At 41.9% G+C, this 51,929-nt stretch overlaps 4 protein-coding genes and 1 non-coding gene across 6 annotated transcripts; 3 read left to right on the top strand and 2 right to left on the bottom strand.

The window, feature by feature from the left end:
* Positions 1–630: 630 nt before the first annotated feature.
* derl1 (derlin 1) lies at positions 631–5,959 on the bottom strand. The gene is made up of 8 exons (XM_085422460.1): positions 5,625–5,959; positions 4,098–4,209; positions 3,921–3,985; positions 3,258–3,284; positions 2,627–2,722; positions 2,402–2,454; positions 2,174–2,284; positions 631–1,063 (listed from the first exon to the last, which is right to left on the bottom strand). The coding sequence occupies exons 1-8, from the start codon at positions 5,775–5,777 to the stop codon at positions 922–924; spliced, it is 759 nt and encodes a 252-aa protein (XP_085278586.1). The 5' UTR covers positions 5,778–5,959; the 3' UTR covers positions 631–921.
* A 3,280-nt stretch (positions 5,960–9,239) lies between these two features.
* Positions 9,240–19,945, top strand: tbc1d31 (TBC1 domain family, member 31). 2 transcript variants are annotated; one of them, XM_085422453.1, is made up of 23 exons: positions 9,240–9,638; positions 11,550–11,690; positions 11,890–12,005; positions 12,323–12,501; positions 12,681–12,832; positions 12,915–13,074; positions 13,312–13,512; positions 13,637–13,810; positions 13,898–13,977; positions 14,056–14,202; positions 14,677–14,810; positions 15,059–15,192; positions 15,311–15,490; positions 15,584–15,816; positions 15,934–16,006; positions 16,147–16,226; positions 16,318–16,453; positions 17,052–17,144; positions 17,500–17,628; positions 17,742–17,897; positions 18,644–18,713; positions 18,795–18,965; positions 19,221–19,945. In XM_085422453.1, exons 1-23 carry the CDS (start codon positions 9,568–9,570, stop codon positions 19,367–19,369), a joined length of 3,159 nt encoding a protein of 1,052 aa, XP_085278579.1. In that variant the 5' UTR covers positions 9,240–9,567; the 3' UTR covers positions 19,370–19,945. The 2 variants fall into 2 exon arrangements, with proteins under 2 accessions (XP_085278579.1, XP_085278578.1); XM_085422452.1 differs by having other exon boundaries at positions 13,883–13,977.
* Positions 19,946–20,512: 567 nt separating this feature from the next.
* On the top strand, positions 20,513–24,074 carry LOC146658738 (uncharacterized). Its single transcript, XM_085422454.1, has 6 exons — positions 20,513–21,046; positions 21,127–21,246; positions 21,403–21,521; positions 21,715–21,882; positions 22,494–22,618; positions 22,731–24,074. Exons 1-6 carry the CDS (start codon positions 20,755–20,757, stop codon positions 24,061–24,063), a joined length of 2,157 nt encoding a protein of 718 aa, XP_085278580.1. The 5' UTR covers positions 20,513–20,754; the 3' UTR covers positions 24,064–24,074.
* Positions 24,075–24,854: 780 nt separating this feature from the next.
* LOC146658736 (uncharacterized) lies at positions 24,855–39,226 on the bottom strand. Its single transcript, XM_085424161.1, has 7 exons — positions 38,710–39,226; positions 32,588–32,882; positions 31,102–31,256; positions 30,643–30,924; positions 30,043–30,089; positions 29,871–29,958; positions 24,855–24,980 (listed from the first exon to the last, which is right to left on the bottom strand). The coding sequence occupies exons 1-6, from the start codon at positions 39,224–39,226 to the stop codon at positions 29,899–29,901; spliced, it is 1,356 nt and encodes a 451-aa protein (XP_085280287.1). The 3' UTR covers positions 24,855–24,980; positions 29,871–29,898.
* On the top strand, positions 37,707–37,815 carry LOC146658737 (U6 spliceosomal RNA). Its single transcript, XR_014913882.1, has one exon. It is a non-coding gene; the product is annotated as a U6 spliceosomal RNA (small nuclear RNA).
* Positions 39,227–51,929: the final 12,703 nt, after the last annotated feature.

Below are 51,929 nucleotides of genomic sequence, written 5' to 3'. Positions count from 1 at the left end.
TATTTCCTGATATTTAGGGAACAAATGATTTCCAAGTTAATATCCAGATGGATAAATATTGACAATGAGTGCTAAATGTGTGTTTTATTATATTAAGGTGATTTCCAATATGTCTTGTTGGCACCTGATTGGCTGAATGGTTGTCTCCTGTATAAGTAAGACAATGACACACTGACTCACTCAACCTTTCAATAAACAATTGCTATATTTACAAAAAAAAGAGCAGGATCCTATCTTTACCTATATTTTTTTTTTCAGATGAAATCAGTAAAAGATCCAGGTCTGTGCCACAGAGGCTCACAAACATTTCACACCAATGTAGAATCAGACCTGGAGACAGTGCTCTCTAAATAGCTTTGCCCATGTTCTGCTGAGGGGACTGCTGGGAGCACGCTCCCAGTGCATTGGTAATTACAATGTAATCTGATATGGCATCACAGAGAGTGAGAGGAGGAGGGGGAGGAACACAAGAGTTGAAATCCACAGCGTGCTGGTGTGCAGCTGCAACATCTCTCATCTTGACAGTCCAATGGCAGGGTGGGTTAGAAAGGCGGAAGAGGGATGGTAAGAAGAAGATGAGAAAGAAAGAAGAAAATAGACGCGGCAGTCAAGAATAATCACCAAAACAAAAAAAAGAGAACAATTTAATTTTCTATCTTCCTAACATGGACACATTTCCAGTAGTAAAAGTAGAGCTGACTTTACTTAGTGAACAGAGCCTACAGCCAGAGTCCAGGTCCTGCTGTGCAGGGCAGTGAAATGCGTGCCTTCTCAAATTTGATCCTGTTGCATCTTCTAAAGTTAACCATGAATTAAATTTAAAGTCTCAAGATTCAACAAGAACAAATTCAATGAAACAAGCGTTTAAATCTGAGAACAGCTGCCCAGCTCTTCTGGCAGCTGAGAGAGTGCAGTTCTCTCTCATTCGCCCCCAAGTCGGAAACCTTGCCCCCAGTTGTGACGTCCTCCGAGTCCCCCTGCATTGTCCTGGGGAGCTTGCCTCCTGGTCGGAGGGACTCCAAATCCGGACACCCCTCCCCTCCTGTTAGGAAAGAACCGGTACCTGCAGAGAGATGTTAAAATGTGATCTCTGAACTCAATCAAGCAACAAAATCTGTTTGGTTTTGGTGAGAAGAATTAGCATTATAAATTTTAAGTGTGACAAAAGCACCCATAGCTACACCACACAAACATATCTGTGTTATCGGTTTTTTGATAATTTGTTGTCTGCCTTGACTTTGTTGTTACATGATTCTGTGGCAGACCCTCAGCCCCTCCACTGGGAAATTAATTTTCAAACATTTGACTCAAATAAGTGATTGGACGGGAAATCAGAGGTAAAATCAACCCTTTTAAAAGACACTTTAGATATCAGTTTGTGTTTGAAATTTTAACCGAGCAACAGAGGGTTTCATAATTGTGGAAATACAACCCTATCATTAAAAATAAACAGTACCCAATTTAAACAGGACCACTCTCCCCTTCGTGGTCATCTCCTCAGGCAGTGCAGCAATGTTTCCAACACCACTGCTGCATTTGAATCATTCTGTGACAGTCTGGCCATTTCCATGTGTGCATGTCTGAATCTCCTTCAGCGTCTCTGAGTCATGCTCACTTGCACATGGTCCGATTAGGACCTTCAGAGAGTGATCTAAATATGGGAGCCTTGCTAGAAGCAGTGCAGCTCTTCTAAAGAGCCAAAACCACAGATGACTTCATGATTGCACCTTGCAAGGACGAGCAACAAACACTTTCAAACCCCATGTCATTACAGTTGTGGTTACCCCTTGTGCTGCTGGTTTGAAAAGACTATATAACTTTGCCTGTTAGTTATCAGTGTGGCCACCAGTGACAATTACAACATGACATTAACTGATAAAACAGTCTTGGAGTTGCAAAGAAGTAAACTGTAAAACTGACTCATTAGGCAGGAATGCACATTTTCTGTAAGAGCCACAATAACTAAGTCTTCTCACAAAGTAAGGCTAAAGCAGCAGATTCTCCAAGTGTACTGAGATAAATGAGAGTTTAAACTCTGGATTGTGACAGGCGATGTGTTAATAAAAAGCTCCATAGTGTTGTTTTAAAGCTGAGTGCACTTCAGTAAATGCAGTGATAACACTTAAACACTAAAACGGCGCTTCTGAAATGCTGCGCGTGCACACAAACGTACAAGAACTCTGGCGTGGAGAGGAAGGCGCGTCCTCCCAGGTCCATGGGGTATTTGAACATGAGGAAGAAGTAGAGATGGCCCACCAGGTTTCCTGTCAGTTCATTCACAAATCTGCACAAGAACAAAGAGAGGAAGATTACTCACAGGAACACCATTACACAGTTAGTACAAGTTATTCCCCAGACTGGAATACAGATTTAAAGGCTTTGATCTAAATTTGTTACTTACGATCCTCCGATGATAAAGTTGAACGCCAGAATGACCCAAGGTAGATAATGAGCCTAGAACAAAGCAGCAGAAAATTGTGTTCATAAAAATCCTGGAATTATTTATGCTGAGTTAGCATAAACCGTCACAGTTACGTCATTGGTATGTGTATTTTATCCTTTCTGATATTTCTGTGAAACGTGAACCTGACAAGAAGATAGAGCATTCAACATTTGATGGGCGTACCTTAAACTGCGTTCCAAACCAGAAGGACACCACGGTGTCTTTGTTGAACTGAGCCCAGATGTACAACACAGACATAATCAGCGGGATCATCAGCAGCTGAAAAGATGAACAAAACCAGCAAGTCACAATCAACATGCCAGGAGTATTTTTACAGTACGTTTGCAAAACATCTAGTTTATGTAAGTCTGATTCATTTTTCTGCACATTGTCATCCCACGACCACCACAAGTTCATTGTCACATACCATCAAACAACACAACAGCCTGGCTCTGTCCAAAGACAGTCAAATCCACTTACCGGTACTAGCACACCTAATAGTTAATGCGCTGCTCTTTAATCTGTGCAATTTTATTTTTTTCCTAATGCAACTTCTTGGCCAGGAGCAGAAAGAAATGGTCTGGATACGCTTTGTGAAATGCCGCATAAATTAGTAAGCTTTAGAGGAGCAGGTGGCAGCGTCTCTGCAGTGTTTATTTTTTTTCTCCAAAATGTAAACCTTTCCTTTTTAAAGTGGGTGTCTTGTGTTATGAAACACTCCTAAGATTTCAAAGGACAGTTGTAAACAAATGCTTTATATAGACGCTACAGCAGTCTACATGCAGAGAGAGAGACAGACGAGGAAGATGCTCACCTGCATGTTTATCAGCAGCCCGGTTATCTGCAGGTTGAGTCAAGGACGACAACAATAGAATCACAGCTGGAGCTGTACAATTAGAACAGCTGGGGACCGGGAGGTTGCCAGTTCAAATCCCCTACACCAGTTTTTGGAAGCTGCCAGTCACCTCTGCCGTTTCCACTTGAGCAAGGCATCTGACCTTGGCATGGGAGACCCCCACTTTTTTTTTTTTAACCGTTCTCACCATTTAGCTGAACTGACAAAGACTGAACATGTTGTTTGGATGAGGTAGAGTTTTGCTGCTTTTCCCATATAAAGGAGAAATGTCTGAGCAGCAAACACCCAATCTGAGCTGAACTCTCACAAGAAGACAGAGAGCTGAGATGTGGGCCTGAGTGTACTGCTGGTGCTGCATGTGACCTAGATTAGGTTTCTCTGCTCTGCAGGGGCAGACTGACACTGGGCCCTGGCACAGAGCCACCCTGACATGGCACACTGCTGCAGCGAACGAGAGAGAGGCAGAGAGAAGATGAAAGAGAAATGCAGGAGGGGTCAGAATGAATGGTAGAGTGGGAAACAGGCTAACAGGGAGGTAGCTGGATGATGAAAGAATGATTTCCTGTTAGGTAGATTAAAATGTGAGATTTTAAAACAGGAATTGCCAGTTTGAAAGGATACAACTATGCAAATCCAGTTGAAGAGAAGCATGAAGATATAGTCTGCAGGCCTGCCATCAAATGACCCTGGTATAAGAAAAAGAAAATCAGGACGAAGATGATGATGATGACACAAATGAAAACAAGATGCTAGAAAGAGCACTGTATGTTTATAAACCGCCTAGGCCGGTGAGCTTACCTGTCTCTAGCCGAGTGGAGTAATGGTAGAGGAAATAAAGGTTGACCAGGTACAGGAAGCCGGTATTAGGGGTTATTGGGAAATAAAGAGTGGCTGTCACTGGTCTCCAGATCTGAAATAAGCAGAAGAGTTATTAACCCAACAGAAAAATCAGTAAGACATCAGCGTCGCTGTGCCTGTTTGCACATCCAGATGTTCACCACCAAGTCTGTAACACATTAAGTCTCATGTGGGTTGCAAATTATTACTTCCTGTGTGGTATTCCTCTGCAGAGTGTGTGTTTCCTCACAGTAATATTTGAAAATTGGTAAAAGAAGTTGAATCAATACCACATTTAAAAAATTAATGGGAATTAATGGTTAAATTCCCATTAATCCGGAGGCAAAAGACAAGATGCAGTTACAATTTAAAGGAGTGTCTGATCATACCATTATCCAGTTTTTGTGCCGTCAAACAAAAAAAAAAAAATCTTATTTTGTTGTTTGGGACTTGACAAAAGGTTAATAACTTTTCAATCAACAGAGTCTCATATTCAATGCTTTCACACAGCTTGCGTGACCATCTTAACTATAACTTGACATTTTATAGGCTCATAAAGATCAGGGGGTTATATATAGTATACTGACTCTGCACTACACTTTTATTTCAGTTTATTTTGCTTTCTTTCATTAGCCATACAATAGGCTGCCTACATAATGAAATTAACTGTGGTTTTAATCAACATGTCCTAAGATTAATAATCCACAGCAAGAAAGTCCAATAATTCCAGAAGGTGCATGGATTGTTCAGTGAAAAGAACCTTATTCCTTCACTTAAGAAAACACAGTAATACCACTGCAAACAAAGTACATAGCAAAGTACTGTATTAATGCTGTAATTATTTATATTTAATATTCTTCAGATTATCCCTTAACTATAGATATGAGATACATTTCGAATTACTGAAGGTGGAAATCATGACATGTCCTTCTAAGTTAAGTACTAGAACTGATATGAAGTGAATTACTTGGTAGCTACTTTTCAGCACTTAAAGTGATCACACTGACCGATTCCCTTTGCCCTGAGCTGTGTTTGATTACTGATTTACACCTATGCCCTAAGCTTGCACGAACCCACTTAGAGGCCTTCACAGTGCCTGAGGGCCTAATTTCATAACATCCCCTGCAATACATGTCTCCACCTTGTGGACGAGAGCGCACTAAAACTAACTTATATTTCCACAACAAATACTTTAAAATAAAACATGTCTATACTTCTCTGGTAATTAAATTATAAAAAATATGTATTTGTTTTCATATTTGGTTTACATTTCAGCGTCACTACATATCCAAGCATTTTGACAACATCCGGAAGTCCCACCCTCCTGCGTCTCGCCCTCTCATTGGTTGCCCCACACTCAGGCCTCCTGAGTTAGCAGTGCTAGCCACCTGCTAACTAACTCCTAGTTTCCAAAAGACAGTAACTCAGCATTTATCCGCTATCTAATCCAACAGACAGACAAGTTACCAAAAACCAAGAAACACTCACATGAAATCTGCTGAAGACCATCTCCGGAAATAGCAAGAGATTCCTGATATCAACCAATCCCAATTTGCCTATAAGGGGAACAGCAATGGAGGCAGCAAACCAGTACCGGGTGATGAAAGGGATGCTTCTGAACCAGTCCCCGATATCTGACATCTTTCCATAGGATTACTGCCAACTTTGAGACCTGAAATAAAATTTCTTCTTTAACAATTCCCTAAAGTCCTTCCCAAATCAGCGACTGCTTCCTGTCTTTATATCACAACTGCTCCACTGTTAAGTTTACATGACGTGGCTAATCACGGTGAGCTAGCTTCAAAATACGATGAAGCCACTGACATCAGAAAGGAAACATCCGGTTTAGCTTTCCAAAGTAAAACCCAATTCGACAACTGTTACCACAGACTGGATGAAACAAAACAAAAAAATTTACTTACTATATGACTATTACTGAACTAGAGACAAATAAAATCAAAAATATAATTTAAATTATTATTATGAGACCGGGCTGGAAAGAACATGTATCCATGTACCATGATGAAGCTCGCATAGCTTATAAATGTTGGGCCATGGCTGGAAGACCTAAACAAGGCCCAGAATTTGAACAGAAAAAATGTGCGAATGCCAGATATAAGTACGCTGTTCGCTTTATAACTAAAAATGAGCAAATGCTGAGAGCAGATTCTTTGGCCAGGAAAATGCTGTGTAATAATACGGCAGATTTTTGGAAAGAGGTGAAAGCTCTTAATAACTGTAAACCATCTCTACCATCAACTGTTGAAGGTGTTTCTGGGGCAGATAACATTGCAGCATTATGGAGACAGCATTACAGTGCGTTGTTTAACTGTATAAAAAGTGATCCATATGAGGACAATCTTGACATGAGTAATGACACAATAAGTGTAAGGACACATGAAGTATATGAAGCCATTCATAGGTTGTCTGATAATAAATCCTCTGGTTTGGATCACATCACTGCAGAACATTTAAAACATGCTAGTTTAAGGCTAGCTCCTCTTTTAGCACTCTGTTTCACTGGGTTTATGATTCATGGCATATTACCAGACTCAATGCTGTGTATTTTACTGGTACCAGTTATGAAAGACAAAGCTGCAAAAGTGAGCTGTTTGGATAATTACAGGCCGATTGCACTAGCCAGTATTTTATCTAAGGTGTTAGAAAGAATCCTGTTTGATAGAGTTAGTGTGTTCATCTCTTCTCTGGATAATCAGTTTGGCTTTAAACCAAAGCACGGCACTGACATGTGCATATGTGCACTCAAGGAAATAGTCAGGTTGTATAGGGCTAAAAATTCATCTGTCCTCATGTCTTTCATTGATGCCTCTAAGGCTTTTGATCGAGTGAACCACAGAAAACTTTTTGATAAATTGAAGACACGGGGAGTTCCTCAATACATCGTGAGGATTCTCTCTTACTGGTACGCTCATCAGAACATGCAGGTTAAATGGGGAAGCAGTATTTCTGCCCCCTTTGGTGTCAGCAATGGTGTCAGACAGGGTGGGATTTTGTCTCCAATTTTATTTAATTTATATGTCGATGATTTGTCCATACAGCTGAGAGCCTGTAACACTGGGTGTATATTAGGTGAAGCACTGATAAATCATCTTATGTATGCAGATGACCTGGTTGTTTTTAGTCCAAGCAGTGCTGGGTTACAGGATCTTCTTAATGTCTGTACTGAATATGGTGTGCAATATGACATTGAGTACAATGCTGCTAAAAGTGCTGTTTTGATATGTAGAACCAAGCAGGATAAACAGCTAAATTTCCCTTTGTTTAAACTGGCACAAAAAACTCTTGAAGTTCATAAAAAGGTGAAATACCTCGGTCACTTTATTACTGAGCAAATGAATGATGATGATGACATATACAGACAACGATGTAAGCTCTATGTGCAGGCAAATACTATTGCACGCAAATTCAGCTTTTGTTCACTTCCAGTTAAAGTGGCTTTGTTTAAAGCGTATTGCACACCGCTATATACTGCCCCCTTGTGGTCATCCTACAAACAATGTAGCATGCAGAAGCTGCATGTTGCATATCGTTAGCTTCATAGCATAAGTGCCTAAGTCATTGACTTAGTCAAATGACTTAGGCAATTATGCTATGAAGCTAACGATATAATGATGCGATGAGAATCCTTTGCAGGATACCTAGAAGTGGTAGTGCCAGTCAGATGTTTGTAGCTGTGGGTGTCTGGACTTTTAAAGCACTTTTAAGAAAGTTAATGTTCAGTTTTAGAGAACGACTGGATGGTTCGAGTAACAGTATAATTTTAGCACTTACAGATCCGACAGTGAGTGGTTCCCGTTACTCATCCAGTCTCAGAAAGCACTGGTTAAAGTGTTTGTGTATTTATTGATTTATTTTAAGTAATTGTGATTTATGCATATTATGGTTTTATATTTTTTACAAATGCTTTATATACTTATTTATATACATATATATTTAATGGTATACCTTGTGTTGTGTGTGTGTGTGTGTGTGGGGGGGGGGGGGGGGAGTTGTGTGTGTGTGTTTCTTGTCTTGTTTTTATGGACATGTAGTCTGCCAATAAAGATTGAATTGAATTGAATTGAATTGAATATTACCAATTAACAAACTACGTTTATCCGAGGCAAATAATGGAAAATTACGCATTTTTGAGCGTACTGGAATGCTTTCATTTTAAAGTTAAACGCTTGTTGCAGAAAACAGCACTTGTGATTGGATACACACATAAAATGAAGAATTTTAGAGAAACCATTCCTGTTCGCGCTGTGTAAACGTGTTACAAAGGTCCTTAGGCAGTATGATCAGTTCGTGGGGTCATTTATAATATTAAGGATGTGCACAGTTGACGATAAAGTGTAAATACATGCCAACCCGTGTGTGCTTGCACATATATTGACCAAATTCGTTTATAAAAAGCTCTTAATTTAACCATTTAAACCGGATGTGTTTTCAGTATCTAACAATATCTTGTTTGCCTTACATTTTATTGCACTTCCTGTGAAATTTGCAAACACGCTCACTTGACCATCCAGAGGCAGCCAGCAACACAAAGAGGCGTGCCGAACGACGCCGTTCTCGCAGCCCCCTGTGGAGATCTAAAAACAGACCACAAGAAGAGAACTGGGCACGAAATAATGCTTTTTAAAAAAGTGGTGGCGATCAGTTAATCGTAATTAATTATCAGTTCAGTTCAGGGTTCAGTTGCTGGAGTTTACCTTTTATCTTTCACTCTGCCTTTAAAGAAGTGGGTGAAGGATTTGGATATTTTACTTACATACTTAAGTATTAGAATGGCTTTTGGAGGTCTGACATATGAGATAAGAAAACCTATGATAATAAAAAGAATAACTGAAAAACTCGGAGCTTTATTGTGTGGATGTAGATGAATGTATGAATAAATATATAAAATAAACAAATATACACTAATACATAAATAAACGTCACGTATTTATTTTTTCAATTTTATTTTTAAATAAAAATTTACTTAATATTCACTTTTTTCTGGGTCTTGTGGAAAAAGAAATCTACAGGGGTGGAAAAAAAACCCTCGCGTTCATGTTCCTTGGCCACGCCTTCTGCCGTATTTCGTCAATTTTGGGCGACAAAATAACTGTTCTTAAACCCAACCAATAAAATAAACAAAACAATAACAAGTGAATACAACCTGTTCGTAGGGGGTCAGCTAAACCTTTAGGGCACTACTTAAATCTGAATTACATTGCTAAGCCTTAATCGAGGGCATTAACGGTTTCTCTCATTACCGCACTTCGTCAATGTTACTCTTTTAAATTTGCCGCTGTTTACCCCGCCTGTAAAAAGATTAGCCGGCTAACCTGCTAGCGGGGAAGCCATGCTATATCATAGTGACATTAAGTTAACTCAAGCGGTGTTTTGTAAATTTACCTCCTGAACTGTGTGGACTTTTTTGAAAATGGAGGTGACGGACATTGGGAACAAAGAGGAGGGTAAAATCTGGCATCGAAAACCAACACCGGGGAAGAGGTAGGTTTAATTTTCACAAAAGTCTTCTTTAGTTTCTCAGACTGTCAGCAGCTGATGCTGCACGGACTCATTTACATGCGGGGCATCTTTATTACACATAGCGCTCTAAGTTGTCAGTCTGTATTCCCGTGATTGCTGTATTTTGGCACTCTTACTTTAAGTATTTTTGCTGTCTGTTGGTATTTACATAACGAATACTGATTCGTTACTACTGTTGTGATGAGTTATTTTATTTACTAATTGCAATCAAAGAATTAGTTATGTTTTACTAGTTCATTAAGGCAGCAGTAATCCTAGAAAACTATGAAACTTTAACTGTAGTTCTAGCAAATCGCAGATTTACAAATGATTTATGTTTGAATGTGAATCAAATTAAAGGAAATTTTGAATAAATAAATGAAAATCTTCTTCACAAGTCTCTGACTGGCTTCATGAATATAAAAATGTTGCGACTAGTGCACTGTGACCTCACCCCAAATTTCACCCCAATCAAACATCCGTGGATGAGACATGGATGAAATTGTCTATGGCAATTATTTATTATTAGTCCTTTATTTATCCAGGTAAAAAATCTCATTGAGATTAAAAATCTCATTTCCAAGAGAGACCTGGCATTTATTTGTTTGCTGTTTAGTTCAGTTTCTTTTGAACATGGAAGCAGTACACAGAAAGTCATGCAAAATACACTGCTTCACTTTGGCTGACTTAGTTGACATATCCAAAAGAGTGGGAAGAAGTGCACACTTATTTAACCCGACTCTTTGCCAGTAAATCCATTATTGTTTATCCTGCCTCTTTATTGATATTAACCTCAATAACAACAATATACATATTTATAATTTCACTTTTACTTGCATTTACATACACTGTGTGAAATACAAAATCCAAATACCTCCAATTTTGGTGTGTTGATTGCAAAATCTGAATAAACCTGGAATTCTAACTAATTAACCAGAGACATTTATTGACATTCAAACATCTCTCTCTTTCTTATACCTAACGAAAACCTTATCTTTATACCTGTTTCTGAACTGCTTTATCTTTGCACATTGCTTCAGTTCTAGTTTCACTCCACACACAGAAACACAAAAATATTTTCTTGTAGTACGCACAGTGACTGTTTTCAAGTTGCAAAAACCTTTAACTCTTTACTCCTTGAAACCCTACTAGGAGTAAAACCTTGGAGGTCTTTTGTTGCTTCCTGTCATATTTGGTTGTAGAACAGAACGAGTGAGTGTGCATCAGAAGTTAAAGAGGGTGGTCTCTGCCTCTGCAGCTGCCCTTGAAAAAAACTGGAAACATCACATGGTCGTCACGCCACATCTTTGACTAACGTGTCATAACTCGTCATTAAGGGTTCATGGGAGGTCGTCAGATGTCATCTTGGGGTTGTTAAATTATGTAGTTAAATTCTTTCTCTTACAGAAAACATGCTTTGAATGTCTCGTGCTAGTTGATCATATTTTGCTGTGAACGAAATTTATGCAAAATTTGTATAATACTTAGTAACAAGCAAATTTTGTTCTTTTCATTTAGGTCGAATCCTTGTTGCTAATCATTCATTTTTAGGTTATTGTTTTTAGAAAATATTAAATAATGCAAGAATGATCTATTCACTCATTTTCTTTCTAACATTCTCTCACACCACCATCAAGGAGCCCAGAGATGAAATTTGATTTCGATTTCAGTTCTTTTATAAAGAATCTGTGCCAGTGAGAAATTGTTCTATTCCTAAGGTAATGTTAACATAGCTCATATCCCACACCTGTGTAAGTAAGACCTCAGGTGGTTAATGCACACAGGTGCAGAGAGATCGTAGTAGATCTTTTCCTAGGTGACCACTAGGGAGCAGCGATGATTCACTCAGACACTATTTTGTCTCTGATGAGGTGCCTTGTTTGCCTTTTTCAGTGTGTTAGTGACTGTGGTCCGCACTGCTCAGCAGGCCAAGACGGTGCGTTTCCTCCACGTGGCCTTCGACACCACTGGTGATTCCTTCCTGGCTGGGGATCACCATGGCAACATTTATGTTTTTGACATCAGTAGAAACAGGTGTGTGGCTATGAGGGACACTTGGTTATTTAGTATATAAATGTACAGAATTCTGTATTGTTTAGGATTTACTTTTATCAACCAGGATTGTTTGATTCATAAATGTTCTTCCTTTGAATTAGAATATTAAATATATTCAGAATGGAGTCTTAAAACCTTTGATGCTTTTGAAATTTATTTGATTTTATTTTATTGATAGATTTCGGCTGGTGCAGAAAACAGGACAGGCGTGCACTTCTTTGGCATTTAGCCTCCGCAGGACTACAGAGTTCCTCGTGGCTTTGGCTGACTACACTATTAAATGCTTCGACAAAGGTACGTCCTCACACATAAAGTGCTGCTTAGTTTTTCATTTGTAGTTCATTGTACGGAATTATTGTAGGGTCTACCGTACAATATAAAGCGCCTTGAGGTGACTGTTGTTGTGATTTGGCGCTATATAAATAAAATTGAATTGTAATTTTATTCTTAACAAAAAAATTTTAAAGGATTTTCTTTATTGTAACCACAGCCAGCCAGCACTCTGCGGGTTTTTTCATTTCTCCCAGTAGCAGCTGGTCATTTTAATCCAAAATGTGTAATTTGGTTCTTCTTTTGAACTACAAATTAACTTGTTCTGGTTAATTACATAGACACTAAGCAGCTGGTGAGTTGGATGCGAGGTCACGAGGGAGCAGTCTCATCAATCTCCGTCCACAGCTCAGGCCGCTATGCAATCACCACATCCTCAGACACAGCGCAGCTCTGGGACCTGGACACGTTCCAAAGGAAGAGAAAGCTCAACATCAGGCAGTCTGTAGGCATACAGAGGGTGAGCATGCAGACATGCTCTGCAAACTATCCATCCATTTTCTTCTGCTTAGGCAATTAATGGTTGCAGGTGAGCTGGAGCTTGTTCTAGGTGCTATAGGTCGAGACGCACTAATTTGATATAAATGAATGGACATCCACACTGTAGACTGACCACGTCAGGTGTTGTTTGCATTGCAGGTGTTTTTCTTGCCTCTCAGCAACACCATCCTCAGCTGTTTCAGTGATGATTCCATCTTTGCGTGGGAGAGTGACACACTTTTCTGCAAATACCAGCTCCCTGTTCCCGATTGTGGACCCAGAATCTTCTACAAGGCCTTTGCTGTCACACGGTGGGTCTCTCATCTCACAGCCACTCATTAACAGCCCCTTACAAAAGTCTCTAACTAATGCATACTTGTGCTGTGTTGGCAGTGACGGTAAGAGCCTTGCAGCAGGTGGGCGCTCCAACCTGCTGCACCTGTGGTGTCTGGACACCAAACAGCTGCTCAGGGTGATTCAGATGCCCACGCAGGTTCGAACTGTCAGACAGCTGGAATTCCTGCCCGACAGCTTCGACGGAGGAGCCAGCCAGGTACAAACAGCACTACCAGAAGGGTTTAGGTTTTTTCCAGTTTTCTTGTTTTCATGTTAAAAATAACGTTCTCAAAAATTATTCCTCAAGTAGATTTTTTTTTAAGATAATCTCATATCTTGTACATTGAAGAGAAAATTAACTGGCATGTAACTAATATGGCTATATGCTGTTAATTTGTACATTTCCTCTGAATTTCTCAGTTTCCTTTTTGGTTATAATTTTGATGTCTTATAGACACTGGGTGTGTTGAGCCAGGATGGTGTGATGCGGTTCATCCACATTCACACATGCAAGCTTCTCTTTCACGTGGGTTCCCATGATGAATCCATCACTACAGTGGCAGTAAGCCCTAACGGCCGACACATTGTGGCGATCATGGATAATGGAAGCGTCAATATCTACAGCGTCCAGAGTCTCACGCAGGAATTAAACAAGGTGACAAGCAAGAATGTGATGAATAGGGTTCATACCAAAAGTTACCACATGTCTTGATTGGAAATTTTGTGTGTGTGCGCGTGTGTGTGTTTGATTGTTTGTTTTACCCTGGCACTCTCCACAGCCGCCTCCCTCTCAGGTGGCAGTAGTCTCTGGTGGTGAAGCTGATCAGGACTTTTCAAACCTAAAGGTCAAGGTAAGGTCAGAGGCTGTTCAAAGACCAACCAAGAGTTCAGGCAGACGCACACAAGTGAAGACCCTTAGACCTCCTGCTGGGACTACAGCTGAGGATAAAGAGGTAAACTGCTAGAACACACATCATTTTGTGGATGTAATGACTGTGTAAGCTAAAGGGTTGTTTTGAATTTAGTTTCTTTGTGAACAGAATGAACTTCCAGCTGGTTTAAATAAGAAGAGACTGGTGGCTCTGCTAAAGGCATTTGGAGAATACCCAGCTAAATACAGGTAAACACAACTTTCACCAGGAAGATTTAGGCATGCATGTAGAAAAATAATAAGTAATTTTCTATATTTGCATTGCAGAATGTTTGTGTGGCGGTCCTTGCTGTGCCTGCCAGAGAATCATGCAGCATACAGCAGTCTGACAGACAAAGGCCTACATTCAGCCTTCCTCACTCTGCATGAGAAATACCCCATCAAAAGTCACAAACTGCTGAGAGGACTGCAGAGGTGCTCACACTCACGCATATAATCCAATTCAATGCAGTGTTAATTATTTAGAACCAGGTCACAACAACAGTCACCTCGAGGCGCTTTATTTTGGAGGGTAAAGATAGAGTACCTATTTGAAAGAAACCTTAACAATCACGCAAACACTTGGCGACAATGGGAAGGAAAAACTCCCATCCTCCGCAACCTGTTGGGGGTGAGGGGAAAGAAAAGAGAGTGCGAGACAGGACAAAAAGGCAAATCAAAAACTTACACAAGTGTTGGTGTCTCTCAGTCCATCTTGACCCAGTTTTACTGTCAAGAAAACTATAGAAGACTCGATGTTGAAACCTTAACAGGAACTTTTCCTCCGTGTGTAAAAGGGCACTAATGGGTTAACTCAAGAACCACCACCGCCAGATTTGTATGTTTAATGAGCATACAGCATAGTTGGACCCAAAAACATTGTGACTGCTTGTTTTGTCTTCTTCACAGGGTGTTGTCTGCTTTAGCTCACTGGGCAGCCATCTTTGGAGAGGTGGAATACCTTCCTCTGGTAGCTTTTCCTTTTGTCAAGCTCTTCCAGAACAATCCGATGCTCTGCTTCGAAGTGGTGGCCACTGTCATAGGTATTTTCTTACAGAGCTCCATCATCGCTGTGTGTTTTTGCAATATTACATCGGCAAACATTTGAAAACTTGATCAGTCTGAGAATGGTACTGCTACAAGCATGAGGTCAAAATACACTGCTGCTTAGAGTGTACAGACACTTCTGATTGCTATATAAATTTGATCCAAATGCAAAAGTCCTCTTTTCTTTTAGTCAACCTGAACCTTTCACAGGAATCTCTGCTGATTCAGTTGTTTGGTTGTGCAGTGAACTGGTGCCAGCACTGGTTTGAGTATTTCCCCAACCCTCCACTGAATATCCTGAACATGGCAGAGAATGTCCTGGCTCATCATGACAAGGAGCTGCTGCAGCACCTGGTGGACTGTGGCGTTACTTCGCAGGTAACAGAAGCTGCAGAACCACAGAGAGGCTGTCAGATAATGTGCCATAAAATTGCACGCGCTCAGTGGGATCACACGTTCTCTGCACTTTTATGACACTTCTCCCCGCTTGCTCTAGCTCTTCGTGTGGCCCCTGCTGGAGACCTTCTTCTCAGAGGTTCTGACTCGGGATGAGTGGCTGAAACTGTTTGACAACATTTTCTCCAACCATCCATCATTTCTGCTGATGGCCTGTGTGGCTTACATCATCTGTTGCCGTGAGCCTCTCCTCCTCTGCTCACAGAAGCAAGACTTTGAGGTACTTTTCCCATCATTTTTTCTCATCTAATCTAATCCAGGAGAACACAAATTTTGACACATAATGAACTTTTCTGTCTCTCCTCTTCTGTAGTATTTCTTCCACCATCGTAACAACCTGGATGTTGGAGCAATGGTAAAGGAGGCCTACCGACTCATGAGCAGCACACCAGCTGACATCCATCCCAGGGCCATGCTCTCTGACTTTACACCACTGACCAAAGGCCAGTACCCTGTGTTCAATCATTACCCAGAATTCATAGTGGAATACCAAAGCAGGGAGAAGGAGAAGATACGACTGCAGGAGATGGAGTATCTCAGAGAGAGGTGAGATTAAAACAAAACAATAATAAAGAAAGAAAAAAAAAGTTTTTTGTAATAGTAAATATTAAAACTTAATATAAGGAGGGAGGAAGAAGGCATAACATGTAAGTGTGTGTTCAGGCAGGAGGTGTCAGCAATGCGTGCAGATTTTTTACGTCGCCAGGCTGAAGAGGAGGCCTTTTATGCACAACAGGTAGATTAATTTTTCCGAATTCTGAAAGGAGTATATTACTGTAATCCTCAGACTGTGCGGCGTTCAACACAAACAAACACTTAAAATAAAGTGGAAATAAAGGGAATCAGTTTTTACTGTTTTAATTGAATCTGTTTTAGGAGCTGCTGCAGAAAGCAGAAGAACAGCGCAGAAACATTCTGTCACAGGAAGAGGAGAGACTGACACAGCAGAGGGCAAAGTACACGTTGCACCTTTGAAAATGAAGTATGACTTAAATGAATGACGGGAGTTCAGAGAATGGGTTGGTGACACTGTGCTGTGTTGTTCAGGTTGGCCGCCATGAAGAGAGAGCTCAAGGTGAAGGAGTTAGAGCTGCTGGACACAACCAGAAGACGCTTTCTCAAACACCAGCAGGACCTGAGAGCCTCACAGATACAAAGACTAGACCAGGAGATCAGCAGGAAGGTAAATGCAGCAAGTTACACATAAAACATATATACTGGTAGATTTCAAGTTTCAATGATTTATCTCTTCTGTGTATTGTGGATGGTAATGTTTAGCACGTGGCAGCACGGTGGCACAGTGGTTAGCACTGTTGCTGCACAGCAAGAAGGTCCTGAGTTCAATCCCACCATCAGGCCAGCAGGGTCTTTCTGTGTGGAGTTTGCATGTTCTCCTCGTGTTTGCGTGGGTTCTCCCCAGGTACTCCGGCTTCCTCCCACAGTCCAAGTTAATTGATAAATCCAAATTGTTAATTGATAAATCCAAATTGCCCATAGGTGTGTTAGCCCTGTGACAGACTGGTGACCTGTCCAGGGTGTACCCCGCCTCTCGCCCTATGACAGCTGGGATAGGCTCCAGCACCCCCCGCGACCCTGAAAAGGATAAGCGGATGGATGGATGTTAATGTTTAGATGTGTATGTGTACACTTCACTATGTTAGTAATCTGGTTCATATAGTGGAAGTTTAGCACATTATAAATCCTGTAATGGACCGGAACACCAAAATGACTCAGTGTATTGTCACAGAGATTTATGTGCTTGTTGATATTTTGTGCTGCAGATGACTCTTTATGACCAGGAGACAGCTGCAGCAGTCCAGGATCTCGAGGTCAGACAGATGGAGATGGAGGTTCAAAGGAAACAACTTGAACAGGTGACAAACACCCTCCTGACTCCCTACCAGCCTCACCTCCTTCACTCTGCACTTCTTCCCTTTGTGTTAGTACATTTCTTTCCAATAGTGACTCTCATTAACCTGGAAAACAATTTCTAAGTAAAATGTGTTTCACGAACCAAGTTTTGGTTATAGCCAAAACAGTTACAGCTTCCAGTTAAATGCTCAATTAAGATCACTCAAGCATGAGACCTGTTACGCTTTGGGTAAAGTCTTGTGAAATGTGGTTTCACAGATGTTTATATAATTCCCAGCACTGTGACTGTTATTAAAAGTTCCACTGTCTAATCAGTTTTGCTGCTTTTCTTTCATGGTTTTTCCACCACTGTCCCAGCGTTTGTTGAAAGAGCAGGAGCGTGCAGGACGAGAGGACGAGGAGCAAGTGGAGAGGAGAACGAGGCCGGCGGAAAGAGAGGGAAAGAGTTGCACAGAGCTGCTGCGTAACGCTGAGGAAGACATGCAGGCTAGTTACAAATTCCAGTGTAATTGTCAAACATGAAGTTGTGTGTCCATCTGGCTTTTCAACAGGAGCAGTAGAGTCACCTAAATCATATTTCTCCACAAACACACACACAGAGCCGGGAGGAGTTCCTCGGAGGGGCACGTCAGCTGGGCCTGGAGTCAGACTGGAGGGAGGTGAGGGAACGCCTGCAGCAGGCGGACTCTGGGCAGGACAGGACGAGAGAGGGACTGACAGAGACGGACACTGTGGGAGATGTGGCAGGAAGGAAGGTGAGAACAACATGCAGAGCTGGCAAAAATACAGACATTCTGCATTTAAGAAGTACATACACTTGTGTTACAAACTTGAGTAAAACTTGAAGTACTGATTAATGGGGGAGGGGCGGCATGGGGTGTACTAGACCATATTTATTTCAAGGCTTTTGTTTTTCAGATTTATAGAGAAATAAAATATTTTGTTTTAGATTATAATTCTATAAAGTAAAATAAAAAAAAACATAAAATAAAAATAAAAGATTTTTATAAAGCCCGATAAAATGTACATATACCAGTAAAAAGCCACTGACCTTGGGCTGTTAGGCTGGACACTGAATTATTATTAAAAACATCATAACAACGACTTGGTATCACAGCACAGGGCACACGAGCACACACCAAATCTATCCAGTCTCTTTTTGCCTCCTAATGTCAGAAAGTCCCCCCTTCAAGAAAATAGAGTAATGGGAATTTTATTTTATGCCTTAGTTTAGATTGCATGTATGCTTTATTTGACATTACTGTACTTGAGAGTGCTTATATATTATTTATAACCAGTGGAATTCTTGATTACTAAAATAACTGTTTGCTGCAGCCCTGATTTTTATTATGTGTCGGCTTGAAAAGTGACAGAATATATGAGTTTTTATTGGGCTTAGACCTTAAGACAAATCTTTGTGATCCCAGTTTATTGTTATCATCATCATCTGATGTAATGTGAGCATTGTTCATTTAAAGAATGACTGCTTGTTAATTTGCAGTGGGATGAGGTGATGACTCTCAGAGCTCTGCTACAGGATCATCACCAACCATGCCCTTCAGCATTTACAGGTATTACCGCCTCACTGCCACACACAGACACACACACAGTCTATTATTCAGACTCATCTCAGTGTATTTATTGTTTATCAGATGGTGAGGGGCAGACGAGGATAAGGTCACCGTGTTTGAGTAGAGACCCTCTACACAGACACGGTGCCGTCACTCCTGTCAGGACTAACTCCTTCACCACTGCGAGACCAGCAGGAAGTCAGGTGTTGTGTCTGAACAGCAGCTCACCCTCAGAGAGCACCTCCACCAACTGTAAGTCCTTGTTATCACCATGTTTTTTAAAAATTAAGTGGCAAAATGTATTTCCCCATCGGTTTACCAAAGCTGGGTAGTATTTCAAGTAATGATCTATTGTAACCACCGCACGATTATAATCTGATTATAATAATCTGTTACTAATCTGTCAAGTGTTGGAGCACAACTACAAACTGTGAAGCTGCCTTCCTTCTTTCCTCCTTTGTCAAATGTGTTTTTGTATCAGTAATCCTTTCTTTCTTTTCCTGTCAGTCTCACTGGACCGAGGTCGGGCCCAGCTGGACAGCAGTGAGAGAGAACTGCTGAAGGAAATCAGAGAACTGAGACAGAAGCTGGCAGCAAGAGCCAAAGAGGGCAGCTCTGCCTCCTCACAGTCTGTCCACACACTGTCCTCCCAGTGACCACAACTCCCTCAAACTCTGGCTTCACAGAGTCACAGAAACATATTCTTATCTCGAGACCTCTGGAACAGACGGACAGTGAATCAGACCGATGAGCTAACTGCTTCCAAAGAATGTTTTTGCCATCCATCCCTCCACCTTAAAGTACAAATGCAGTCAAACAGCTTCCACTCTTCATCCTCATGAAAACTCATGTTTTAGCAAAACACAAGTCGAGAACAGAAACAGTTTATTTCAGTTTCTGGCTTTGTTTGTGCTTCATGTCATGTGCACATTGTTGCTCGCATCAACCTGTAATGTTTGGGTGGTTCTCTCAAAAACCAGCTTTGACTATTTTTCTTTAAGCAGTGTGTAAGACCATCTGACATACTCTCGGTACTGTGTGTAACGGACTCACACGCTTCTTCTGCAGAGTCCATAGTGAAGAATAAACTGTTTAAATTTGCTGTCATGTTTTTAACAGATGTGCAGTTCTTACATGAGTCCTTTTTTACTTTAATGTATTTTGTATTTGCTTTATTTAAAATCTATTTGCATAAAAACATTTAAAAATCTGCATTGATCTTTGTGTCATTATGACTTTCTTTTTCAGAGTCATGTATTTTTAAAAAACAAACTTTAATTTAAATATCTGCAGTCACACTTTTCTGTATTCAGAATGCATTTAGGTTGGGTTATATTTAGATGAGAGGATTTATGATTTGATTAGAGTTAGAGATTAGACTCTACCAAAGCAGAAGTGCAAAAACACTGACCTATGGGCCTCTTCTCACTGTCTGGGTGTGGCATTAACTGTCATCACTTTTGGTCTTGTGAGCATCCAGGTGTTATTTGACATGAGCTGAACTGGCAGCGATCTCCATTCCTGTCACTCACTGCCTTCTATCTCTCCACCCATGTTTTATCTGTGCTCACCTGCTCTGCATCACTCTGTCACAGGCCATGGGAAGGAAACTGCAAAGCATGCACTGCCCTGTTGTCACTGCCAAAGTTAATTAACAAACAAAAGCACAAACAGGGAGGTATTGGAGCCACAGAATCACATCTAAAAGCAGAATTTCTTTGAATGATGTCTCAAATTTTACAGGCTAATATTTTTATTCTATCTTTGCATCATTTCCTGTAAATTTCTTTATCTTTACCTTCACAGTTACACACTTGAAGGTCACTGTCTTACACCCACAGTCTGACTGACTCACTTTTCACCTGTCACTTCTCATTATGTTTTAGGAAACCATCTTGCCCTCAGCAGGGGTGGATCTACCTTTCTCTCTTTACCTGTCTGCATGTCTGAATCAGTAGATCTCTCTTAGAGAAACTGATTTCCAGAGCTGTAACGTCAGCATGCTAACTTTTCTCTAACCTGAAAATAAGGCTTTGTATCCATGGATGCCTCCAACAGTGTGTCTGCGCTGTGGTACAGGACGTCCAAGCCGCTGGGGAAGGTAAGGCGACGTCTCCAAGACCTCCGCATCCCTTCCTCCTCCTATGATTTCATATCTAGCAGCTCCACAGTGGACCTGAGCCACAACGAGAGCGCTCGTCTTGCAGCGGACTGTCTGCTCAGCCGGGGCTTGGAGGATTACCACGAGGTGTTGAGAGCAGAGGGAGAAGTGGACTTTCTGTCAGAGCCAGAGAAGAATTACATCCTGAAGAATGGGAGGGATAGTCACACAGGTTAGAAATATTTCCGTGCATCTTTAATGTTCCCATTATCCCAGGTTGAGTTGCTTTAAATGGTTTTCTGTCTCATGCAGATGATCCTAGTGAGCAGCATGATGATGGCAAAGAGTTGGAGAGTTTATCTGCTGGCTCAAACTCTCCCACACAGTGCTCTGAAGTGTCAGCAGACAGTGACTGTACTCTGGCAGAGTCAGGTCAGTGTCAGCTGAAAGGTACTAATGGAGTACTAAATATTTTGTAAAAGTGTTTAAATCCTCTGTAGGTCAGTGCACATTTTGGGGGCAATGTATTTTTGAGCTTTCTGTTGCAATTCACTGCTGTTTATAGTTTTCTTTTGCTCCTTTTCATAGACGTGAAATCGAGCGGTCCTGTGTTGGTTAAACAGATGATTCAAGTTTTCTTCCCCTCAGACTGCAGAGCAGCTGGCATGAAAGACCTGGTTAGGCAGTTCATCAGAAAGGCTAAACTGGTATGCCTGGATGTGTCTGTGTGTTTCTTTGTGTATGTTTGTACATGTAAAAAGGAATATAGCATGCATACCCGCGCATGTGAAATAAAAACCCAGTGCTGGATCTTGTGAGCTGAGGCAGTGTGAGTGATCTCTGTGACTGCAGGTGTTTGGTAAAGTGATTCCTCAGTAACTCATAACCACGTGTCTATAGGCCCTGGCTATAGTGGTGGACAGCTTCAGTGACGTGGAGCTGCTTTGCGATCTTCTGGAGGCGAGCAAGAAGAGAAACGTGTCTGTACATCTGTTGTTGGACCAGCTGAACCTGAACCTGTTTGTTAGCATGTGGCAGGACCTCAAACTCGACAGTAAAAACTTTCCTGTGAGTCCATTCGTCATTCTCTTTCTCACTACCTTCAAATTGCAGCACTCTTCTGAAGAAATCAAGAGTAAAAACGTTAAGTATCCATATACATGCTTTATATCTTGTTCTTTTTTTTATCTTGTAACCATGCAACCTTAAATCAAGCCTGCCAGAGAACCACAGTATCTCTGATGCAACAGTACAGCACAAGCAAACACTGTACATGGAAAGCACCTTCACCGAGCTCTATATGATGACCATGCTGTTTTCTTTTTTGTCTGATGTGATGTTTTCTTCTTTCATGAGCCAGCATTTGATCTTTAAGGGACTTTTCCTAAAACACGCTGCTGCCACTGGATCATGTAACAAAAATGGCTGATGCCCATCCCTGTTGTTCTGGGATGGGCATTTTAACTCAGTAATCTGTAGTCTAGGCAGGTACCACAATTATCACTTCCAAATTAGGATTTGTTTTCTTAGCCCTGGAAGTTGCTGCTTAAAAGACTGCTTATGACAATCAGTAAACAAATGATATGTTTGTCAAGATAAACATCTACATCCATCAATGATACAGCAATAAAAATACAAATGATACAGTTTGTGTTAAATAATTGTGTGTGTGTGCACAGAAACTGTCAGTACACAGCGTCTATGGACAGACCTACTGTGCAAAGACAGGCAGGAAGCTGAAAGGTCAGATTGCAGAGAGTTTTATCATCAGTGACTGGACTGAAGTGCTGACTGGTTCATACAGGTATAAACATGCAGGAACATCATCATTATCAACAATTTTTGTATGTATTCTCTTAAATTTTCTGTTGTACAATTAGTAACCGTGTGTGTGTGTGATCGTGTGATCCCTTCAGCTTCTCCTGGTTGTCCTGGCAGGTCCATCGGAGTCTTGCTGTTCTGTTAAAGGGCAGCGCAGTCACATGTTTCCTGCAGGAATTTCACAGGCTGCACTCCAGCTCCAAACCCGTCACCGGCTTTGTCACCTTTATCACTGTGCCCCACACTCTTTGCCGACACGCCACATCACATGCGGCTCTTCATAGCGATACTGGTATCAGTAAGCAGACATCAAACCAGACAGGTCTTCAGTGGGACTGGAATAAAGATGCTGAAAACACTCAGACAAAAGCAGCTGGGACAGTTCTACATAAACCCCAGAGCCCAGCACTGGTGAGCAGCCGGGGGGATAACCAACCTCAGCACAGAGCAGACACTGGTACACAAATCCAAAGAAAACCTCTGCAGCTGTACCCGAAGCCTTTGATTCAACCAGAAATGGAGTGTGAGGTGCAGAGTAAATCTGTGGAAAAGCCCAAATATACAATGGAATCTGGACACACAAGGCATAATGAAAAAGAGAAGAGCGAATACCAGATTCAGAGCCACCTAAACCTGCCTGATCATACCCACTACATCAGCACTACAGCTGAAAAGAATGCAGCGATTCAAGAGTCAGACCCTCTGCACACTGTGTCCCCGACACACAGACAGCACAGGACTGTACTCTGTGAAACACCTTTGAAGAATTCAAATCTTGATCCTGCAGACGTGGCTACCGAAGGGCTCTTCTTTCAGCAGAGGAACAGAAACACAAACCCTCTGAGGACTGCTGCAGACCTGAACACACAGAGAGGACAGCGGAGCTCCTCACACAGTTTCAAACCCAAACCGGAACTTCAACATGATAATCCCAAACTCCACCCTCCTCCTACAACACAACACAAACAAGCAAACACCACTCATCAGTTTCTTTTTACACCTCTAAGAGGACACACACCTGGTGTGCAAACCAAATTCTCCTTTCTAGAAACCAGGAGGCAGGCTCAGCCACAGAGGTACTACCAGCCCCAGCTCCAACCACAAACTATCAAAGAGCTTCCAGCTTCAACAGGAGCTCATCTTAGGCCTCAGCTTCAGAAAGACCCAAAGCTCTTTCTTCCAGGTACAGCAGCCCAGATTAATCTTCAGTCCCACGCTTTCCAGCAGCCTAATCCCCTTTGGAGGCTCAACTGGAGCCCCCAGAATCATCCTATGGAGCGTCACAGCTCCTTCAGGACCCCCCATAGGATGGGACAGATGGCTGGCTGGGGGCCTTTACAGAGCAGCATGAATACACCACTGAGAAGAAGCAAGAGTATGAACGAGAGACAGACAGCAGGGTTCAGTCTAAACAGAACGTTTAGCTAACTCTATATTGGTCACATTTATCCACCCACAGACACACAGGAGCTGCAGCTATAAAAACAACACAATATCCTCATAAGTTTCACTGAGCTTGGGTGATATTTTAATGTAAACCTCTTGAAATTATACTAGACCAAGAGATGAGCTTATTATTGCTACAAGTCCAGCAGCTGTATCTGCGTATTTTTGTTAAAATAAAATATAACTTCATGACAACGTGTAATCTGTTACATGTCTTTAATCCTGAAAGGTGTGTTAAAGTAGAACATTTGGGGTAATTTTACAGCCGCTACACACACTCACGAAAGTGCTTTCTGTTATTAAACATCTGCTAAGGTTGATGTTGAGTGGAGCGATGTGAGGAGTTAATCTGTTGCCACTAACGTGAAGAGAACAAACAACAAGCCTACACTGTCCTGAGAGATTTTATTATCTGCATAATGCTCAGAACAGCTTGTCTGATACAAACAGCATCTGAAACAGACTTTTTTTTATCAGAAATATAGAAATACTGTGTTTAAACTAACAACCACAAGCAACATGTGAAGCAGAACATGAAGCAGTTAAAATAATTCACTTTGTTTCATGGTTTAATGCAAAAAAGAGTCACTGCTGTATAGTTATTGAAATAGTGATGGCTTAGTCACTATGCTCTTTGTCTGAACCATCTTCAGCTGGTTCTTCACTTCCTTCCTGTCTGTGTTCACCTTTGTAAACAGTCAACACTGCAGCATGAGGATATTGTGTTTCATGCTGCTGCCCGTCAGTCTCTAACACGCCTGTCAGTAAGATCTTGTTCCACCAGCGCTGTCTGAAGATGTGCAAAGAGACACTGGTCAGGCTCTCCCCATCCTGGTAGTCCTCCCTCATCTTCTCTGGGATCAGGTCCTCTGACATCACCAAGATCAAAGAGAGAAAAACTGTTGGTTTATAAAAAGGAGCCAATTTAATCCAAACTGTCTGGAATTTAAGCCTTGTGACAAGAGCAACTTTAAATACAAAAAAACCTGAAAAATTACATTTTGTAGGTCTTAAAGGCAAATTAAACTAGAAAAAATTTGCATTTCCTGCGAAAATGCAGTGTGGATGCCTTAACGCTGAAGATGTCTGCTGAAAAAAGCTGAAAAAGTTGAAACAAAAAAAAAAAAAAAAAAAGCTGCCCTGAGCAGGATTTGAACCTGGCCCTCCTGGTCAAAGGAGCTCACTGAGCCAAACACTTTCTCACAAAGAAGAGGTGGAGAGATTGACAATTGTGCTGAAATGAGCAGAAGCTGCTGAGAATTGTGCTGATAAGAGGTGGAAAGGCTGAAAATTTTTCAGAAGAGGTGAATAAGCAGAATTTGGGCAAAAAAAGAGGTGAAAATTCTGCTGAAAAGAGTTCAATCAGCAGAATTTCTGCTGAAAAGAGGTGAATGAGCAGAATTCTGCTGAAAAGAGGTTTTTGCTGAAAAAGAGCTGAAAAAGTTTGGATTTGTGCTGAAAAGGGGTTTAAAAAACTGAAAATTTTGCTGAAAAGGGGTGAAAAAGATGAAATTTGTGTTGAAAAGAGTTAAAAAAAAGTTTAACTGTTAAGTGAAAGAAATGTTGCCATAAGCTGGATTTGAACCCAGGCCTCCCAGTCTGAGAACGGATGCTTATCTCACTGAGCTAAAACACAGCTCAGCCCATCATGCAAAATCAGTGACCACATTGATAATGTGTTCCATTCATTTCAATGGTCAAAAGTCATAACACACATCATCAGAAATAGCAGAATTTTTTAAAGTTTAAACATAGTATTTCTGCTCAAACTTAGTATTTATACTAAATAATATTTTTTTCCTGCCAAATCATAGCATTTGTGCTGGAACACAGAAAGTTCTGCCAAATCATACAATTTGTACTAAAACATTATTTATGATTTAGCAGAAACACTGGGACTTGGTAGAAATACTATGATTTACATGAAATACTTTGACTTAGCAGAAGTACTACAATCTAGAAAAAAGTACTACAGCATAGCAGAAATTCTATCATTGAGCAGAATTACTAGGATTTAGAAGAAATACTAAGATTTGGCACAACCACTGATGTGGCTCAAGAACCTTTATTGTGCAGTTATACTATGATTTGGAAGAAATACTATACTTTGGCACAAATACTATGATTTGGAAGAAATACTATGTTTTAGCTCAAATACTATAACTATCCTCGGTCAGAAGGAGAGGCTGACATCCAGGGATTAGATTACCACAGGTGGAGTTTATTGCGGTCAGATGGATGGTACAGGGAGGTATGGCATACAGTAGGAGGATGTGGAGAGGTGATATGGTGTGGTTTCTATGATTAAGAACAGGGTATGCATTACAACATGCATACAGATTAAAGATTAAGAAAACTGGCAACAAATTCCTCCACTACAAATCAGTCTGATGCCACTTTTTACAGGGTTCCCGTTTACTAAGGCACTACCCAAAAGGCGCCACAAGAGGGCACTCCAACACAAGAGATGACCTATTTACACTATTTACAAATACTATAACAACGCAGAAATACTATGACTTAGTAGTAATACTATAACATAACAGTTCAATGTTCTTGCACAAATACCACAATATGGCAGAAATACTATGTTTTAGCACAAATACTGTGATTTGGTATAAATACTATGATTTGGCACACATACTATATTCCGCAGATACACTATAACATAACAGATATTCTAAAACTTAGTAGTAATACTATAACATAACAGAATTATTATTTGGGCACAAATACCACGATTTGGCAAAAATGCCATGATTCAGCACAAATATGATGACATGGCAAAAATACTATGATTGGGTTCAAATACTATGATTTGGCAATAATACTGCGTTTTAACAACAACTACTGAGATTTGATTGAAATACTATGATTTAGAAGAACTACTATGACTCCATACAAATACGATGCTTTGGCACAAATACTATGATTTGGCAGAAATACTATGACTTAGTAGTAATACTATAACATAACAGATTTCCTAAAAAAACTATGAAATTGCATTAATTCTATGACTTGGCAGAGATACTACGTTTTAGCACAAATACTATAACAACGCAGAAATACTATGACTTAGTAGTAATATTATAACATAACAGTTCAATGTTCTTGCACAAATACCACAATATGGCAGAAATACTATGTTTTAGCACAGATACTGTGATTTGGTATAAATACTATGATTTGGCACACATACTATATTTCGCAGATACACTATAACATAACAGATATTCTACGACTTAGTAGTAATACTATAACATAACAGAATTATTAATTGGGCGCAAATACCACGATTTGGCAAAAATACTATGATTGGGTACAAATACTATGATTTGGCAATAATACTGCATTTTAACACAACTACTGAGATTTGATTGAAATACTATGATTTAGAAGAAATACTATTACTCCATACAAATACGATGCTTTGGGACAAATACTATGTTTTGGTTCCAATACTATGATGTGCAACAAATACTATTATTTGGCACAAGTACTATGCCTTAGTAGTAATACTATAACATAAGAGATATACTATGGTTTTTCAGACATACTATGTTTTTGCACAAATACCATGATTTAGCAGAAATACTATGATTGGGTTCAAATACTATGATTTGGCAATAATACTGCGTTTTGGCAGAAATTCCTGCTAAAAAGGACTATTTCTGGTTTTTAGCAGAAATACTGTAATTTGGCATAAATACTATAATTTGGGATAAATACTATGATTTGGCACATATAATATATTCAGCACATATATTATAAAATAACAGAAATATTATGATTTGGCCTCAAAACCATGATTTTGCACAAATACCATGATTCTGCAAAAATACTATGATTTAGCAAAAATACTATGATTTAGCAGAAGTACTGAGATGTAGCAGAAGTACTTTGTTTTAGCAGAAATACTATGATTGAGGAGTAATACTTAAACATAGGAGAAATATTGATACACAGACACACATACACAGACAGTAAAGGGAACAGGAGCTGTGGAGAGTCTGGGCTTGGTATATGTAGGTCAGTTAAATTAGCTGCACCTGCTGTAGTAGTCAGCCCTTACACACACAGACACAGACACAGAGAGAGGTGTGAGTTTTCTTCAGTGTATTTCTGACATTCAGGATTCCACTCGAACAAATGGCCATAATTTCCTAACCGTAGAGGCTAGAACGGTCATTCAGGCATCGTTTTATTCAGAAGAGATGGGGGAATCTTCAGGTCTTCATAATTCAGAGATAAAACATAAATTATTAAAGATATATGACTTGTAATACACTGTAACTGAGTAGAGGCGAAGCAAAAACTGCCTTGACTTGCGCTCAAACAACCTTTGGTAACTCTAAATCTATATGGAGCATCAAAATCATTCTTTCACCGTAAGAAACAGCAGGCTTTGGTGAACAGTTATGGAAATTTTCAGGGCTCTGTGGAAATCCATCAAAAAGATATGACGAGAGAAAAAAGTGCCTCATTTCCAGTGTTTGAAATCTGATGAAATCTGAGCGAGGGACAAATTTCCTACCCTCAAACAAGTCCAACTCATTTCAGAACGGTAATAGGTGAGAAAGAAATTATTGAATTGTGAGCCTCAGGAGTGTCTGAACATATACGGGGACAAGCCTCATGTCTTAACTTTGCTTCGTTAAGGAGATATGACAATTTGAAAATGCCTCTCATTAGAGAAATCCAGCGGTGATTTTGAACAAACTCTCCATTGAGTTTATATGGAGAGTTTTCTGACTTTGTGTTACTCTGAGGAGATTTGCAAAATATCTATGAGTCCCACAACAATGATATGGACATTTTCTGAAAGCCAGCAAAAATACCTACGTTTTGATGTATAATTTGTGGGGCTTGAGTGGAAATTGAGCGAGTAGCAAGAAGTTGTTTGGACATGAAGAGAAAATTCAAACAGTTTCACTGTCCCCTCTGAGTTAATTGCATAGCAACCATAGCAACGCATGTATTTTCTGAAAAATCACAATTTTGCAACTGAAAACTCAAAGAGGGATAAGATTAAAACGGTAGAAGATCTGAAAAAGCTGAATCATACAGGAATAGACAAATCATTTGAGAACATTTTAAAGTTTGAATGGAGTTTCTAGGTGAAAGTATGAGGCAGTAGTTAAGTTTCAAAGACAAGAAAGTTTTAGCAGAATTGTGGAAGTTTCCCATTCATTTCAATGGGACAAATTAAAGGAAAAAAGTGTAATATTTTAAAAAGTATAATAGTAATAAACACCAAAAGTCATAGCCGGCATTAGCAGAAAGAGCAGAACAGTTTAGAGTTTGAACAGTGAAAATAGCACAAAAATTGTGGAAGTAGATCCATGGCGAAAAGTGTACGGAAACACCCGGAATAATAATAAAGAAGAAAGAGAAACAGGATCTCAATAGTGTGGATGCCTATTAAGGCATCCACACAATGACAAAATAAAGGTGAAAGAAAATTTGTCAAGTTCTTCTTAACTTTCAATAAAAACACAATGTAACACAGTGCTGACTACATCTGTGCACTTTGGCTGTGTGAAATGAAATGACAGAAATGTCCTTTTTAATGAGACAACTTGTTGGGTAGGAAACATGGAAATGAGCAAACTAGGATCAAGACTCGGGGAAATATTCAAACACTGATGCTGCTGATAAAAATGTAAACTGATGGTCATGAATGGACACTTGTTTATCAGCTATAAAATTACCAGTTAACTAAGCTGGATGTTTTTTCATGAAGTGTTTGATATAAGAGAGCACAGACTAAATTGAATGAGTGACAGTACCTGATAGTTTCCTTGTCTCACAGCCAGCTCACCTCTGAACTTGTAAACTTTCTGCTTCAGTATCCAGAGCAGCACTGTGACAAAACCACTGCAGAGAGAAACAAATTTACTACACAAAGCTGTTAGAGGATGCTGCTCAGTCAGTCACTGCCAGTGAAGTGCATGTCCTTACTTTTGCCATGATCCAGCAGCTACTCAGCTTCCTTAATGAAGGAGTTACTGTGTTCACAAAGTTGGGTCTCCAGATCACCCATCCACCAGGTGGCGTGATGATGTGGTGAGATGAAAAAAAATGAATTGACAAACATTTGTGCTCCATTTGCAGTTTTATTTTTACAACAGGTTCACACATGACAGACATTAATAAATCATGTTTTAAATTAAGGGAAAAGATAACTAATTATTGATTCACATAACCATCATATCAAAATACATGCAGCAGAAGCTTGTCCTAAATGTAACTTCCGACACACAAAGGAGGCAGTGAAGACAGTTAAATAGGCTGTAGAAGATTGTTAAAAATAAACAATAACATCTTTCTGAGTGTTAATAGAAAAGTTCTTCTTAATTTCTCCACTGTTTATCTTCCTGCTACACTGAGCCTGAACCCATCACCTTTGATTTATTAGAGGAAAGTTTGCTAGAACCCAACAAGCCACTACTGACACCTGTCTAACTGAATAAACAAAACCAACCCATGGATCTTCTTACACTGCACAGATGAAATTATATTTATCATAAACAGACTTCTTGTACCACAAATGGTTCCCACCTTTATTCATGGCAGTGTTCATGCCACAGACTGCTGTTCTTGTGTCATCTGGAGCCCACTGATCAAAAAATACACACTGATCGTTGACCCAGATCCAGAAGTCGAAGCCACAGATGTATTGAAGACCCAGCCAGACAAAGGGAGTGTCAGCCTTCTGAGCCTCCAACCCAACCCAGACCTGGGTCTCGTTATCAAGGATGGAAACCAGATCCATGTGTTCCTCTCTGCAGTGGTACCGGGCGTCTGCCCATGTCTTGTTCTCTTTAATCAGTTTAAAGGGCTCTAAAAGGAAAAACATCAAAAACATGAAACTTAGAAGCATCAAACCAAACAGTGTTTCTGAGTGTCTAACATGCTGCGTTGATTCAAGCACATAATTCTTACTGTCAACATTTACACATTTATATTGACTCTACTGACTGACCAGTTAACTTAGTGGGTAAGAATGTTTTATTGTACCTTTTTTTCTGCCTTTCATCGTCACCTCACACAGAATCACAAGCCCAGGTGTGTTTTTGTACACAGTTACAGTTACATAACGCCCCCACTTTGTTCCATTTTCACAGTTAAATGTTTTATTTTCTCCTCTAGTAGTTGTGCTTATTGTTGCACACCTGTAAACAAAGACAAAAGGTTGGACAGATGTACAGAAAGAGTTTCTGGCTCTGTTTGATTAAATCATGCTGTAAACAGTGGAGACAGTCGAACAGCTGGATAATAAATGTGAGCTGCTGTCTGAGAACATTTTAGAAAGAAGGAAAACACCTACAAATAAACAACAAAGGAAAATGAGAATAAATAAAGATTTTTATATTCTTCACATATACGTGATTATTACTCCAAACCACATCACACCATATTAGACCTCCTATTTCATCTGATAGAACTGATACAGGGTTCTCTGTGTTTGTCATGGTCGGCTGTGTGGCAGGCAGGCAGGAGTGGTGGACCCAAAATGCAGGATTCTCAGGACACGAGGTTTAAACAGAAAATGCAGCTTTATTGCTGGAGCAGAACATCAAGATAAAATAAAACTCACAAAAGCAAACAAAACTCTAAACAGAGATGCAGGAGGACTGGAAATCCTAAACACGCAGCAAGTGAGGGTGAACAGACGTTAACGACGCGACGCTGACACAAAGACACACTGGGCTTAAATACACTGAGGGAGTCATCAAGGAGTTAGAGACAGAAGGGGGACACAGCTGGGAGAAATAAGACCTAACGAGACAGGGGAGAGGTAAAACTGAACACACTGACATGAGACATGAACTTTCAGAATAAAACAGGAAACTTAACAGACACAGAGAACCAGACAGGACACTGAACTTGACAGGCAGACTCATGAGCAGACACAATAACACCATGGACAGACAGAGGGAACACAGAGAAGTGGGAGCAGGCAGGCAAGGAACAGAAACCTAACAAATGGCAAAAATCACAACAGAATACACATTTGGAATGAACAAAAGCATAAGGAAACACAAAACACTGAGTCCTCAGACTCAGGACCATGACAGTGTTACTGTATTTAAAGACATTTAAGTGTTTGGTTGAATTTTATGTTTGACAACATTTTTCTCTATTCAGTTCTCATTTTCTCACTTTAATGTGATAGAAAATGTTGAAAATATTTTCCTCATTTGCTTTTGTTTTGCTTGTTTGCAGGTGTTTTCTAACTTGTACATCATCAGCCTCTCAGTATATCAGCTGTGACATCTATCATTTACATTCAATCAGCAAAATCAAACCACAGAGGTTTCTCTACAGTCACTGTGACATACAAATTTCACTACAAGCATAATAATCAAAGTGTTTTAGAACCAGAAAAAACTCCAATATTTTGTTCTTGGTTATTAAAATCCTTGAAATTATTCATGGACACCATCTAAAAATATTGGACTGACTGAGAACAGAATGATTCAAAGTAAGATGAAGGTATTACTCAGTGGTGTCAGCAGGATTTCTCTCAGATGAGTTCCCGATGAGGATGTGAGCGCCTCTTAGATCAACATTGTCTTGATTTGTGTTGTAAATTGTGATGCAGGAAATTTCCCATAGACCCAATAAGTCAACTGTCCACCAGGAGTTGGTCTCTTGTGCAGTGTGAGCAGATATCAAGATATTCCCATCAAAAGCTCTGTCAGCACTGAATTTGACACCATTCTTATCTGTGTAGACTGAAGACTGAAATGCCACTTTGTCATCCAGTTTGATAGTTTCCCAGCCTGGACTACATCCTGATGATGTAACAGAAAGTAAAGTTAAAAAATTAAAAAAAGCAATGTCAGTGGTAATAATACTTCAGAAATGGGCAATAGAAAACGGTCAGTGACTATGCAATCCCCAAAATTTGCTAGCATGATGTCAAGGCAGAATGGGTACGAGCAACTTCTTTTTTTGCCATGCCATGATGCCGCCTTGACCATATCAAAAACCACTACTGCACACACACACACACACACACACACACACACACACACACACACACACACACACACACACACACACACACACGCATGCAGATTATTCCCAAGCAGCATCACTACATTACATTGCAGTTAATGTTGAATAGTTATGCCGTTAGCCAGTGTTGGGGAGTAATGGAATACATGTACCGCCGTTACGTATTTAAAATACAAAATATTATCTACTGTACACTGTGTTCGTGTTTTCCTCCGAAACAATAAGTTCCTTTGGAGCAGCCTTTTAACACCTCTCTCTGTCTCAAACTTGACCCAGACAACAAAGTAAAGCTATTTTTCGGCTACAAGCCCGACACGGAACCCAATGTATTAGCCAGATGTCCCTTTACTACGGTTCAGAACCTTCCCAACACTGTCTTTAGCAAATAAAAATTCATCAGAATTAATGAAATTTTATAATTTGACTCTAAAAACATCCCGAAGGATGACCCAGTTTAATATAATCCACTCACACCCACACACCAATGACTGCATGTTTATAATCACAGGGATCATGTATCCTAATAAAAGAATTCAATATAAATTTACATTTATAACATATTTATACAGATATTTGTAATATTGCTTTGGTCCAACAGAAAATCCCCACATGAAACATTTTCCCACAGATGCGACGTCTACTGTGATGCATAAATAAATGAATTGAGAAATAGGATATTATTTCCTTTACAAATAAGTATATTCACAACAGAAGCACCATCATACTTTTCGATATAACCTGAAGAAACTGATTAGAAATGCACTCTTACCTGGATCCTGTTGAGTTGATCTTTCTGTGAAGTTTCAGAGAACGATGTAAGAATGAGTGAATTACTACTTTTCCATTCTTTATAACGATCATTGAAACATCACTGTGCCAGGCAGGAACATCAAATGATCCACTTACCAATCAAAGTGATGAACAACAGACTCCACAGCATCTTTACTTTAGACTCTTTGCACAAATGTGTCCTCTAATAAGATAAAGAAAAGACTTCTACCCTCACTCTGGAGTTTTCTGTAGACACACTGATGTTGATATGATCCCCTCTCTGAGTCAGAGCTGGATTTGTATTTCTGTCACTTCCCTCACAGCTGCCAACATGAAAATATTCATTTCTCCTGTTTAGACTCAGAGTGAGGCTGTTATGTTCAGTAGGCAAAGCATTCCCAGACTTTTACATCTGATTTGCAGATGTGAACATAGCGTGATTGTTATGATCACCATGTTCATCCTAGATTGTGCGTCCATCCAAGTAGCAGCACAAATGTAACATGTAACTTTCTAAATACAGAAAGTTACATGTTTTTGAAACTAGACGCTAAGTGGGAGATGAAGAACAAGAAAATGTTTATTGCTAAAGCAAAACTTGTCACAGACCACCAGGGGGCTCCACTTACACCCAGCAACAAGGGTAATGTTTTTGGGTTTTTGCCACCTTGTGAGTTGAGTTGTGTGAAGCCCAGATTAAAGTTGGAGTAACATATTAAACCCGATTCTTTTATCCCCTGAACTGAACAGAGAAAACCCGACTCAGTGTGGTCAAAAATAATTATTATTTTTATTCAAGAATTATTTCCAGAAAGGGATGTGCTCAGGCAAAATTCTGAGCAAATCTAAAGCATTACAAGCCAAATGCATATAATATAGTTCTGTCATACGTCACACACAGTTTCGATCAAAACAACTCTGCAGTACCCTCTGCCTAGTTTCACTTCCTGTCTACCTGTTCTTTTGCAACGGTGCACAAAGCGTGCAGAGTTTCCTGTCTTACACAGTACTCTGTGACCTTTAGCTCACATTATAACTCAGTGACGTTTTTCTACACTGGCCTCTATAAAACAATATAAACAAAAAATAAGCACTAAGAATATATATTTATTCTGTAACAAACACTATGGCATAATTTTTGTGCCTCTATTCTGAGCGCACTTAAAAATAATAAAAAAAAAACACTAATTAAAAATTGCAAGTGCAAATGTTGCACTTTGAGGAGAAAATTATTTTGAGCAAAGAGAAGTTTAATTTGAGCGAACAAAATTCCCTTCAACAAAATTCAATTCATTAATGAATGCTGTTGGTCCTCTTTCAATATTTGTGAAATCGTCTATCAGGAACCTTGGGGTAACCTTTGATTCTGCTCTTACCCTGGATGTCAACGTTAAATCTCTGGTTCGGTCCTGCTTCTATCATTTAAGAAACATTTCTAAATTGAGCCCTATAGTATCTCATACTGAACTGGAGATTGTTATTCATGCATTCATTTCATCACAATTAAACTACAGTAATTCACTGTTTACATGTCTAAACAAAAACTCCCTGGAGCGTCTGCAGATTGTCCAAAATGCTGCAGCAAGGCTTCTGACAAAAACATCTAAGTACTCTCATGTAACACTGTTGCTTATACAGTTGCACTGCCTCCCCGTTGAATTCAGAGTCCACTGCCAAAGCCTGTCTTAGGGGTAGTATTGTATCATACACCACAGCGCAAAAAAAAGGCATCAATGAAAGAACAACTCGATCTAGAACACACAATACAAAAACTGGAAGTACAGTTTATTTTATTTTATTTTATTTTATTTTTTTTGTGTCCCATTTGGATCTTTAGCCATCAGAATTGTTGTCTTAAGGCCAAGAAAGATGCCAAGCGGATTTATTTTACCAAGTGGATCATCATGGCCTTGCCATATTGGTCCATTTGATTGACCTTTATTATAATTATGAATTTATTTTATTTTCGGTTGCTACAAACGGGACAGACATGACTGGGGGATAGGACAGGGAGAAAGAATGAAAGAAAGAGAGGGAGAGAAAGAAAACCAAAGGGGAGAAGAGATGGTGAGAAAGGGGGGAAGAAAGAAAAAACAAACAAACAAACAAAACACCTGGATCACCTGTATGGAGAAAAAAAAACAGAAGAGAAAGCAAACAACAAAGAGCAACATGATAAAAAAAAAACCCAGCACCATCACAATAAACTAGCTAGCAGTAGATAACAGTAGATACTAAATATTAAACGGTATTGTGCAGCACGCAAGATAGACAGCGCACAATGTGCTTTGAGGCAGCAGCCAAGAAAGGTGTAGTCCGCGTCTGTGAATACCCGTGTGTACACCTGTGTGCATACCTGTGTGGATCAACATGCTTGTATTCCAAAGGTTTCTCCATGTAATGATCTGCTAGGGAGTGTGGGGAGCCACAGCCCCGTCCTCCAGGGTATGAAGCAGGTATGGAGGAGATCCAGGCCCCAGATATCCAGAGGCCCCAGAGTACAAGGACCCGAGGAGGACCACCAAAGGGGGGGGGGGGGACCGTGCCACCCTCCTGGGAAGAGCTGAGTAGAGCCCCAAACGAGAGGTCACCCCGCAGCTACGGAGCAGAGGCCAGAGGGGGTTGCAGTGGCGTGCCCGCGGGCTCTGCCGGCAGCCAGCTGTGCCAGAGAGGACCGAGCTTCAGGCCCAGAGGCCAGAGGCCTGAGGGCATCCCACCCCCCGGAAGGATCCCAGCCGGGCCACAGGTGCCCGGCCCCGCCAATCAGCCACCAGGAGTGAGCCGGTACATACATGAGCGCCCAGACGACAAGGACCACCAACACACCAACGTCTGAGGGCATCAGCCACCGGCAGGGAGTGTGGTGAGGGGAGATAGGCCTCCGTACTTTAGAAGGCCTGAGATGTACCCAGAGAGGTTGAGTCTAAGACCCAACCTGACATATAGACACAGACGAACAGGCACACGCGGACACAGACGTGCATTCCCACCCCATATGCACAACCAAATACTCGGCACTCACCCAACGTGTAGACAGACACAAATAGACACTGCACAGACAGTCGCACTCCCCAAACATACTCTATATCTACTATAGTAGATAGCAGTATAGCTACTGCTACTACTGCACATTCACCCAATGTATATACTGCATATATATATATATATATATAATGTTTTTCCTCTACACCCCCCCCCCCAATTTTTTTGCACATGTCGAGGAGCGTGTCAGGCTACATTTCACTGTGTGTTATACTTGTATAACTATGCATGTGACAAATAAAGAACCTTGACCTTGATATCCCAGGTCCAGGTACCCCCGCTCCCAGAGGGGCAAGCCGCACCTAGACCCAGGAGATGTAACCCTTCTCTCTGGGGTGGAGGCAAGCGGACCACCTTATCTGCAGTAGCAGGGAGGCCCCGCATTCCAGACCCCAGTCTGACGGCCAGCACCTCCTCCCAGCCCCCCAGCCCTGACGGCTAACAGAACCGGGGTGAGTGAAGACCTCAAACCTCCCTACGCCCGCTCATATGTAGTGTTGCTGTGTGCTGTTCTAAAGTGCATTTAAAACTCAGGAGAGCATGGTACTTGCTTCCTCTCAGAGAGCAGCACGGCTCCTCCCAAAAACCCTTATTGTCTAAATGCATTTAAAATTGAGGGTAGGGCACCAGCGCCAGAGGTGGGTTGGAGTACACCGACCATCCTCTGGATGCTGTAAAACGTGCCCACCCCCAAGGCCCTATATTTATGTGTTATGTGAGAGTGTGAGTAATTTTGATGTCTAGGCTGCAGAATAAAATTGAGGCACAGGCGGCCAGAAGGGGACGCGCTTGCTTCGGCAAGCGCGTACGCTAAATTGGATACGATACAGAGAAGATTAGCATGGCCCCTGCGCAAGGATGACACGCAAATTCGTAGAGCGGGAATAGGGAGGCAGCTGAGGATGGGGAGGGAAGAAAGGGAGGGGCAAGCGGCCCCTCCCTGGGGACAGCTCCCCCACTGGAAGTACAGTTTAAAGTCACTAGGTCCAAAACTATATTGAACTTAGAAGCAGCCTGCTCAGTTTTAAACCAATTCTTGTCGTTTAGTGGGCGACGAGCGGCGGTGGTCGTCGGCCGCGCAACCAGTACGCTGCTGTAGGTGCCGCAGGTTCTCCTGCTTGACCAACGATTATCTTCCACGCTTTTCGATCTAAGGCGATGGTTCTTGCCTGCTCGAGGTCAAGTTGAAGGGCCTTGAAATCATCCTGGATTTGTTTCATCCATGTCTTTTTTGGTGCATTTCGATGCACCCTCCAATCGGTGGGGCAGGTCAACCAGAGTAGTCAAGTCAAGTTTATTTATAAAGCACATTTAAAAACAACCAAGACTGACCAAAGTGCTGTACAATAAAATACAAATATAAAATACAATAAAACACAAGTACATAAAACACCTCACTGATAAAACAATAAGTTAATACAGTAAGTTAAACCTTGCTAAAAGCCAATGAGAAGAGGTGAGTTTTAAGAGCAGTTTTAAAAGTTCCTAGGCTTGTGGAGAATCTGATGTGAGGAGGTAAACTGTTCCACAGTCTGGGTGCAGCCACAGCAAAAGCCCTCTCTCCCCTAGTCTTTAATCTGTACCTGGGAACATCTAAAAGCATCAGGTCTGCTGACCTCAAAGATCTCCTGGGGCAGTAAATGCAAAGAAGCTTTGCCAGGTAAGGAGGTGCAGTACCGTTAAGAACCTTAAAAACCAGCAGTAAAATTTTAAAATCAATTCTAAAAGCAACTGGGAGCCAGTGGAGAGAGCAGAGGACCGGAGTGATGTGGTCTCTCTTTTTGGAACCGGTCAGCATGCGAGCAGCAGCGTTCTGCACCAGTTGGAGGCGATGCAGACAGAAACGATCTAAACCAGCATAAAGGGAGTTACAGTAGTCCAGCCGTGATGTAATAAAAGCATGGACCACCCTTTCTAGCTCGTTCCTGCACAGGTAGGACTTGACTTTAGCTAAAATCCGTAGATGATAAAAGGATCCCTTGACTATGGAGCTGATTTGTTTATCAAATTTAAAAGCACTGTCAAAAGTAACACCGAGGCTCTTAATGGAGGAAGTACATTTGGAAGTTAGGGGTCCCATAAAATCAAAGAGTAGGCCATGGGGGTAGTGGCTCTGGTCCATTCGACAAATGTGGCCAAACCAACGGAGTCGGCGGCGCTGGATTAGGTCGCCGATCGTCGGTTGGCTGCCGCAGCTGGTGAGGATGGTGTCATTCGAATGACGGTCGCGAAGGGAAACGCCGAGAACGCATCTAAGGCAACGCATTTGGAAAACTTCGAGCTTGCTCAGGTCGTGTTTGAGCATTGTCCACGTCTCCGCGCCGTAAAGAAGAGTGGGCAGGATCAGGGTTTGGTAAAGGCGGATCTTTGTCGCCAATGAGATGTTGTTCTTCTTCCAAACGCACCAGTGCAGGGAAGCGAACGCTGCGCTGCCTGCCCAATTCTGGAGCGTATCTCCACTGATGATGCCACTTTCTTCTCCTCGACGAGGGACCCCAGATATTTAAATTATTGAACTTGTTTGATCTGCACACCGTTGAGGTGGACGATCGCTGGTGAGCCGTCAGTGGTCAGGACTTTGGTCTCGTTGAGATTCTATTGGTTTCGAGCCAAGTTTCCCCACAAATGATCCACTTACGAATCAAAGTGATGAACAACAGACTCCACAGCATCTTTACTTTAGACTCTTTGCACAAATGTGTCCTCTAATAAGAGAAAGAAAAGACTTCTACCCTCACTCTGGAGTTTTCTGTAGACACACTGATGTTGATATAGAATAGAATAGAATAGAATAGAATAGCCTTTATTGTCATTGTACAGAGTACAACGAAATTGGAGTGCCACTCCCTTGGTGCAAGTTTCAATAATAAATATAAATGTAAAATATAAAAAGTACAAAAAAACAATCGTAAGTACTCAAACAATAGTATGTACAATATATACAGGATAGCAGCGTTAATATAATGACAGTATGAATAGCAGCATAATATAATGACAGTGACGGTATGGAATAGGTTCAATTGTTTTTGTGCTTATTTACTATGGTGATAGCTCTGGGAAAGAAGCTATCCCTGAATCTGTTTGTCCTGATTTTATGTGACCTGTACCGTCGGCCTGACGGTAATAGTTCAAACAGTTGGTTGCTGGGGTGAGAGTGATCCTTGATGATATTGCCAGCTCTGCTGAGGTACCGAGAGTTTGCAGTGACCTCCAGGCTGGGCAGAGAGCAGCCAGTGATCGTTAGGATGCTCTCTATGGTGGCTCTGTAAAATGTCACCAGCAGCCTCTCCTCCAGGTTGTTCCTCCTGAGCACTCTCAGAAAGTGGAGACGCTGCTGGGCCTTTTTAACCACCGCCGTGGTATTTGCAGTCCAGGAGAGGTCATCAGATATCTGCACGCCCAGAAACCTCATGGAGCGTACCCTCTCCACACAGTTCCCGTGAATGTAAAGTGGGGCCGGGTCTGCTCTGCCCTTCCTGAAGTCCAAGATAAGTTCTTTAGTTTTCATGGTGTTCAGTTGGAGGTTGTTAACTGAACACCACTCAGTCAGTCTGTTGACCTCATCTCTGTAGTCCGACTCATCCCCCCTTGAGATGAGTCCAACCACTGTGGTGTCATCCGCGAACTTTATGATGGTGTTTGAGAGATGGGTAGGGGAGCAGTCGGATGTGTAGAGCGTAAACAGGAGGGGACTCAAAACACATCCTTGTGGAGACCCGGTGCTGAGTGTGATGGTGCTGGACCGGTGGGGGCCGAGTCTGACAGACTGTGGTCTATTTGTCAGGAAGTCCTTGATCCAGAGGCAGATGGGGGTGGAGAGTCCCAGGTGAGACAGTTTCTGGACCAGGATCTCCGGGATGATATGATTGAATGCTGAGCTGAAGTCCAGAAAGAGCATTCTCACATAGCTTCCTCGGTGCTCCAGGTGACTCAGCGCAGTGTGGAGCGCTATGGTGATAGCGTCCTCGGTGGAACGATTTGTCCTGTAGGCAAATTGGTGGGGGTCCAGAGTGGGAGGCAGACCGGCCCTGATGTGCTGACAGACCAGTCTCTCAAAGCACTTCATCACTACAGGCGTAAGTGCAACAGGCCTGTAGTCATTTGGGCTGGCCACAGCTGTCTTCTTGGCGATGGGGATGATGGTGGAGGTTTTGAGGCAGGGCGGGACGGTGTTTGATGACAAGGAAAGGTTGAAGATTTTAGTGAAGACTCCGGTCAGTTTGTCAGCACATGCTCTGAGAACCTTTCCATGTATTCCATCAGGACCTGCCGCCTTCCTGGGATTCACTGACCTTAGAACACACCTCACTTGATGCTCCCTGAGTGTTAGTGTGCCAGTGCTGGGGGCGGGTGGAAGTGGTGTGGCAGCTGAGGGCCTGGTCATCTCAAAGCGGGCAAAGAAACAGTTTAGATCCTCAGCCAGTGAGGCATCAGTCCTAGATGTTGCCTGGTTATTGCTTCTGTAGTTGGTAATGTGATTGATCCCCTGCCACATTTTTCTGGGGTCGTTGTCAGCAAAGTGATCTTCAATCCTCCTCCTATAGGCAGCCTTAGCTTTCCTGATGCCTCTACTCAGGTCTGCCCTGGCCGCCCTATACGCAGCCCTGTCCCCTGACTTGAAGGCAGTGTTGCGGCTTTTTAGGAGGGATTGCACTTCGCTATTCATCCAGGGTTTTTGATTTGGAAACACCCTGACCCTTTTGTTGACGGTGACATTGTCAACACAGTTCCTGATGTACGAGAGTACAGTGTCCGTGTACTCCTGGAGGTTGTGGCTGGAGAATAAATCCCCTCTCTGAGTCAGAGCTGGATTTGTATTTCTGTCACTTCCCTCATAGCTGCCAACATGAAAATATTCATTTCTCCTGTTTACACTCAGAGTGAGGCTGTTATGTTCAGTAGGCAAAGCATTCCCAGACTTTTACATCTCATTTGCAGACGTGAACATACCACGATTGTTATAATCACCATGTTCAACTTACATTGTGCGTGCATCCAAGTAGCAGCACAAGCAAATACCTCAGTATACCGGGAAATTTACTTCACCAGTGGAGGCTGTGTGAATAAGATATATTCAGTGACATTTGGTCTACTTTAAAGAAAAAGAGCCACTATTAACAATCAGTCATTCATTAATAAGCTGCCGGGGAAAAAACCTTCACAAGTCCATCATTGTGTCTACTTTCTGCTCTGCATTTAGTCGGGACTTCATGTTTCATGCAGAATTATTTAGAGCAAAGCGCTTCTCACACTGCGAGTATTTGTGTGTGCATGAGGGTGGGAATGCATGTTTGTGTCTGTGTGTGCCTGTATCTCTGTCTATGTCTGTCAGTCCCCCCCCCCCAGGTGTGGGGGCCAATCTCCCCGACCACACTGGATGGAAGGTGGCGGGCCCTCAGACCTCGGGTGGCTGAACCCAGGCCACAAACACGCTCATGCACACAGATACACACTATATCTCTATCTAGGTAGCTCTAACTAAAGACCTACCTAGATTACTTAAATTACACAATTGAAAGCATATGTGTTGTGATGCCTCAAAGGCATTTATGTTATTTATCTTTAATGTTTGCTTTAAAATAATTCTTTTGTATGTATTTAAGTTAAAAAGAACAGTAAAAAGAGTTAAAAATGTTAAGAAGCTTTAATTTTGAAGGTGAACTTGCTAATAACCTCACTTCCTGGTGGGTTACCTGTATTGCTTCATTTCCTGTTTAATTCCTCTTCCTGGTTGCTCTAAGAGGGAGAGGGACATGCGGTCTTGCTCTGAGGCTTATCCACAGCCATCCACTTGGGAACATTGTTCAGGCAACGCCGTAAATGTATATATTTAATGATGAAGGTGTTAAAAAGGCATAAATAGCGGTATTTGTTAAAAATTATATTTTGTTTGTGATTCATGGAGGTTGATTTGTACATGTTAAAAAAGGCAGTTTTGATGATCATTACTGTTGCTAAAGCTAACACGAAGGTGTAAGGTCACATTTTGAGTTATTTCGTGATGCAATATTTATGTAAACGATCATTTTTTCTATTCTGTATTTCTTTTCAACTACAGTTTTCACCGCTTGTCAAATCAAGATTCTGAGTAAAAAGTCAACTCTACTCGGACTCGTGTATTCATTGACAGAGGTTTAGCTTGGTGTTTGATCAGAGTTGCTACACTCTGCAACAGAACACTACAGTGAAAAGGCGGCACTCGATGGTCCCACGTGTTCGTGATGGCAGCAAGCAACAAGTCATCAGTATCAAATACCAGGAGCAACGTGACATCAGCATCATCTGTAAGTGTGGCTCGCGCCAGAGCTAAAGCAGAAGCTGAAGCAGAAGGTACGAGCATCATATGCTAGCCAGGAGGCTAAATTAAAATTGGAAAAGGCTGCTAGAGAAGCAGAAAGGAAAACTCGAGAAGCTCAAAATCAGTTGGAAGCCGCTAGAATTGATACAGAGCTGGAAGTGCTAACATTAAATCGTGAAGCAGACGCAGCCATCGCTGAAGCACAGGTGTTAGAAGATGTAGCAGAAATGCATGGAAATGTAGAAAATGTGAAATCTGAGTCAGAAGACAGGCTTAGATTGCAACGTACTAGTGAATATGTTGCTCTCAAATGATCAGAATCAGTCTACCTTCGCACCAGTATCTGTCCCACCTGTTAAATCTGTAGACCATGCAGAATCACAAGACAGTTTCAGAACATGGCATCCACCTGTAAGCTTAGCGGAATTCCAACATAGCAATAGCAAGCCCAAGCCTGAAGTGGATAATGGGACGCATCCACCCACAACAAACCTGTCTAAACTGACTAGAGCTGAATTGAAGACCGACGTCGAAAGAGCAAACCCTCGCACGTATATAGGTGCTCAATCACAAACACCCCGGCATATGCTTCCAATGAGCGTGTCACAACCACCAGACCCTCTGGCACAATATTTGGCGCGACGTGATCTCGTTACGTCAGGACTGTACCAATTTGATGATAAGCCAGAGAATTTCCGTGCATGGCGGTCCTCATTCACTAACGCTGTGGCTGAGGTTCAACTTACAGAAACACAAGAATTAGACCTCATGACCAAATGGTTAGGAAAAGAGTCTGGACAACAAATAAGATGCATACGCTCAGTGCATGTGAATAATGCTGGTTTGGCTCTGCGCAAGGCATGGGAGAGGCTGAATGACTGCTATGGTGCCCCTGAAATGATCGAGCAGTCACTGTTTCAGAGACTTGACAGTTTTCCAAAAATTGCAGCCAAAGATCACATCAGATTACGTGAACTTGGGGATTTGCTTATGGAGATACAAGGCGCCAAGGAGGATGGATACCTCACTGGGCTGTCATATCTAGACACTTCCAGAGGTATTGGACCCATAGTAGACAAGCTCCCATATGGGCTCCAGGAGAAGTGGGTGTCATCTGGGTCGTGGTACAAAGAAGAGAATAACGGCTGCTTCCCTCCCTTTAGTTACTTTTGTAACTTTGTCTGTCATGAGGCAAAGAAGTGAAATGACCCCAGCTTTATTCGTCAAAGCAACGGCGCAAACCCCACAAAATCAGAAAGATTACCTATGAAGAGCTTTAACACCAACAAGTCTATCGCAGTTCACAAAACAGATGTCTCTACAATCAACAGCGACCCTAACAAGAACTGCCCATTGCACAATAAACCTCACCCACTTAAAAAATGCAGGACATTCAGAAACAAGTCCATGGATGACAGGAAGGCCTTTCTAAAACAGAAAGGAATATGCTTCAAGTGTTGTTCTTCAACTTCACATGTTGCCAAAGACTGCAAATCTTCCGTGACATGCTTAGAGTGTGAAAGCATCTATCATGATGCAGCCATGCACCCTGGCCCACAACCTCAACTCACCAAGGCTCCTCCACCACCACAAGAGAACGGCGGGGAGGGAGAAGATGACTCTAATGTAACTGATGTTAGAACCAGCTGCACAGAGGTTTGTGGCCCCGGCCAGTGGGGTCGTTCTTGCTCTAAGATCTGCCTTGCAAAGGTCTACCCCAAACATTCAAAACACAAAGCCATTAAAGCTTATGTAATTCTGGACGACCAGAGCAATCGCTCATTAGCCAGGCCAGAGTTCTTTGAGCTGTTTGGTGTGGAGAACAAACCACTCTTATACCATCTCAGAACATGCTCCGGCGTCATCGAAACGTATGGCAGGAAGGCAGAAGGATTCCAGATAGAGTCGTTGAATGGCAACGTTCTCATACCTCTTCCACCACTCCTTGAGTGCCCTGAAATCCCTAACAATCAAGCTGAAATCCCAACACCAGGTGCAGTTTTGCATCATCCTCATCTCCACCATATAGCCAAACACATCCCTGATCTAGACCCAGAAGCAGAGATACTCCTGCTGCTCGGGAGAGACGTGCTTAGAGCACACAAGGTCAGGCAGCAAGTTAACGGGCCGCACAACGCTCCCTTTGCACAACGTCTCGATCTAGGCTGGGTGGTGATAGGGGAGGTGTGCCTAGGTAATGTGCATAAGCCAATAGTTGACACATTCAAGACCCATGTGCTAGACAGCGGTCGCCATTCCATATTTCAGCCCTGTGCAAGTTTCATGCAGGTCAAAGAAATACAGCCAAGCTTCAACGAGTCTAACAAAATGCCAGAGAGGATGCTAGGACACACAGTGTTTAACCAATCTGAACATGATAACAAACCTGCCCCATCAATAGAAGACATCCTCTTCCTAGAGATCATGGATACAAATGTCCACAGAGATGACACTGGTAGTTGGGTTGCTCCATTGCCGTTCAAAGAACCACGGCAACGTTTGCCAAATAATAAAGAGCATGCGGTTAAGAGGTTTGAATCCTTGCAACGCCAATTCAGGAAGAAACCCGAGATGCAGAAGCAATATGTGGCATTCATGGAGAAGATCATTGCCAACGGTCACACAGAGGTGGCACCACCCTTGAGGGAAGATGAAGAGTGCTGGTTTCTTCCATCATTCGGGGTATACCACCCACAAAAGCCCAACCAAATCAGGGTGGTTTTTGATTCCAGCGCTCAGTACTGCGGGGTCTCCCTCAATGACGTGCTTCTGACTGGTCCCGACCTCAACAATTCTCTCTTGGGTGTCCTTCTACGCTTTCGAAGGGAGAGAGTAGCTATCCTCGCCGACATCCAACAAATGTTTCACTGCTTTTTGGTCCATGAAAGGCACCGCAACTTCCTCCGGTTTTTGTGGTATGAGGACAACGACCTCACCAAGGCAGTTATCGACTATCGCATGAGGGTTCATGTCTTTGGCAACTCACCATCTCTGGCTGTGGCCATCTATGGTCTGCGAAGAGCCATTGCTGAAGGTGCCCAGAAGTACGGTGCCGACACAGTGAAATTTGTGGAAAGGCACTTTTACGTGGATGATGGCTTGGTGTCTCTCCCATCTGAAGCAGAAGCAATCAAGCTTCTCCAACGGACTCAGGCGTCACTTGCTGAATCAAACCTCCGCTTGCACAAGTTTGTGTCGAACAGTCCAGCAGTCACTGGAGCTTTCCCGCCAGAAGATTGTGTCGCGCTCATCAAGGATCTGGATTTGAGCGGAGAGACAGCACCCATGCAGCGCAGCCTGGGTTTGCTTTGGGAGATCAGAAAAGACACATTCACATTCTCTGCATCAACTATTATCAAACCTTTCACCCGACGTGGAGTCCTCTCTACCGTCAATAGTGTTTTTGATCCAATGGGTATGCTGGCACCCGTCACAATCCAGGGACGAGCTCTTCTTAGGGAACTTAGTTCGGAACTGACTGAGATGCACCTCTCCCAGAAGACAAGCTGAAGAAATGGGAAACCTGGAGAGATTCTCTTCAAGTCCTAAAGGAGCTTCATGTGCCACGTGCATACACATCAACCTCGCTCACCAAAGCTGTGCGTACAGAGTTGTTTGTATTCTCAGATGCCTCAACTATGGCCATTGGGGCTATCGCTTACTTGAGAGCCATCCAGGAGGATGGAAAAGTGGAAGTAGGATTTGTTATGGGCAAAGCCAAATTAGCACCCCAGTCTGAACCAACAATCCCGAGGCTCGAACTCTGCGCTGCTGTCCTAGCAGTAGAAATGGCGGATCTCATCCGGGAGGAGCTGGATCTGAAATTGGATGCTGTCAGGTTCTACACGGACAGTAAGGTGGTACTCGGGTACATTTGTAACATGACAAAACGCTTCTACACATATGTCCATAACAGAGTCCAACGTATCCGACAATCTACCAGACCAGAACAATGGAATTATGTGTGCTCGGAAGCAAACCCTGCGGACCATGCATCCAGATCTTTGCCTGCATCCCATCTGACACAGAGTTCTTGGTTCACCGGACCTTCATTCCTGCATCAGTTATCTGCAGAAACAACACAAACCAGTGAGACGTTTGAGCTCATCGACCTGGGAAATGACTCAGAGATTCGACCACAGGTACGCACCTACACTACTCATCTGAAGGAACCTGTACTTACCCCTGATCGCTTTCGCCGTTTCTCCACCTTTACCTCTCTACTGCGAGCAGTGGCTTTCCTTATCCATGTGGCAAGATCTCACAAACATTCAAACCAAAACAGCAGGTGTACAGGATGGCACACATGTCGCTTACCTCGTACTGTGGATGAAATAGCTCAAGCAAAACATGTCATTCTGCAAGCAGCACAAATGCCAGCCTTTGCCAAGGAACTGTCAGCCTTCCAAGCAAACAAAGTGGTGCCCACAAACAGCCCGTTGCATAAACTCAGTCCAACTTTGGAGAGTAGTCTCATCTGCATTGGAGGCAGACTGGAACATTCTCAACTAACGTGTGAAGAAAAGAACCCAGTAATCCTACCCAAGGACAGCTACGTTTCCTTACTGCTCGTACGACATCACCATGAGCAGGTGAGACATCAGGGTCGACATCTCACAGAAGGTGCAGTAAGGGCAGCTGGACTGTGGATTTTGGGTGGGAAGCGACTAATCAATTCAGTCCTACACAAATGCGTAATCTGCCGGAAGCTGCGTGGGAGACCGGAAGAACAACGTATGGCTGACTTACCGCCGGAACGTCTCAAGGTTTGCCCTCCCTTCACATACGTGGGGCTTGACGTCTTTGGACCTTGGTCTGTTGTAACCAGACGCACCAGAGGAGGACAGTCAGAGAGCAAACGGTGGGCCATGATGTTTAGTTGTTTGAGTTCAAGGGGCGTCCACATTGAGCTGATTGAGTCTATGGACACATCTAGCTGTATAAATGCTCTCAGGCGGTTCTTCGCTCTCAGAGGCCCTGCAAAAGAACTTCAGTCTGATTGTGGGACCAACTTCATTGGAGCTAGCAAGGAGTTGGAGATGGATAATACTGTACAGGGGTACCTCAGCAAGCAAGGATGTAGCTGGAACTTCAGACCTCCACATGCTTCCCACATGGGAGGCTCATGGGAACGGATGATTGGTGTTGCCAGGAGAATCCTTGATTCAATGCTCTTGCAGCAAAAGAGTCGCCTGACCCATGAAGTGCTGTCAACACTAATGGCAGAAATTACAGCCATCATCAATGCACGTCCACTCCTACCTGTGTCTACAGACCCACACCAACCTTTCATTCTTTCACCAGCCATGCTCCTCACACAGAAATCAGGAGTTCCACCTCCTCCAGGAGATTTCACAGATAAGGACCTCTTCACAAAACAATGGAGGCAAGTTCAAGCACTCGCGAACCAGTTTTGGGCCCGTTGGAGCAAAGAATACTTACCATCCTTACAACAAAGACAAAAATGGACAGTGACACGCAGAAACCTTCAAGTTGGGGATCTGGTCCTTCTCAGGGACAAGCAGACCATCCGCAACTACTGGCCCATGGCCATAGTCACAGCAACCTTTCCTGGGAAGGATGGACATGTGAGAAAGGTTGAAGTAAAAACGACCGACCAAGGTGACACAAGAACCTTCCTTAGGCCAGTTGCAGAAGTAGTTGTTCTTCTGCTGTCGAGATGAAATATTATTTTATATTCATAATCCTTATTATTATTGTTGCATCATTTATGATTTATCATTGTTATCATTTCATTGACACATTTATTGAAACTGGTGAGGTTATATTAAAGTCTGTATTTCAGGTGTTAGCATAAGCACATAATCTTTCATTGCAGGTGCAACTGTAATCATGTTATACACATATTGCATAATTAAAGGGTTGAAGCTCGGTTAAGTTAATTAATGGTTTGAAGCTACGGGCAGCGCGATGTCTGGCCGATCAATGGAGCAAAGTTCAGCTATTGAAAGGTTGCCTACATGTTTACAGTATGATTTACTACATATTGCCTGTGTGCATTCGGCAGGCTGCACTGGAGTTTGCCTGGTAACAGATGATGTGGGGGGGGGGGGTCGTGCACTTAGATTAACGACACTGGTCGAACTCCCTCCTGTGGTCTGCCAGGCCCTCTTATTGGCCTCTCTGGGATCTCTCGCAGGTGTGATCAGTTTATTATCAGGTAGGGGCGGAGTCTTTCCAGGACAAGTCACCAAATAAATACCATTAAAACATGCAGTAAAACTCATAAAAATAACCCAATGTACAATATTAAAACATTAAAAAGACAAAACACAACAAAAACATGCACAACAAAAAACCTAGGTAACTTGTCTCTCTCCACCCCGTGACACAAACATGACACATCAATATTTCATTAGTGTTGTCACATCCTGTAAGCAGAGTCTGCCTGTGTCTTTTCCCTGGAAATTAATATTTCCAGCCAATATAGGCAATCCATCAACATGGCTGGAGAGTTGGTAGTTATATACAGTCTGTATAAGTGTGGTTAATCTAATGATCATTTGTAAGGAGACGGCAGTTACTGTGAATTCACAGCAGTTACACAGTGATTAGTAATAAAAAGCCAGTGAGAGTGAGTGGATTTAAGAAAGTCAGTGACTCAGGTGTGTCGCTTGGTTTGTCATCTGTTTGTGAGACTGGAGGAGACGTAGAAATCCTTTGTTTTAAATCTTAGTTAGGAAGGTTCCTGTTTGAAAACAAGCACTTTTTGTGAGAAATGCAAGAAGTACATCTGCAGAAAGCACACAGTTACATTCTGTCCATCATGTGGACAAAATAGAAAATGTTGAGCATTGAAAAACTGAGAACGTTGGGCAAGTTCAAAAGAAATGTGTTTGTAAGAAAGAAAAACCAAATTGTTCCTAAAATAGTTATGGAAAGTCTAACTGTTGTATGTCTGTGTTCTACATGTTTATCTAATGGAAAATAAAGTTGCTATTGTTTTATTGCAGTTTATTGCAGTTTCTTGACAATTCTGAGTGGATTTACACAGTACGGGTCAAAATGACCCGCAACAAAATCAATGTCACTTTTTTGTTTTTCAACTTAATACAAGGGTTAATTTCCAAAACTTGCTTATGATCTTCAATTTGTAGCAGATCCAGTATCACACAGCAGCTGGAGCAGTCTCCAATGGAGGTCAGTCCACTGCTGCCACCTGTGGCCAAGTACCATAGCCTACTACTAGATTAACTTGTGACATATCTGCACCTGCTGCTATGATCACATTGAGTAGAGGCTGAGTGGCTGCACTTACCCCTGGTACATCCAAATCTACCCACAAACATGTTGACAGATACAATCCCGGCAATGTGGATTGTCAACACTGAAAACAATCAGTAAGCAAAGACAACAGGGATCACTTTCTTCTGTTTATTTAGCACCCACAACATTTGTAGTCTCTTTCTGCACAGGGGAAGTCCACACACACTGTGTGGTACCACTTTCCACAGAAGGTGCATTCAATCTGCAAGACTGAATGAGATTGTCAGGGTCATTGTCTGACTGTTTATTACTAATCACCCACTGTACATTCACAGTAACTGCCATCTCCTTACAAATGTTCGTTAGATTAACCACACTTGTACGGACTGTATATAACAACCAACTCTAAAATGTTTGTTCGCAGAGAAAAGACACAGGCATACTACACTAACGACATGTGATGTTACAACACTAGTGAAATATTAGTGTCATTTCATTCATTTCAAAGGTTTATTTGCATGACGCACAAACAGACACAATTGAAAGGTACAAATGTGCATGACACGAATTCAAACGTGGTGCAGATGTGTGTCACAAGTTGATCTGGCTGTAGGCTGTGGCACTTGGCCAGAGGTGGCGCTGGTTGACTCGAGTCCATGTTAGTGCACAAAGTAAACTGCTCGCTTTAGTTGTGAGAGAGTGATATTATACCCCTTATGTCAAACTGAGTGATTTATGGCCCCCCTAATTGATTTATGACCCCTAATAAATTATTCATGAGCTCCGGAAGTAGGAAGTAATTAAGTAATAAAAATATGATATTCATAAAATTATGATATTCATAAAAATATGATATTCATAAAAATATGATATTCATAAAAATATAATTGATTATTTAGAAAGTTTCTTATATATCAAAATAGCATTCTTTTATTTCTTTAAGCAATTAAAAAATTTTTTTTTATTTTTTTATGCTCAAAAAACGCCATCTGGTGGCGGGTCAGTGTGTGTGTGTGTGTGCGCGCGCCCGCGCGCGCCCGAGGCTGTGTGTCTGGGCGCGCGGGGGCGCGCCCGTGTCTCCGGACCGTGCTCTCTCGGGCTCCGTGCTCATGTGTTTAAAAATGTATTAAACCATATTAAAATTGTTTAGTTAAACTTGTGCTTTTGTAACGTTCAGTATGGCCACAAACACATGCTGCATGCCTTGGGGGAAAACTTTATTTCGATTTATATGCATTTGTAGATTTAGAATAAAACTCATACTCAGAAAAAACTCGCGATCCCCTAACCCTAACCCTCCTTAGAAACATAAGCAGGGAAAACTCCTTAAAAAACCCTCCGCGATTTCTCCAAAACCCTACAATAACTTGTTAGCTACCCCTCTATTCCCAAAACCTTATATTCGATAACAGGGAAAATCCTGAAAAAATCCTTAGTCTTTTTTCTCAAATTCAGCGCCCCGCGGCTCCCTTCATGCTCAGCC

Source organism: Rhamphochromis longiceps, linkage group LG11 (genome assembly GCF_057381845.1).
Source record: "Rhamphochromis longiceps isolate RC_006_pf linkage group LG11, R_longiceps_female_GT1.1, whole genome shotgun sequence".
Lineage (NCBI taxonomy): Eukaryota > Metazoa > Chordata > Actinopteri > Cichliformes > Cichlidae > Rhamphochromis > Rhamphochromis longiceps.
Note: the sequence above shows the minus strand (reverse complement) of the source record. Positions and strands in the feature narration are given on the sequence as shown.

Coding starts and splice junctions, on each gene's coding strand:
- LOC146658736 (XM_085424161.1), bottom strand. CDS start 39,226: ATGCTCAAACACGACCTGAGCAAGCTCGAAGTTTTCCAAATGCGTTGC. Junction 32,883..38,709: donor TGCTGCTCGCATGCTGACCG/GTTCCAAAAAGA, acceptor TTACATCATCAG/GATGTAGTCCAGGCTGGGAA. Junction 31,257..32,587: donor AATCCTGCTGACACCACTGA/GTAATACCTTCA, acceptor CTTTGTTTACAG/GTGTGCAACAATAAGCACAA.
- tbc1d31 (XM_085422452.1), top strand. CDS start 9,568: ATGGAGGTGACGGACATTGGGAACAAAGAGGAGGGTAAAATCTGGCAT. Junction 11,691..11,889: donor TTTGACATCAGTAGAAACAG/GTGTGTGGCTAT, acceptor TTTTATTGATAG/ATTTCGGCTGGTGCAGAAAA. Junction 16,454..17,051: donor ACCAGGAGATCAGCAGGAAG/GTAAATGCAGCA, acceptor TTTGTGCTGCAG/ATGACTCTTTATGACCAGGA.
- derl1 (XM_085422460.1), bottom strand. CDS start 5,777: ATGTCAGATATCGGGGACTGGTTCAGAAGCATCCCTTTCATCACCCGG. Junction 2,723..3,257: donor GGCTGCTGATAAACATGCAG/GTGAGCATCTTC, acceptor TCATCTTTTCAG/CTGCTGATGATCCCGCTGAT. Junction 2,285..2,401: donor AACTTTATCATCGGAGGATC/GTAAGTAACAAA, acceptor GTTCTTGTGCAG/ATTTGTGAATGAACTGACAG.
- LOC146658738 (XM_085422454.1), top strand. CDS start 20,755: ATGGATGCCTCCAACAGTGTGTCTGCGCTGTGGTACAGGACGTCCAAG. Junction 21,047..21,126: donor TGGGAGGGATAGTCACACAG/GTTAGAAATATT, acceptor TGTCTCATGCAG/ATGATCCTAGTGAGCAGCAT. Junction 22,619..22,730: donor GTGCTGACTGGTTCATACAG/GTATAAACATGC, acceptor TGATCCCTTCAG/CTTCTCCTGGTTGTCCTGGC.